Source organism: Macrotis lagotis, chromosome 3 (assembly GCF_037893015.1).
Source record: "Macrotis lagotis isolate mMagLag1 chromosome 3, bilby.v1.9.chrom.fasta, whole genome shotgun sequence".
NCBI lineage: Eukaryota > Metazoa > Chordata > Mammalia > Peramelemorphia > Peramelidae > Macrotis > Macrotis lagotis.
In genome coordinates, this window is record NC_133660.1 from 253533649 (window position 1) to 253605737 (window position 72089).

General features: G+C 34.0%; 1 pseudogene; it reads right to left on the minus strand.

Annotated features, from left to right (window-relative positions):
• Positions 1–15364: 15364 nt before the first annotated feature.
• Positions 15365–52727, minus strand: LOC141519345 (RNA-binding protein 43-like; annotated as a pseudogene).
• Between the last annotated feature and the right edge of the window lie 19362 nt (positions 52728–72089).

Sequence of the window (72089 nt, forward strand, 5' to 3'; positions counted from 1 at the left end):
AAAATCCTTATAATTAGAATAGTCCAGACATAGAATGAACTGTCTTGGGAACTGATAGACTACCCCTCATTAGTGAGTTTTAAGTAGAACCTATGTGAACTCTTACCAGGTATATTGCTCTACAGATTCTTCTCCAATTTAAATGAAATTTGTAGGGCATTTTTGTTCCACCCCTACAATTTTTTTGATCCCACGACAGTACAAAATGAAAAAGAATGAAACTGAGGTATAAAAAGAAATTATGTATAATTGAAGAAATCCTAATGTACTCGAATACATTAGGGACGAGTAAAAATAAAATAAGGATAAGAGGTAGAATGCACATATAAACTAGTCATTTTAATAGACAGTTGAATTAATTTATGCCATTTGCCATAACAAAGAGGACAAAAAAGTTTAAAAAGCATGTTAGCTAAATATTTGACTTGCTTGCCAAAGAAATGGGAGTCAGAGGTAACAGCAGGGGTGGCTAGGTGGCTCAGTGGATAGAGCACAGTCCCTGGAGTCCGGAGTACCTGAGTTCAAATCTGGCCTCAGACACTTAATAATAATTACCTAGCTGTATGGCCTTGCGCAAGCCACTTAACCCCATTGCCTTGCAAAAAAAATCCTAAAAACTTTCTCTTTTAAAAATTAAAGGTAACAGTAGTTGAAATTGCAAATTCATTTGTCAAATATGATCAATTAATGAAAAACTGATTATTGTTGCATATGAAACAAGTTTATTTAGAGATTCAGAAAATGTGGAAAAGAAGTAACGATAAAAGGAATAAAAATGGAAAAGATCTGCAAATTTAGTTATAACAAATTTGTTTTAAAAAAATTATCAAGAATGCTAGAATTGTATAGTTAGACTCAAATACCACAATCCTGGATGGGCTCATAAATGACTAAGAAATTGAACTTTTGTGAAAAAAAAGAAAATGAAGAAAAGAAAAAGAGAAAAATTAGATTTAATATACCATATAGAGAAAGTCTAAACTAGATGTTACACTAACATGAATGTGCTAAGGTCTCAATTTAGATTTTTTATTTTAAGAAGGGGGAAATTGTGTGGAGAAGGAGAAAATATTGTGGAGAAAATATTGGAAATAATTCATAAGAGAGACATCAAAGAATATTTCAACATCTGCTCAACTTTCTGCTTATGTTCCGAAGATTATAAAATTGCTCTGAGAATCTGCTATATCCATGAGACATTCTCAGTGAAATTGTCTAGAGATTTTAAAAAGTGAGATTTTATTTAACACAATATTTTGCCATCAAGCAATTTAATCTCATGTTATTTAATTACTTAGAATAGATGATGGATCAATTAATTCACTTCTTTTCCTCTTTTCAGTCAGGAAAGGTTTCCTAAAGGAGGTTAGAGTTGATGAAACAATTTGATGTGTATTGACAAACAGCTGAATTCCTCATTTATAAAATGAAAGGCTTGAACTCCATGGCCCCCTTTGTATAAATCCATGACCATAAAAAAATGTGTACAATAGAAATGGTATTATAAGAAAAATGTATAGCCTGGGGAAGACCTAGAACTTTTCTGTCTTCAATCTGTCCCTTGGTTTCCACACCTCCTGATGTCATTTTAGTCTAAACTCTTAATGTAGTACAGCTGAACAGCTATGACAGCTTCTTAATTGATCTCTAGGTCTTCAAACATTCCATTTCACAGTCTTTTCTATAGAATACATTGGATTAGTCTCCTTTATACCTTTTCCCCATTTACTTTATACTTCTCAATAGTTTTTTTTAAGTGTCAAAGTATAGAGTTTAAATACATCATCTCTATTATTAACCCTCCTGATCTAATATTTCCTAACCTTCTCTGGGCAGTTAGGTGGTACACTAGATAGACCAATGGCTCTGGAATCAAGAAGACCCTAATTCAAATATAGTTTCTGATAATTGTTGCATGATCTTGGGAAAGTAGCTTTACCTTTGACTGCTTAAATTTTCTTTCTTGTAAAATGGAAATAACTATAAAGCCTATCTGCAATGACTGTATGGAGGTTCAAATAAAATATTTCTAAAAGAATAGCATAATAGCTAGCATGTAATAAGCAATTATTTATATAAAGACTTATTCCTTTGTGTTCATGATTTCTCTTCTACCTCCAATGTTATTTATTCACTCTTCTTTGTAAATTACCTTTTACCTTTTCAATTTTATGATTTTTTCACTTTTTTCGCTATGCCAGATTATAGGCTGGGATTCACTCAGGTTATTCTGGGTCAAGATTAAAAAAAAAATGAAGAGGTGAATATTAGGATTAACATAGCATCTAAGGTTTACAAAGTTATGTTATCTCACTTGGTCTTCACATCCCTACATGGTAGGACATCTCCTATGCAGAAATCTTACAATAAATGTTTGTTTCATAAAAGTCTCCTTGCTCATTCGCAAAACCATGTTATCTACATCAGGAACAACTCTACCAAGATTTGAAATCCACCTTTTCCTCTCCTATGCACATTTTAGTCATGCAGATTATTCTAGGTCTGGAAGAGGAAAGAAAAATAAAAGAACAAATTCTTATTGTTTTTATACACTGTTGGAGGACATATTCATATTGGTGGCATTATAGCTTCACTGAAACATTGAATTGAAATGATATGGAAAAGGAAGACTTTTCAATGGGGAAATTTTTCAAAAACAAAGCAAAACTGCCAACAAATGGAATCCCATGAGACAATTGGCAAATAGTATGCTCGAGTTATGTTTATTGATGGTTCAACATTGTCTCCTCAGTTAAGAGCTGAGTGTTCAAATAGACCCAATTGCATTTTCTGATGCCTCATGTTAAAAATTAATTGGCTATATAGCATGAAAATGGCATTTAGGAAATGTCATAGACCTCATTTCATACAGAAAGTGCCAACAATAGTATTTTGTGTTGGATTAGGACTAATTCTGGGAGTAGAGACTTAATTTTTAATTAGTATTGAAAAAATGGAGTTATCTTACCCTAATCCCAATATTATCAATACCATCATATGATTGGAGAAAGATGAAATTAATTGAACAATTGGCATTTTTATCAATGTGATCATCAGGCTTGTTTTGGAGAATATAACTATGCATTATCCTCAGAAAGAAAGAAAGCAAATATTAGCAAAAATCTATCATATTTAAAAACCCCAAATTTTCAAAAGCCATCTGAAGTTCAAGGTAGGGAAAAAAATCAGATTTTGACTATTTACAAAATTGAATGCTTCTTATGATGCAAAAGAAGTAGATACCCCTTTCAATGTAATCAATTCACAACTTCTCACCAAATGGAAGAACTGAGATGATAGTAAATGATCTTTAGGTACTCCAGTGCTTCTCCCCAAATGTTGCAATAGAATCATCTTGTTCTATGTGATTCCCCTTCCACATGAGCATGCATATACAAAGTTATAGGTCTCACATTTCCGTCTCCTTGATGTCATCATCAGTTCTCTCTTCCCCTCACTTTTATACATGTGGGCTACATTGATCCAATATGTCTAACTGTATTTCTGGGAAATGAATGTCTCATGCTAGACAGCAAGGTAGAAAATGTAATTGCCTTGGATGACTGGGAGCGGGCAATTATTCATTTTGTGAAGAGTCATGTAGCACATAACCTTTGTTTTCCTTTGACTTCATTGCTTTGGAAAGTTAGTGATGTTTGCCTAGGCCTCTGAAAAGAGCATTTTGGTTTCAAGCTCTGATTTCTTTTGCTCCTACATTGTTTACTGAGTTTTTCAATAACAATACTCCTGATGTTTTGTTTGCTTGTTTGCTTGTTTGTTTTTTGTTTGTTTTTTTTATAACAATAAAAGCTGAGTGTGGATGGAGGAGATCATTTTTGTGAATTTTTAATAATTTCTTCAAAATTGGGGAAGATACCATACTCAGACACTAAATGACAAATTATATCTTATTTTTAATCTATAGTTTGAAGTGGCAAGAGGAGGTTAAATGTGAAAATGTAGAAAGATGACAGACAGAAGCCTATTTAAAGTCTCCTGGCTTTCCCTCAGAACTAACAAACTAAACCTCTAAAAAGATTTTGGATCCACAAACTCAGAGAAGAACCAAGGGGAACATCTACCAATAAGGCCTGTCACAGGGGAGTGTGGGCAAGCTGGGGGCAGAGTAAGGGTAGTGGGATGAAACTGGGGGGCTTATCCGAGATCAGCAGCAGACACTGTCTGTGTGGCAGGTGGATGGGGGAGCTCTGGCATAGCACCCAGACCTATCTGACCAGGGCTGGTCTGGAAGACCAAGGTCGGAGGCCCCCAACCCCACCCCATATTTTTAGCAGAGAAATCCCTGTGTTTCCAGCTGAGCCCTCTCTTTCCCTCCTTCCCTGCTCCTGTGGGAAGACTTGACTTTCTCAAGAACAAAGAGAAAGAGCCCCAGGTGTTTACAAGTGGTCCCAAGGTGGGATGTGTGAGATCTCCTGCAGTTGAGTGCTGATTAAATTGATTAGCCCAGATTGTGCAGGAAAGGTTTAGGGAGTGGGCCACAGACATCAGCAACACAGACAATCCAGAGAAAGCTTCTGGTATCCCTTACAGGCTGGCCCATTGAGTTACCCGCTGGAGTGGGCAAGGCCTCTAGGAATCTCAACACTGAATGTCTGTGATCCAACTCCTCCCCACCCCAAGACCCCAGGAAAGGGCCCAAATGAAGAAGACCAGCCCAAAGCAGGGTCAATTGAATATTATCTTGAATACAAGGATACTGGCTCATATATGAGTGGAACCTCAGAGAATATGAATTGGTCTCTAATCCAGAAAGACTTCTTAGAAGAGATCAGAGAGGAATTTAAACATCAAATGGAAAAACAAGGGAAAGAAATGCAAGAGAAAAGTAGTATCTTTTAATAAGAAAACAAGTTCTTTGAAAACACAATCAGAAAGGGTCAGTCTTGGAAGGGATGCAAGAAACCCGGGACACTAATGCATTGTTGGTGGAACTGTTGAACTCATCTAACCTTTCTGAGGAGCAATTGGGAATTATGCCCAACGGTCAGCAAAATTGTACATACCCTTTGATCCAGGAATACCACTACTGGGTCTATACCCTGAAGAGATCATGAAAAAGGATAAAAGCATCACTTGAACAAAAAATATTCATAACACCTCTATTTGTAGTGGCAAAGAATTGGAAATTGAGTGAATGTTCATAAATTGGGGCATGGCTAACAAGTTGTGGTGTATGAATATGACGGAATACTATTTTACTCAAAGAAATCATGGGGTACAGGATTTCAGGAAAGCCTGAAAAAATTTGTATGAATTGATGCTGGGGGAGATGAGCAGAACTGGAAGAACATTATACATCCTCACAACAACATTGGGTGATGATCAACCCTGATTGACTAGTGCTCTCAATCAGGATCAATTTTAGGGGATTTGTGATAGATAATACCATCTGTATACAGAGAAGGAACTGTCGAGCTCAAATGACGATCAAAGGTTATTATCTTCAATTTTTAAAAGTTGCTGTATATATATATATATATTATGTCATTTTGCTATCTCTAATGTTTTCTTTTTCTTTTTAAAAATCTGTTTCTTCTATTAATATATTAAATTTTTATCTATGGGTATCATGAATACAAATGTAAAGACTATATCAGATTGCCTTCTGTTGCAGAGAGGGTGGAGGGAAGGGAAGGAGGGAGAAAAAATTGTAAAATTCAAAACCTTGCAAAAATTATTGATAGAAAATACTATTGTATGTAATTGGAAAGCAAATAAAATATATAATTTTTTAAAAAAATGTAGAACAGTTTCTTTGTATCAAAAGGTGATAGAACACAAAATAATAAGCACTAACCATTGACTATAAATTATGTTGAATTAGAGGGAATGACAGTGGTAAGAACCAGTGACTAAAATATACTGTGAGAAAGGTTTATGAAAGAAAATGAATAAGAAAACTTAACTAAATTATGAGAAATATCATCCTTTGTTTCATCTGTTTCCTGGGATAGACAACTTTAATTATAATATAACTGTTAATTATACAGTATAAAAATGTATGAAGTACATTCATATGACATATCATACTCCATCATCCCTTTTGGAGGTGTGGGGAAACTGAGTCTGAGATTGAGTGATTTACAGACTCCCATAGGTAGTATCTTATAGGATCATGGTATTGTAGAGCCATAGATTTGCATCTGTAAGATTTGCACCTTCCAGATGACAAAACTGAGACTGAAACATTAATTTTCACAGTGTTGGAGCATTGGACTTGGAACCAGGAAGATATCCTCATAGGCTTAAATCTGGGCTCAAGACATGTCTTAGCTGTGTGACCTTGGTCAAGTCACTTAACCCTGTTTGCCTTAGTTTTTCATTTGTAAAATGAACTGGGAAAAATGAGCTGGGGAAAGAAATGACAATCCACCCCAGAATCTCTATCAAGAAACCCAAATAGGGTCATGAAGAGTCACTGAACAACACCCATATAATTGAGACTCAAACCCAGGACTTTCTGATTCCAAATTCAATTTTCTTTCCACTGGACCAAAACTACTTCTATTCATTCTTTCTATTATGTGCTTATCCAAAGGTAGTACTAGACCCCTTGGAACAGACTATTTTCCTCATGGGGGAGAGAAAGAAACCATGCTTCTGAGAGAGGATCCAGGAAATGATGTTCTTTTTAGTCCCAGCGTTGTGATGAAATGATTAGGAATCATAGCGAAACAGGGCTTCCTGCCAACTGAGGACATTTGCAAAGGGCAAAATCCAACCACTTTAGAAGCAAAGGCTTATGAATGAACATGCTTCTGAGAGGCACCTGAACCCTATATTCAAATATTCATTTGAATTTCATTAAAAATCTTTAAGTTGTCATCAGGACATCAGTACAAGACCCCAAAGACCACAAAGTATTCTTTTAAGATGAGAGATACTTTTGCCATATGGAGCAGATGTGGAGATGTTTGCTGGTAGTGGTCTAGCTTTATAATTCAGAGAGTAAAAGGTGAGTGAAATAAAAATTTTCTTGGAGAGAAAATGAGAAGCCACAATATTTATACTAGTATGAATTTCTAGGTTGGAGAAATTTTCCTTAATCTCATGACAGTTATCTAATCCATAAAAATGAGGAATTTGGACTCAGAGGATCCTTGAAGCCCATTCTAAGTAGAAAGCCTATGATCCTATGAATACATAAAGTCACACTACTAATAATAAATGGCATTTATATGGAGCTGTAGAAAGTACTATGCTGACATTAAGTGATTAGATCTTTATGATAACGTGCATCTATTATTATTCATACTTTATTGATAATAAAATTTGATTTCAGAGAAGATCATAGGATCATAGATATATAGCTAAAAAAGATTATACTATCCCAACTGTTTTTCTACAAATGAGGTAACTGAGGCACCGGGAATCTGTGACTAACCCAAAGTCACAAAGCTAGTAAGAATCTTAATCAGGATTTGAACTTGGGACTTCCTGACTCCATGACCTTGAAGGAGGTCACAAGGTTTCAGAGTGTTAGAGGTTATCATGACTCCAAGTCTAGCACTCTGTCTACTATGCCACAGATATGAGTGAAGTGTTAAGTTTTAAAAGATTAATATTTACAAAAAATACACACTGACTGCCTCCTCAGCAACAGCAATGAAAATAGATTAATAAAACTATTTTCCCTTTAGGGCTGAGACTTAATGAATGAGTACTTATATTTTTTTGACTAATCAACAGCTCCAGAATCTGTCTTGATCTTAGCATAGGTCCCTGCCCTTATTGTTTTTGCTTCATCCAGAGGGATGCTGTCACTTCAAAAATCTTAGTACATTAGAAAGGGTTATATTGTTAAGAATCAAATGTCTTGGTTGTGAGTCTTGCTTGAGACACTGCCAAAAAATGGATTTTTGACAATGTGACAACTCTATTTCTCAGTCCTTCGTTTGTAATGTAGCAATCAAATTATCTGCACATTTTACCTCCCAGAGCTATTGTTATTAAAGTACTTTATTAAAAAAATAGTCTTTTAAAGATGTTTATCATGTTCATTATTATCGTCTTCAATTTTAACATCACAATTTTTTTAAATTACAACCCCTAGATAAACTGTAGACCCTTGCTCTAGAGTTCAGTGCATTTTATCTCTGAGCTACTTCTGAGAACTTTTCACTGAGACTCATTGGAAATCCATATTGCTTGGTCCTTGACTTTCATGAAGACAAACTACTAAACATGGAAGGGTTGTGATGTGAATTAGTGGAGAAAATATACAAAGTACTGACATTCCAACTTTCAGGTTATTAGAGAAGACTTAGAAGGATCGAGATAACCACCTTCAAGATTTTGAAGGGTTACTGTGTAGAAAAGGAGCTAGTTTTTTTTTCCTGTTTGGCTCAGAAATCTAGAATAGCTTATGAAGTACAAAAAATATCATAATTATTGTAGGGATATTGATCATTGTTTTCATAACTATTACAGAATACCTGTGGATTTATCATCAAGTGAAATGGCATTCCTTGGGAGGTTATGGGTTTCCTTTCCATATAAGTCTTGCAACAAAGGCTGAATAACCTCTCTTTGGGTAGGTTGTAGAAAGGATTCTGAATTATCTTTTATGCTTTCATCCAATTTTGTGATGCAATACTCTATGGCTTTGTCAAAGTATTAAAGAAGCATCATTTATACAATGATGCCAACTTTGGGAAAATAAATGACTTGAAAAAACTTAAGAACTCTGATCAATACAGTGAAGAACCATAATTTCAGAGGATTCATGATGAAACATGATACTTATGTCCTGGCAAAGAGATGACAGTGTATAATATACATTTTTGGATATGGTGAATGTGGTAACATGTTTTTTATAATTATGTATATTTGTTACAATTGTGTTCCTTTTCTTTCAGTAAGAGAACGATCAGAGGGAGAGAAAAATAAGTGTCTTATCAATGAAAATAGGGACAACTAAGGGCACTGGCCCTGGAGTCAGGAGGACCTGAGGTCAAGGCCAGCTCCAGACATTTAATAATTGCTTTGCTGTGTGACCTTGGACAAGTCACTTAACCTCATTGCCTAAAATAAATTATTTTTTTTTCAAAATTTAAATAAATAAGAAAATAGGGACAAGTAGATGGTACAATGAATAGAATGCTGGACTGGAAATCAGGAAGACTCGTCTTCTTGAGTTCAAATCTGGCTTCATAAACTTCCTAGAGGTCTAACCCTGGGAAAGTAACTTAACCCTGTTTGTCTCAGTTTCCCACACGTAAAAACATCTGTAGAAGGAAATGGGAAATGACCCCAGTTTGTCAGCCAGCATATGTTCAATCATTTTCCAGTTATGTCCAACTCTTCATGACCCTATTTGGGCTTTTTTGTTTTTGGCAAAGCTACTGGATGTACATTCTCTGCCAAGAAACCTCCAAATGGGGTCACAAAGAGTTGAACACAACTGAAAAATGACTGAACAACAATTTAATTAAAATCTATTTTAAAAGGTATTGTCACAAAGTTGGTGCTTACTAAATGGCTACCTCTTTTTTTCCGTTTTCTGTCTCAAATTCTTTATTTTTCTAAAGAGCTTATAATGGGAAGTTTGGGAAACATTTTTGTCAAGTACCATGAATGACTCAATTGAATTGACCCAAGATTCATTTTCAGGCTTCTATATATGCTAATTCTTTTTTTTAATTTCAATAAGATTCCTTATTTCCCAACTCCCTATGGCAACTGTAAAAGTGACATTCTCTTTGCTTTATATCTCCAGGAATAGCCCTTGATTAAAAAAAAGCTTTAAGATTTGATTAGACTACAACTTCACATGTAACTCACTGCAACTCAATGAGTGACAGATTTTACAAATAAATGACCAAAATAACACAATATGCTACTTAAATGAATGGAAAACAATATCCATTTGCCCATAATGTCCCCTTTGTCAAATGTGGTAGTCCAACATTTGATCCAAGAGTTTCTCTGATTCCAATGGATGATGAACCAGCTTCAATTTCACAACATTTGTCATGTTTTATCACCCTACTGTTGTTCCTCTATTCCTAGAGATAGTATTTGACAAAAAAAGGTTCCTTCTTGGTCATTGTGGAAGCTATCCTCAATAATAAGTCACCTCCATGCAAACATTTTGGACATTTGATCTTAGGGCAGAAGGATATACTCCCTCTTGTTAATTAGGGGACAGCAATTTCTCCCCTTCATTTGATATTAATTGGGTGTTTTCTTATTTGACTTTAATGGTTCAGTTATGAAGTATCAAATTTTCTAATTTTTATATAAGTAGAGAAAACTTTGGGATATTCCACAGGAATTTATATAAAATTTGGGGGGGACAAAGTACAAACTTCTCTTTTTTACTTTCAGAACTAACTTATTTCAGAACAAACTGGCTTTCGGAACTATTGAGCATTAGTCCTGAATGATAAAAGCATCAATCTGAGGATCCAACAGGTAGAAGTTGATTTCAGAAATTTTGTAAATGAATTTCTTTTTAAAGTACTCAATACATATTATAAGAGGCAGTGAAATGAAAAGTTTAAAACACTTATCCTGAAAATTTTCACATTGATTCTCTATTCAATCCATGAATGTAAAAATGTAAAATTAATTAAAATGATTGACTCCCTCTTCTAATTTCATATTGTGGTTTGTCTAAGCCTCTCTGGCATTTATTCCAATTTTTCTCACACCATATTTCTTTCTCTTTATTTGATTATAAGTTCTTTGAGAACCAGATCTAGCTTATAAGAACAGGGAAAGGAATACATATTTATTTATTATTTACTAGACATGGGGCTAAGTGATATTTACACCTTTCATGTCAGCTGATCCTGTCAATGAGCCCTTAAGATAAGTGTTATTATCTCCATTTATACTTGGGGAGGTTCATTGACTTGCCAAGGTTCACTAGGCTAGAAAGTATCTGAGAATGGATTTGAACTCATTTCCAGAACTCTATCAACTGAGCCATGAGCTGCTAGCATTATATTTCTTTTTGAAACTATATTTAACACAATGCTAGTTTGCTATGAAATTTAAAAACTATATTGAATTGGATTGACCCCATGTCATTAAAGCATTGCTCAAAAAAATTCTAGTTAAGAACCATACATTCTATCCTAATTATGATTTTTTCAAATACTCAAATATATCTATGCTTTCACTGATGTAGATGTTCCCTCCATTGATGAAGATGGCAATCTGTACGTGCATTTTTATATTGTGTGGTATTTCTCGTCTATCCCTAGGTCTACTACAGGGGATCTAGCCCATGAGATGGAAAGCTTATTTTTTTTCTTGATTCCATGAAGGTATAAGTAGAAGACTTAATGAAATTCATTAGTCATCTCTCATTCTCACCAAGGAAACTACCCATCTCGTAACTCGCACATTTCTTTGATAACATCTACTACACTGGACCTTCATGCCATTAAAATGATTTCTGTTAGAAAGTAGATGACAAGATAACATTAAGAATTTTCAGAAACGAAGAAAATAAAGGGGTCTTCTTTTAAGATGCCAAAAGGGGAGAGAAAGCCATAGCATTTCCTATTTCAATTAGAAAATTAAACAAAATAAGAACCAACACAAAGTCACTGATTATGGCAGATGATTGGACTCTATCGGCATTACTATATCAAACCACGACTTTAGTCTTTATTGCTATCATATAACTTGGTTTGATTGAGGGAAGTCTGAGCTGCATCTTCTAGTATAGGGATTCACAAACTGTTAAAAGAATTTTTTCCTACATGTCTTTATAATCTGGGGTGGAGATAGTTTTCATTCTCTCACTTCTTTCTTAGTTCATGACAGTGAATGAAAAAACTCCCCCCCCCCAAGGCATGTTACCGTTACCCTTTCCTGGGTTCCACATAGTGCACAGACTGAGTAATGTCTGGATGTAATCTATGGTCTAGTATCCAGTATCTGTACAATCACCAATGAGTCTTACATAAGGGGAGAGAAAATAAAGTCATGTTGCATCTGAGTCCTGGACCATGCATGTGATTACTTCTCATCTACACATTGAGTTTCTACTTGGGGCTATTTTAATGGCAATTTGTAAAACAAATACAGATGGAAGACTTTGCTATTACTGTGTTTACTCTATTTCTAAATTAGCACTGCACGAATGATGCTATTAATACATGTGTGAGCTTTTCTTCTATTTGCAGAATGGCTAAAATAATATAAGCCTTGAAAATAAATGCTAAAACAATTGAAATTGCTCAACAGATACAATTCACACATGCCCCTAAATTAATCTAGGCTTAAGAGAAGTTCATTTTAGTCCATTCACAAAAAAAAGATATTTGTGTAGAACCAAGGCCTGGGAATTAAAACTGAAAATCCCCTCAAATAACTCTATAGAAATCAATAGTAGAATTGGATCATGAAATGAGCAGTGGACAGGGTGTCAGAAGATCTGGACCTGGGTGTCACTGCTGACACATTCTAGCTGTGTAATCTTAGGCAGAATATTTGGTCTTCATGATGTGGTTTTAATAGCCATGTTGGCATGATTTTGATTTTCTTTTTTTTCCAATAAATAAACTAATAAAAAATAAGAATCAGTGTTTTTGATTGAGAATAAAATATAGAATTCATCTGACTCAACCCGCTGATTTTATTGATGAGGAAATTAAGGTCCAACATCATTGGTAGCAAATGAGAAAGTCAGAATACAAAACCGGGTACTCTGACTCCATATTCTTGTTCTTACAATCCTAGATTCAGGGCAAGAATCACCTGGTTCATGAACCAATCCTTAAATTTACCCTGTATTTTCTGCCTCCTCAAAACTCACAGAACATTTGCATCTGATGTCTCTTTTGCTCCCTTTGCTCTCTACCTGTATTTTTACTTCTACTGTAATATGAAATAATGCCCTTTACCCTCTCCAAAGGATTAGAAAAGAAATTACTTTGGGGAGAGACTTTTTATTTTGTGTTTGTATTCACTTCCCCCACAATAATTCTTGTGAATAATAGGTATTAAATGGATAAAGCTTTTCAAATGAAATGAATGGACAATTCAGCAAAGGAAGAAGAGAATCGACTTCTCCACCATTGTTGACTTTCATATCTTAATATGGGATTTTTGGAATGTCAATATGAACTACCAGTTTTCAGCCTTACCCTAAATTCATCTTGATGAAGCTCTGTATAAGACCACCCTTAGCCAGAATTGTTACATACTGTGATTCTAAAGCCCGATGGTGATTTTAGATTTATTTTTTAGATTATTCTCATTCTACTTATCCCTTTCAGTCTTTTCATGTTTTCTATGGTTCTGAAGCCTAGTCTGTCTCCTAACCTCATATTTTTATAACACATGTGATGGCTTACTTTACCCTAGTTATAAGAAGGCATCAATAGTAGGTAAGTAGTATAACATCACCGAAAGAATAATCTTTGTCCACTATCTGAATTTTACCCTACATTTGCCTTTTCCTAGTCACTTGACCTCAGATACATGTACCCTCTGCAGGTCTCACTTCTCATGTCTACAAAATGAGGAAATTCTGTTTTGTTAGAAAGACACTGAATTTGATTTCAGGAAATGCAAGTTTGTCTTCTCAAGTCACTATATATGTGACCTTGAAAAAACCAATAAATCAATAGGTAAGTCACTTAATCTCTAGGGATTTCAATTTCCTCATTTATAAAATGAATCTACTATGGTCTAAGAGTAAAGATCCCTGGATTTAACAACATATTTAATCTCAATTCTTTCAGCAGTCACTTGCATGTACTAAGAACCTCTTGGCCCATACTATTCTTCTTTTTTTTTTTTTACTCTTTTAAAAAATATATTTATTAAGGCTATGGGATCAAGTGACTTGCCCAAGGTCAAACAACTAGGTAATTATTAAATGTCTGAGGGCACATTTGAATGCAGGTCCTCCTGACTCCAGTCAGTGTTCCATCCACTGTGCCACCTAGCTGACCCCTCCCCCCACTATCTTTCTTTGTTAAATGTAGTAGTTCTCAAAAACTCTTTCAAGATCTAAAAGTCCTCCTTCCTTCTCATCTCTTATCTCCTTTTATCACTGCATAATAACACAAATATTAAATGATACATGCAGTGGAAAATAGAAGGTAACAACCAGTGGAATTTAAAACAAACAGAAAACAAAACAGAGACAGAAGTGGAACAGCAATTCTTCCAGGTGCTTCCAAACTTTTCATTAACATAGCTCTTCCTTATTGCTGACTTCTTAGATCAATTCATAGGAACAGGCACCCCTCCTTGTAATGACTTTTCTCCTTGATTCTGAACTTGGACTCACTTCTGGATTGTGCTTCTATCTGCTTATTTTCCTCTGTCTTCTTTGGTGTGACTCCCTACAGCTACAATTTGGAATATTTTTTTAATGTATAGCAGAAATACTTTCTTGCAACAAAGGACTAGAATGAAAGGTGATGTTCAGCACTTGTGAAATGGATAAACAAATTGGCAACAAATAAAATGGAATACCATTGTGCTATCAAAAATCATGAACTTAATGACTATAGAGCATCATGGAAAGACATGACTTGTTGCAAAGTGAAATAAACAGAGACAAAAATATAAACATAAAAAATACAAAAATGTAAATAGCAAGAACAATCACAAAACAATCAAAACTGAATGTTAAAAAATTATAATGATGAAATTTGTTGTCATAGAAGAAATAGGAGAAGGCACCTCCCCAGCCTTTCCTTTATAGAAAAGTCCTGGGGTGGGAGTGGGTGGTTTTATGTTTGAAATATTATATTCAAAAGCATTTTTCTAATATATGACTGTTTTGCTGATTATTTTCCCTCAGTTTCTTTATTTTTTGACTCTTTATCATAAGGGTGAGAGAGGGCAAAGGGAAGGATAGAAGAAGAAATATAGGCAATACAAAAGCAAAAGATTTAAATAGAAATCTATTTTTTTTTTAAATCAGAGTCCTTGGGGAGAAAACTAAAGGACAGTGTGCCCTACATGGCAACAATGTCAAAAAATTAAGCAAACAAAACCAGTGGATACTTGGTTATTAATGATCTGATTTTTAAAATCTTTTTTTAGAATGATTTGTGTTGGTATTCTATTTGGAAACAATTCATATTTTTCTGTATGTTTATGAAATTGACAGAAGTGTAATGAAGACCATCTAGATGTTCTAAAGGATAGATTTAAATATATTTTCCTAGATAGTGTCATTGTGGATTCCAGTTACCTTTGTTTTTCCCCGAGGACTTTATGACAATTTTTTTTTGAATTGCTAGGCATCATTGGAATTCCCTATGAAGTCAATGTGCTTAGAATTATCCCCAGAATCTAAGCATATTAAGACTTCAAAATTCAGCATCCTGACCAAATCTGTTACCCCTCATTCATATCTTTTTCAAAGATCAAGGGGAAGAGAATATGGAAATTCCTCAATTCCTTTACATTTTAAAGTGATTGAAAAAAGACTTCCAGTCTGAGAATCTCTAAAACATATTGTGGTTACTTCATCACGAACTATCTCTTGACTCACTGTGTTAAAGAATTTTAAAATCTTTTCATACATTTGGTTGCCATATACCACATATTTAAATATATCTGTATCAAGGATAATAATATGTTTCTGGTCGTATTTGGCATTACAGGCTGAATTGATGACACAGATGTGATCCATTCTGGAAAAGTTTCTTTTTCTTTCTTTTTCTGAGACTGACACAATTTGTGTTGTTGCCATGAAGAAAATAGGCCCTTAACAACAGAACTTCATTAAACCTCTTGATTGCTAAAAATGAGACTTTAACAATGATCCCTGTATTACTTTGTACAGGGTAGAATTTCAAGGATCGTATTTTTTCCCACCATATTTTCTAGAATAATTTTTTTCCAAAAAATGAATAAATCAAAGTGAGCAAAAAATGTAGTGAATTATGTTTTCATTAAAATGAGATACAGTAAGGTAAGCTGGAAGTAGTCCCTACTGTGTTAGACAGTGTTTCTCCTTTTTTAATATTCTCAACACCTCTTATTTCCTTGAAAGTCACTAATGCAACTCCTTTGCTTATTATTAGATATATTTCATTTTCTCCTCCATCTTTATGATTACTCTTTTAGAAATACCTCAGAATATCTGCTCTGGTTTCATCCTTAAATTCCAACAGAAACATTAGAAATCAAAATTGATCTTTTATATTTTTCAGTTTCTTTGACATTTTGAATTGATGCTATGGCTCAAGTTGTGTTCTGGTTCCTGAATGTTGCAGTTCCACTTTGCAATAATTTTTAATTACAGACACTACTGTAGTTTGAGGACCAATGCTACTTTAAGAACTTCCTATGCAAAACTGTTTCACAGCATCTGAAATGCAGAACTTCATCACTGATAGGATATCAAAGGATATTTCTACCAATAGATACCTGAACAAAAATCCCCCTCCATAGCATATATCCAACAAGTGGCCATCCAGTCCTTACCTAGAAACTTCCATTGTAATAGAACCCTGACTCGATCCATTTTCTTTTTAGAAGCTATTATTGGAAAGAATTTCCTCTATTATCAAGAAAAAATTTGTATGTTTTTATCTTCTGCCTACCGCTCCTATTTCAACCATACATTGGAAAGTAGAACAAATCTAATCTCTTTTCTTCATTATAGTCTTACAGGTACTTGAAAGAAGCTGTCAAAGTTAATTTGAGTCTTTTCTATTCCAGGATGCTTATTGCAAAATCCTTCAATCAAACTTCAAATGACATGGATTTTAAGGACTTGTGCCACCCAAAATCCCATCTTCTTGATACCCTTGAGAGTATACAAAGTCTCAGTGGTAAATCCAAATGCACTCGAGGGATAGTTCACACATTTACCAAGGCAAAAAACCACATAATTCTGAAGAATCATCCAAACAATGCCTTAGTAAAAATACCTTCTACAAGATCCCTGTGAAATTGAATATTTTCATTGATGGGAAATCCACTGCCCCTTGAAGTAATACATTGCCCTTTGAGTTACTCAGAAATCAAAACCTTACCTTTATGTTTTTAGTTTATTATATCAGTGTCAGATTTTCCACATACTTAGTGAGTTCCAAGGGCTAGTGGAATACAAATGGTAAAATTGCTTTCAATTTTCAAAAAACCTATTATACAAAATGCATCATTTATATGTTTGCATAAATATTCTTTTCTATAGGCTTTAAGCTGCCATCCTTTCCTAATATAGTATTTCTTAAGATAGATGAATAATACTCAAAAAGTGAATAGGTACTAATGGGTTTTTTCATCTTATTAACTACCTTGAAGACACAAGATGACACCATTACTTGAATGAAGAGTGAGTAAGTAGTATAAGAAAGTAAAGCATGGTTCTTGGTTTATATTAATCATTGCTGAAATCTTTGTTCTCCAGTGGCACTTGGTAATGGGAATAAATTTAAGGACTGAACTTGAGGTTTCATTGATATGGGAAACTTCTGAATGAGACAACTTTCTTAACTAATGTAGGCCTCTACCTACACTGAAAATTATAACATGATAGCTATATTTGGTAAAATATTATCCTTCTCATATTCCTGACTCCAAAGCTGAATCCCATTCATTATACCATTCTGCCTCTCTTTCTTTTGTTTTTGTTTTAGATTTTTCAAGGCAATGGGGTTAAGTGGCTTGCCCAAGGCCACACGGCTAGGTAATTATTAAGTGTCTGAGACTGGATTTGAACTCAGGTACTCCTGACTCCAAGGCCAGTGCTCTATCCACTGTGCCACCTAGCTGCCCCCTGCTTCTCATTCTTAAGGCACTGACCAATTAAAAATAACAACCATGAATGTGTAATGTTATAGTTCATCAAGTCTTATTATTCTTGATTAGTGACCCTATTTTACTCCCTTAATACTCTAAAGATGCTTGATTTCTTTGGTAGGGATAATCTCAACATACATATTCATCTTAGCCTCTCTCATCCAATATATGACATTGGCCATGCTCAAGGAATTTAGGGTTAGAGGATCAAACAGTGGGTGACGAATTTTTCTCACAGTTAACTTGACTTGTAATTGGTAAACAGTTTGTGCTTGGGCTTGTACTTGAAGACTTTGAAACTAAGGAGGAGCTCCTGGACTTTGGAGTCTATGGGCATAGATATTGAGAATCCAAGATCACCTCTATACATTTTTTTTTATTTTCATCCATTTGTCCATGCATATTTCCAAGTTACAAAATTTCCCTTCACCCTTTTTTTCCCACCCCACTCCAAACAGTAGGGAACATTCAGGTTAGCGGTTTACATACATATTTTGTAAAAAATATTTACAAATTATTAATTTTGGCATAAGGAATTAGGATTGAGGGAAAGAGCTATAAAAGAGATGCTTTTTTATGAAATGTTCATCAGATTCAGTAGGGATGTTGTTTTTTTCTGTGTGTTTTGTTTTGTTTTTCTTCCTCTGGGAATAATATAGTCCATAACCAATCAAATACAATTCTCCAAGCTCTCTGGACTGTCGAGAGGAGTTGCATCCATCAAGGTTGTTCATCTCATTTGCTCAGCATCAGATCCCGTAAGTCATTCCATGCTTCTCTAGAGTCCAACCATTTATGGTTTCTATATTCCATAGTATTCATGTATCATAAATTGTTTTAGCCATTCCCCAATTGATGGGCATTCCCTCAATTTCCAGTTCGTTGCCACTACAAAAAAGAGTTGCTATCAATATTTTGGCACATGTAAGACTTTTCCCATTTTTTTTTTACAATTTCTTCTGGATGTAGTCCTAGAATTGGAATTGTTGGGTCAAAGGGTATGAACAGTTTCATTGCTCTTTGGACATAGTTCCATATTTCTCTCCAAAATGGTTGGATTCATTCACAATTACACCAGCAATGCATCAATGTCCCAATCCTCCCACAACCTCTCCAACACTCATCTTCCCTTTTTTTCCATCTGGGCTAATCTAATAGGTGTGAGATGATACCTCATTGTTGTTTTGATTTCTAATCAATAGTGATTTGAGCATTTTTGCATATGATTATACACCTCTATACTTCTTGAGACAGTAGTAGGCAGGTCTTTTGTAAAGCAGGTTTATATTTTAGGGAAAATATCATTTAATCACATTTAAATTAATTTATTGTTTATGCTTCAACCAAATTCTTTTATTACTATTTTATGCTTATTATTATTATCATTCTTTAGGTTTTTGCAAGGCAAATGGGGTTAAGTGGCTTGCCCAAGGCCACACAGCTAGGTAATTATGAAGTGTCTGAGGCCGCATTTGAACCCAGGTACTCCTGACTCCAGGACTGGTGCTTTATCCACTGTACCACCTAGCTGCCCCTATGCTTATTATTTTAATTATCATACCATTGGCATAGCACTTTTATTTTTTTCTAAAGGAGCACATCAATGTATGAGACTCTTAGTTATTCATATATAGATATACATATATATTTACATATATAGCCATGTATGAATATATTTGTACACACATGTTTCTCTCTCTCTATATATATATATACACTTATGTGTGTATGTATATACACTTTCTCCTGGAACATAGAAGGAATAGAAGATCTATTAAAGTTGGGAATCCCCGATTTGTTGGATTAAAAGTCCTCTAAAACATAAGATGAATCCTCTTCATTTTGACTAAGGTCAAAGGATGGTATTTTAAGTCACTCTCAGGGTCAAAATGACATTTGAATTATTTGCTCTGTAGGTGAGTGAGTAGCTTTGCTATCAGTGAACCATTCAATTGCCCAGGAATTTGCCACACAAAGATCTTATTTCTAAGTGACTTTTATTCAATAATACAGCAAAATTTAGCAATAATAATTATGGATAACATTTATAAAGTTAGACTTTTGCAAAGTGCTTTATGCAGTTTATCTCATTCCACAATACACTATGAACCAAGTACTATTACTTATTTCACAGAAGAGGAAACTGAAACAGACTGAAGTTCATTGATCCACCTGAGGTGATAGTGCATTGGCTAAGGTTGAGTCTGACCCCAGTTGACTCCAAGTCTTTATTATACTCAATTTGTACAAGTAGCACCCTATGTTTTTTTCATCCTGAACCTCTCTTTTTTGTGTATTCTAGAAATCTTTCCTAGGCTATTCTCCCAATGCACCCTCTACTAGATTGCTTGACATGATAAATAGTGAAGTTTAGTTGATGTTCGATCATTAGTAATGAATATGGAGGCAGGAAGACCCAAACTCAAAGTCATGGGCCTAGTATTTCCATCTATGAATGCTTGAAAATAGAGATATCCTACCTATATCTTTGAGCTGTTTTGTTTAGTGATCTACAAATCTCTTATTTCCAGCTAGATTTCCAAGTCTGTCTGGGGTGGGGGAGGGTGTTCTTTTACATCAATCGCATCTGCTACATATTGGAAAATGATGATGATGATGATGATGATGACACTACTTAACATCCAGAAAGTGTGATAAACACTTTACAAATATCTTATTTGATTATTACAATAATTCTGGGAGATAGATGCTATTTTTATCTCCATTTTACAAATGAGGCAGCTAAGGTTAAGTGACTTATCAAGGTTCATATGGCTAATAAGTTTATAAGGTTAGATTTAAACTCAGATCTTTCTCCAGGTCTGGGACTCTATTAACTTTGCTGCCTATGCACTACTTACACAAACACACACATATGTATATGTATAAGCAAATGTAAATTTGTATATACGCATTTGCTTATATCATACACATACTTTTATTGATATGGCACTCTTGTCATGGTTTTGGCTTCTCCTCACCCTCTGAGCAAATTCCTGTTTTCCCCAGTTTGGTTGATCAAGTTATTAGCAACTTAAATTTCCTGGGACATTAAGAAGTCAAATGGGTAAGCCATATCTTCCTGACCAAAAAACTGGCTGTTTATCCACTGCACCATGTTGCCTCCCCTTGGACATACAAGCATTCAAATTTGCATTATTTAAAATTATAATTACATAAAATATGATAATTGATTTAAGCATAAGAGAAATATCAGCACAATTGTAAAGCATTTGGTAATTTACAATATGCACTCTGTATATTAATCATGACAGTGCTATATAAATTTTTTACCAGTTGAAATATTCTATTTACTCTGGGAAAATCATTTATTCTTTTTGTACCTCAGTTTCATTATCTTTAAAATGAAGAAATTGGGTTCAAATGAAATCTAAGGTCACTTCCATTTCTAAATCTCATATCTTACAGTTTTCAATCAGTTTTATTCAATGCCCTCATTAAATGAATGGAGAAGTCCTAGAGTGAATTGGTAAAAGATTTATCCTAAGTTCAACAGTACTTTGAGAAGTTCCATGATTCCTTGATCAGTGTTTTTTTTACAGGTATTATATTATACCTGAGGAAATAAATTTTTTAAAGTTGTACTGGACTATGGAATGTATGTTTTTTCATATTTATCAATATATTGGTGATTCTGAGATCTGAATGTATGTAATATCTCCGAGTATGCAAATTGTAATCTTTCCATGTTTACTCAATTCATGTGGCTCTTGCCCATGTTTTCCCAAAAGTGTTAAGGAGTTTTACCTAACACAGTGAGAGCCTTGCTCTCAATCTCTTGCTCTTATATAGATAACCATTGGTTGTCCATCTGAGGTGACTGATGTAACAGATAAACTACCAAGCCTGGAATCAGGAAGACCTGAGGTCAAGTCCATTGTCAGAAACTAACTCAGAAACAGCTCTGTGACTGCAGAGAAGTTTTATTGACTGAAGTTTTATTATCTGCAAAATAAAGGCAGTAATAGAACCTTCCTCCCAGGGTGGTTGTGAAGATCAAGTGAGATAATATTTGTTTAGTACTTAACATAGTAGCTGGTACATAAGAAGTGTTATAGAAATGGGAGTTGTTATTTTTATTTTTATTAATTTATTTTTATTGTCTATCTCTACTTCTAACTATATAATTGAGCTACCTCCATTTCTGGATATGTATATATATATATATATATATATATATATATATATATATATATATATATATATTTATACATATATATATATATCTTTTTTCTTCTTTTTTTCTTTTTCTTTTTTGTTTTTGCAAGGCTATGGGGTTAAGTGACTTGCCCATCAAACAACTAAATAAGTATTAAGTACCTCAGACTGAATTTGAACTCAGGTCCTCTTGCCTCCAGGGCTGATGCTCTGTCTCCTGCCCATATATATTTTTGATGAGAGATAATTCCACTCCTAGGATAAAGGTACTTATTTGTCTTCTTACCTCCATTATTTATTTTTCAGTTGTTCTTTGGGTAAAGTGTAGCTTTAATTCTTTGTAATCTGTGATGTTCCACGATGTGATACTGCATAACTTTTAAGCTCAAAGAGTTATAAAACAGTGTATATCCTTTGACCAAGCAATATAACCATTAGTTGTTTCCCAGAACCTCTATGCTCTAAAATATTTATAGCAATGGCAAGGAATTGGAAATTGAGGATACCTGTCAACTGGGGAATGGTTAAACAAATAGTGGTATATGACTTTAATGGAATACTACTGTGTTATAAAGAATGAGGAGTTGATTGATTTTAGAAAAACATAGACTTGCATGAAAGAAAGAATGAAATGAGCATAGCAAAGGGATATATATATATATATATATATATAATAAAAGCAATATTGTTTTAAGTTCAATTTTGAATAATTAAATCATTTTCTTTATTATAAATATTCAAATCAACTACAAAGGATTATGAAAGAAGATTCTATCATTCTCCAGAAAAAGAACTGAAAAATAGAAATATGCATACTATGTACACATGTATGTGATTAATGGCAGCTTTCTCAAGGGAGAGGAGAGGAAAGAGGGATAAAAACAATTAAAAATATACAGCAGAGAACCAAAACTAGAACAAAGCACAGAGAAGCAGGAGGGTTTTGAAAATGGTGTGCAGTATTTATTTCATAGTTTGTTGTGTTTTTTTAAAGCAGACAGTGTGAAATAAAAATTTGGGGTTTTATTTTAAATCTCTCTTAATACTGTATCATGTATCTAGAAATAATCTTTTTTGCCTTTTGGTATTTAAGTTCAGAATGAATAAAAAGTCACAACAAAACAAAACAAAAATAAAGGATAATTTTTGCTTCAAAGAATCTTGGAATCATTTACTTCAAAGAATCTTGTGTGGTTTTCAAAAGGAAAGACAGATTGATCTCCTCCTTCCTCTGTTTAATTCTGGTCCTGATCTTTTCCATCTCCAGTGAACCAACTCGGAGATAACTTTCTAACTATATATCATAATCTAGAAAATAGAGGTTCTTAAAGAATGAGTTTTTTATTGATAATTCATTTTTCCAAATACATGTTTTGAAAGTTTTTCGAGATTCCTTCTTATGCATATACATGTATATGTATATACATATACATATACAAATATATATCAAGTTGAAAAATTTCCTTCCACTATTCCTTCCCATCCCCCCCTTCGGTGGAGAACAATAAGGTTAATATTGTACGTACACATTTATGTTAAATATGTTTACAGATCGCTCATTTTCAGTATGAAGAATTGGAATTTAGGAAAAAAAAAGTACTAAGAGATATGTAGTAAATGCAGTGTTCATCAGATTCTGAAGGATCTTGTTATCTTTTGTTTTGTTTTTCTTCCTCTGAATGGGATAGTATTGTCCATAGCTAGTCTAATTGGGTTGTTCCTAGCTCTCTGAACTGCTGAGAGCAGTTGTATGCATCAGGGTTGATCAGTTTCCAATATTGATGGTAATGTGTACATTGTTCTCTGGGTTCAGAATAATTTTTGTTCTTGTTTTTTATTTGCTTTCAGTCACCATTACCAATTTGTTGTTAATGTTGTTCTTTTTTTCATTTATGTACAAATCTTTTTTTTTTAATAAGGCAAATGGGGTTAAGTGGCTTGCCCAAGGCCATACAGCTAGGTAATTATTAAGTGTCTGAGACCGGATTTGAACCCAGGTACTCCTGACTCCAGGGCAGGTACTTTATCCACTACGCCACCTAGCTACCCCTGTACAAATCTTTTTGACCCCATTTGGGAATTTTTGAGAAATATTCTGTGAGATTTACCATAGTCCTTTTCCACTTTATTTTATAGATGAAGAAACTAAGGGAAAAAAAGATTTCCCAGGTTTTACTATTATTGACCAGATTTTAGTTCATGAAGATGAGGCTCCAGGTCTGACACTTTATCCACTGTGCCATCTAGCTGCCTATAGAATCATAAAATCACAGATTTAGAGTTAGAAGAAAACTTCAGAGTTATTGAGTCTAACTTTCTCATTTTACAGGAATGAGGAAATGAAGAAATTGGGTCTGATGAAGGTTAAGTTACTTGCCCAGGGATTCAAAGAATCTAAGCAAGAATTCAAACTCAGATCTTGCTAGTTCCATTTCTAGGACTCTATTTCCCAGATTGCTTGGCTGCCTTTCTGTTAATATAATTGGATAGAGCAATTTTTCTTTCAGGATTCTGAAACTTATTTAAGATGCAATCAACAGAAGATCATCTGAAAATAAGATCATGTAGAAGACCTCATCCTTGACAGAAGGTAATTTCCAAAGGACAAGGGTTGTTCTGTTTCCTACCTCTCAATAGCCTCTCAATAGCCTAACTCTACCTATCTCCCAGGGCTATTATAAGCATTAAAATAAATAATATTTGGAAAATACTTGATACAGTATTGGACATAGTAGGAACTGAATAAATGTGCTTTTCCCTTTCCTTAATAAAAGTGTTTAAAAAGTACCTGATTGACCTATAGGGGTCAACTTTAATTTGATTCTTCAGTGGACAACCTCTATGACAATTGCAAACAGATCTAGGAAATATACATCTTCAGCTTTCATATTTTCTCCAGTTTGATCAGAAAACATTTGGATAAAATGATCATGTATCTTTCAAAGACTCTTGTCTTTCAAAGTCTTTCAAAGAGTCTTTCAAAGTCTTTCAGAGTCTTTCAAATACTCTTGTATGGTTTACTATATGCCTATGAGACCCCTTGTTGGAAGAAAATAAAACTTATTCAACTAAAACATTTGTACATTTGTGGAAGAATTCAAGAATAACGTTAAGTGATTCTGGACCTTCAATGCTCCTATTTCATTAATATAAAACAATTCTGGGTAAGATCTCTTCTTAGAAGCACACTATTGTTGCTTTTATTGTGTTGTTTTTCAGTCATATCTGATTCTTTATCACCCCTTTTGGGTTTTTCTTAGCAAAGATAGTGGATTGGTTTTCCAGTGTATTATACAGATAGGAAAACTGAAGCAAACAGAATCAAATTACTTGCTAAGACAATACAACCAGCTAAGTATCTGAGGCCATGTCTGAACTCTGATTTTCCTCACTCCAGACCCTGGTGCTCTAACCACCAAGCTGACCCAAGAAGCATACAGAATTCTGTTCTTCTAAGACTCATCAAGGAAACAAATTCATCTTGCCTTTTCAAGGTAATTTTGTACTTTGCCAATAATCACATACTATTCTGTTGTGGTAGCCAAATCAACCTAATGATGTGGCATGGATTCTGTAAATTTCGTCTTATTCCATCTGTTGGGTTGGAAGATTCATAGTGCTAAATGTAGGAGCCTGAAAAGAGCATTCTTGTTTGCATCAGTTATAGGGTCACAGTGAGAAAGAACATGAGTGAGGGGTCCTGAACAACATTTGGAAAATACCCTTCCCTATCTACATTTTGGGGGATTTTGAGATTTTTCTTGTATTATATGTGATTGGATATCATAAAATAAATTTCTATGGACTGTGGGGAAGAACATTTTCTGGCACTGGAAAATATGTATCAAAAAACGAATGGAACAAAAATGTCACCTTTGCCATCTACTTCTAGTTCTGAGTTTTGGTTCAGGCCATGGGAGTCTCAACCATGAATCATGCTGGTGAAGAACACTCTAGATTTAAAAATTAGAATGGACTTTTGAGGTTTTTCTAGTTGAATGCTTCCATTTCACAGATATAACAAAAGTCTAGGTTGATTGCATAACTCATATACATTTGAGAGTTTATCAGTAACAGAGTCAATATTTTAACACAGGTTCTTTGGTTTCATAACCAATTATCTTATAAAACACTTTCTTTATACTCACCTTGCCTCATTTCTATAGACTGTGCAAGCATCTTGAGTTTCATTTTGCAGAGGAGAATACTGGGACTCATTAAACTTTATTGACATTAATCAAGTCACAGATGTCAGAAGTTGAATAATCCTATTTCCATGTCCAGAAGAACTGTGTGTGTGTGTGTGTGTGTGTGTATACATGTGTGTACACATCACTCCCATGTTGCTGTTAGAGTGTACAATGTTCTTCTGGTTCTGCTCATCTCACTCAGCATCAGTTCACACAAATCCTTCCAGGCTTCCCTGAATTCCTATTTCTCCTGGTTTCTAATAGAACAACAGTGCTCCATCATACACATATACCACAGTTTGTTAAGCCATTCCCCAATTGATGGGAATTTCCTCAGTTTTCATTTCTTTGCCACCACAAAGAGAGCTACTATGAATATTTTTGTATGGGTGATGTTTTTACTCTTTTTCAAAATCAAAGGGTATGCATATTTTTCTTGCCTTTTGGACATAATTCCAAATTGCTCTCCAGAAAGGTTGGATGAGTTCACAGCTCCACCAAAATGTATTAGTGTCCCAGATTTCCCACAACCCTTCAAACATTGATCATTGTCCTTTCTGGTCATATTGGTCAATCTGAGAGGTATGAGGTGGTCCCTCAGAGATGTTTTAATTTGCATTTATCTAATAATTAGTGATTTAGAGAAGTTTTTCATATGACTATGGATTGTTTCGATTTCCTCATCTGTAAATTACCTTTGTATATCCTTTGAGCATTTGTCAATTTGGGAATGGCTTGTCTTTTTTTTAAATTTGACTCAGTTCTCTATATATTTTAGAGATGAGTCCTTTGTCAGAAACACTAGTCATAAAAATTGTTTCCTGACTTACTACAACTCTTTTGATCTTGGTTACAGTGTTTTTGTCTGTGCAAAAGCTTTTTAATTTATTGTAATCAAAATTATTTAGTTTGTTTTAATGATGTTCTCCATCTCTTCCTTAGTCATAAACTGCTTCCCTTTCCATAGATCTGACAGTCAAACTATTCCTTGATCCTCTAGTTTGCTTATAATATTGTTTTTTATGTTTAGATCCTATATGTATTTTGATCTTATCTTGGTTAAAGGGTGTGAGGTGTTAGTCTAATCCAAGTTTCTTCTATAGTAACTTCCAATTTTCCCAACAGATTTTATCAAAGAGAGAGTTTTTATCCCAATAGCTGGACTCTTTGGGTTTATCAAACAGCAGATTACTATAATCATTTCCTGCTATTTTTAAAAGATTTTTCAATTACATTTTAATTTCATTTTTGAGGTTTATTGTATTATCTTTTATGGTTTATCATAATCCTTTTCCATTTACTTTCCATCCCATTATTGAATATGTCTTATAATAAAATAAAAACATTTAAATAATTCCAGTCTATACATTGAAACTATTTACCATATTTTGCATCCATAGTCCTCATCTCTCTCTACTGAGAAAGGGAAAATACTTGTAGTTATCATTTTTCCAGAACCAAAATTTAGCATTATAATCTATTAGTCTTTGTATGTGTGTGTTTGTGTGTGTGTGTGTGTGTGTTTGTGTGTGTTGTTTTCATTTAGATTATCTTAACAATTGTGCATGGTGTTCTCTTGGTCTTGCTTCCTTTACTCTTTTAGCACTTCAACCCAGTCTTTCCATGCTTCTTTAAATTAACTATCATTCAGCATTTCTTGTGGTTCAGTACAACTCAATAATACTAAATGGCCAACCTCTGTTCAGCTTTTCCCTACTTCTTGGGCATAAAATTGTTCTTCATTTTTGTTGCTCTTACATAAGGGTGTGGGGAAGAAATAAAACAATTTTATAGAATCTATTATAAGCCAGACACTAAGGGACTTTAAAACATTATCTCACTTGACCCTCACAACAATCCATATGAAGTAAGTATTCTTATCTTCATTTTACAAATTGAGGAAACTGAGACAAGGTCTAAATGACTTGCTCAAGTTCATCCAATTCCAAAGTGTCTGAAGTGAGATTTGTCCTTAAGTCTTCTTGAGTCCAGGCCCAGTACTGTGCCAGTTCATTGTCAAGACTACTTAGGCATATATGGCACTTTTCTTTGCAAAGTATTAAAATTGTTTGGTCAGAGGAATGGAATAATTTGGTGACTTTTCTCTCAGAATTTAAATTGACTTTAAGAATGGTTAGACCCATTCACTAATCAATCACTAATACAATATTTAGCCTTGTCTTCCCATAGTTCCTCAACTTTTCTCAAAATTGTCAGATTAAGTTATATATGGAAAATATTGATGATTGCACAAAATCATAAAGATGGAAATGCATGAGTATTTAGTTACTACTTGTTTAGACTTGAGAGAGTGGCCAATATGTATTTAAGAAGTACCTTCTATGGGCTTAGGATTATGTATACTTCTTTGTGGTACAAAACTTTTGCTCCCAAAGCTTTCCTAGGCTCTTTTTTGCTCACATAATAGAGTTCATATCTACAGAACCTGGCACTTCAGACTAGTTGCAGCTGGTTCCAGATGAGGTTTATCAGTCCTTAACCCCATCTTACAAGTGAAGAAATAAAGAAGCGCATTTCTGATCCAGAAAATGAAGAAACTGAGGCCTAGAGAGGTAGAATTGTAAGCATACATCTTTTAATGTTATACTTTTTTTTGACATTAAAACATCAGAAGTCATTTGGACCAAACTCTCCTTTTTTGACAATGACTATAGAGCCAAAGATAGGATGCGAGTCTGAACTTCCAGGTCATTAGAAATCACATACCCTTTATGAGAATTAGATTGATCTACTCCCTGTTGAAAAGTTCTCTCCTCCTCCACCTCCTTTTTCTTATTCACATTTTGCTTATTCTTTACATTTCACATCACAACCTACCCCTTCCATGTAGTCATCTTTGACAACCAAAGGAAGCAGAAGGAAGGAAAGAAGGGCCTATAAGTGTGAAAAAGTCCTGTGCTAAACATATCAGAAATAGTTCATTTTAAATTGACAACCCTGGGGTGTAGGTTAGGTTTTTATCCCCATATTACATTTGGAGAAACAAAGGTAAAGTGACTTGCCCAGGGTCACCCAGCTAACAGATGTCTACAGCTAGACTGGATCTCTTCTCTTCCTGACTCCAGGTTCATTGCTCTATAGTCTGTACCACCTAGCTGTTTCTGCATTAAGTAGTAGCATCAGCTCTAAAAAAACTTTTTGATGATCATCAGCACATCTAGTGGCTCCCCGGAGGACCCTGCCAACTTGAGGGTAAATTAATGGCATTAAGAAGGGAAAAACTGTAAACAGTTCTCAGATTTATTCAAATCCATATGGTGAGCTACTGATTTTCCAAATTCTGCTGGAAACCTACCAAGTTTAGTAAATCGTTTTTTTTTTTCCCCTCCTGGCAAGATATCTAGTATTTTGCATCTTCAGCTCTTCTGGGAATATGAGGAGAGTTATCACACATAAAGTGCTTCACCCAGTACTCCTAATTCCTTCCAGGTGTCCCATAAGAGAGCAAGTACTACTCTCAAAACAGAAAGTCCCCTAAACTCAGTTCTACAGATACTACTCATCTCACTCCATTTTAATTGTCTTCTTCTTGGAACTGTAGAATCCTAGAGCTGCTATAAGTAACTTGAGAAAGGAAAGTCTTCTATAATATTCAGGAAACAATGATTATCAAGGCCTTCCTAAGCATCTTTAGTGATGAAGAAGTAAATGATCTCTCTCTTCTCTCTCTCTCTCTCTCTCTCTCTCTCTCTCTTTCTCTCTCTCTCTCTCTCTCGCTTGCTCGCTCGCTCTGTTCTATCTCTGTCTCTTCTAGTTCAGTCTTCTCTTGAACAGTTCTAATTTTTCTGGCACTTTCCTTAGTTTGAATTCAATTGAAACAACACTCTATATCACTACCTTTCCACTGGCTGCCCCAGATCTACTTTCCTCCCCATGACTGAAATTTATTTTTCATTTTAGAATCTTTTGTTGCCTTCAAAACTCTGATCAAACATGATTTTCTACATGAAGCCTTTATCTAATTTTCAATCAATATGTAAGCATTTATTTTGTGCCTTCTAAGTGGGTATGCAAAAAAAGGGCAAAGAATAGTTCCTGCACTTAATCTAATAACAGGGACAACATACAAATAAATGCAAAACTATATGTAGGCTAAATAGGAAATAATACAGACAAGACATTAGAATTAAGAAGTGTTAAGTAAGGCTTTTGAGAAGGTAGAAGTCAGAGAGGTTGCCAAGTTCCTAATGTAGTTCTCTGTCCAAAGTAACTTTGATTGATTTCCATGTTAACATTGTATATATTTCCTATATTATAAGTATTTGAGTAGATTTGAACTCAAGAAGATGAATATCCTGACTCCAGACCTGGTCTTCTATCCCTTGTACAACCTATCTGCCATTTTCCTAAGAGAAGCTGAGTTTCCTGGGGTCAAGGATGCCTTCATTTTCGTGCCTAGAATATAGTAGACACTTTATAAATACTTGGGAGGTTAGATTAGATTTATAAACAGCTTCATCTGTATCTAGGCTGTATCTAGAAACTGCCAGTTTACTCTTTTTTTTAAAAATTTGTTTTAGATTTTATTTTTGCAATGCAAATGAGGTTAAGTGGCTTGCCCAAGGCCACACAGCTAGGTAATTATTAAGTGTCTGAGACCACATTTGAACCCAGGCACTCCTGACTCTAAGGCTGGTGCTTTATCCACTGCACCACCTAGCCACCCCGAGTTTACTCTTACCGCTAGCTGCCCATTTGAAGACCTGGAAGGTTCCAGTTTAGGTAACAGTTATAAATATAAGGAATGTAATGGGATTTTTTTTAGTTGTAGGGAAAAAGCAATATCAGGTGTAAGTTCATTCCTCTCCCCTATCTTTTTTCCTGTTTCTCCTTTAGGGGAGTATCTCTTCGAGGTCTACTGGAATTAGATTACAAGAAGGGAGCAGTCTTTAGTCCCAGGTCTCATTTATTGCTCCACAATGATGAGATCTTTGCAAACTGTCCTAGCAAGGAATCCCTGTATTCATTCCTGGAGTCTCCCTATATGTTTACTGAGGTTAATGAAATTGTGAAGTGGAGACCTGTTGAGCAAATATCTTCAGATGGACACAGAATGAACAAATCACTTTATATACTGGAGAAGTCATAAGTACCATGGTAAATAAATAATAACCAAGGGGTAAGGGGTGGTTCATGTCTCTTTTTTATTCAACCATATTGCATTTTAGAAATATGGAACTCACTTTGGCAATTCAATAGGTTGATGTTTAAACGTATTTGGTGAATGACATCCATTCAAATGTCTTGCTCATCAGGTGGGGAGGGGGATATTAATGTCAAGCCACATCAGTGCTCCAATAACTAGTTAGAAATGCTTCATTCTAATTGAATTTCATTTAAACTTATCAGGATTTAATTGTTTTGGTATGGGAAAAAATCCCTGGTAACATAAAGCACTCTGCTATTCTTTCAAGAGACCTAGGTTTCCAAAGTTTTGGATTTAGGTCAGAAACAAGGTCATGATGTGAGCATAAGATCAATTACAAGCATACCCTTTATCCCAAAGAAGAGGTCACTGCCATGATGATAAATCTGAAGGCAATAGTGGTATTTTTAGGAAACAGAGGGATTTTATCTTTGTTTGAAAGATGGAGGAGACAAATGTCCCTATTCTGGATGTAGGTACTTTGTCCCAGGATTAGAGGCCAAGGTTGTTATAATATGTAAGAGTAATTGTTGTTAAAGTCAGGCCTAGAATTCATGCAACATTTTAGGAGATGCCTACCAGGTCTTAAATATTTTTATAATAATACTGAAAAGTTTTAATTTTTAATTCAGTAAATATTGAAAAGGAAAACCCTGAAAAATTCTTAGATGGGTCATCAATACATTCTAAATGTAAAGGAATCCTGAAACCTAAATATTTGAGAATGACTGCTTTAGAATGATCATTCCGAGGTTGCATTATCACTTTTTAGGTCTAGAGATGAAAGTTGATGAAGAGAGTAAGAAACTGGTACCAATCTCTCAGCATCACTTGGAGAAGTAATTCTATTACATTTTAAAACAAATTTTAGTAATGTCTTATAGTTTTTGTGTTTGTGTTATTTCTTTCTCCTAAGTGCAACCAAATTAAAAAAAATAGATCTGTTTCAGAGTGATTTAGTTAAATGAGATTTTGCTGTCTATAATCTGGTTGAAATGTTAGTAAATAGAGGATTATTCATCGGATCATGGATCTAGAACTGAAAGGGACTTCTAGCATCATCGAGTACAACCCCTTCCTTTTAACAGCTGGATTAATTGAAGTTCAGAGATATTAAATTATTTGCCCAAGGTCATACAGTAGTAGGTATCAGAGCCCAGGTTCTCCAACTCCAAAGTCAGAAATCTTCCCCTCTGCTATGTTGCCTATAAGAAAGATATTTCCCCCCATTTAACTTTTTATGGTCTAAGGTTTCTTCTGGATCTCACTTTCAATGTTTTATGTTCAAATATCCTGGGGAAGTGCAATATTCTATTTTCTGCCTTCTAAGGTTCTTTCTACCTCTTCTATTTATGTCCTGTATTACATCAGCTTTAATGTTCTATATGAAATGTTATAAATTCTTTTCTAGCACAAACATTATATGTCCTAATATCTCTTTCAATTTAAATTATGTTCAATATTCTATGTATCTTTTCAGCTCTCACTCCTATGTTCTAGGATATCTTTAATTCTTACTCTCTGTCTTTATTGAGCTAAGCACTTTCAGAGGTAACATTCTGTTTTCTATCCACTAAATATGGGGTTAGTTAGCCTCTTGCATTTCTTCAGGCTCTAAAGCTTGTTTTCTTTTTGTATTTGGATTTCTAAGCATTCTGAAGAATCCTATGGATTCCTCCTCAGACTAAAGTCTTTTAAGTATTTCAAATAAAATATTCAAGGCTACAAAAGAAATCAATTCTAGTAAAAGTTTATATATATATATATACATACATATCTATATATATACATATATATATATTTGCAAATAACTTTGTGGATCTCAGGTTAATAACTTCTATGATTATGATAGTTTGATTTTAAGATCTATTCTAATTTGGACATTTTAAAGTTCTATTAGATTTCTTTTTTTTTCACAATATAAGAAGGCTTATCAAGAAAAAGGATCTCTCCCCTCAATGAATTTCTGAACCAATAGGAGAATCCATGGATACAAGTTTGGTAACCAGAATGAGAAAATTTTATATAAATATATATATATATATGTATATACATATATATATATTTCCAATACACCTGTCCCTAACTTTATTTTTTCATTTTTTATTGATATTTTATTTTTCCAAATACATTATGAAAGTTTTTCAACTTTCATCCTTATGTCTTGTATATTTTTAAGTTTCATAATTTCCTTCCACCCTCCCTTCTCACCTCCCTTTCCTCAGTGGAGAAGAGTCATATTAATATTGTACATACATACTTGTGTTTCATGCATTAGTCATTTTGGGGATGAGGAATTAAGATTAAGGGAAAAAATACATGAGATACTTTTTAAAAAAAGTAAATGGAGTGTTGTTCAGATTGTGAAGGATTTTTTTTTTGTTTATTTTGTTTTGTTTTGTTTTGTTTTTCTTCCTCTGAATAGGGATAACATTGTTCATAGTCAGTCTAATATGGTTGTCCTAGCTCTCTGAACTTCTGAGGAGCTGCTCCCATTAAGGTTGATCATCTCACAATGTTGTTCTTCAGGTGAATATTGTTCTTTGGCTCTACTCCTTTCACTCAGCATCAGATCCTGTAACTCATTCCATGCTTCTCTAGACTTCGACCATTTCTGGTTTCTTTTAGAACAGTAATATTCCAAAGTATTCATGTACCATAACTTGTTTAACCATTCCTGAATGGGCGTCCCCTTGTCAATTCTTTTCTACTATAAAAAGAACTGCTATGTGGGACTTTTCCAATTTTTATGATTTCTTCTGGTTATAGACCCGGAATTGGAATTGCTGGGTCAAAGGAATGAACAGTTTTATTGCTCTTTGGGCAAAGTCCCTAACTTTAAACTGAAAGTCAATCTCACACAAGTATTATATATGAAAAAAATGACTCTAAATGTTTGATTTACATGCAGTCCATGCTTACCACTGCTAATGTTTCTATAGTATAGTGCGTAACTAGTTGTGATTTAGCTGTATGAATTAAAAGATTTTACTTATGATATTACTGACAGAGTGATGAGAACAAAAAAAGATTAGTTAATTAGAGATATCTTTTTCAGTTTAATTTTTCTAAAGAATTGTTCAATAGGCCATGCATCTTATCATTTAAATGTCTCAAGATGTTTCATCTTAAAAAATTCTTCATCAAAAATGTAGCAATATTTAATTCATATTTCCAAATAAAATGGAAGGAACACATTCATTAAAATTCTTCATTTTGTTCTTGTAGTTGATCTCAGTATGAAAATCCTGACCTTTGAAAAAGCATTAACAATTCAGAAATTTCTGCAACTTTACTACCTTTGGAGAATTTTGGAAGAAAAAAAATAATTAAATAGTGATTATGAAGAAGACTGAGGTGTAGTTGTAATCTTATTGACCCCTGGAAATTGCTAATACATCTCATTCTGATAGTATATGACAAAATAAAGTTAGCTGTGTAAGGATAGCTGTGAAGTGATGGAAAGAGTAATGGCTTTTAACTCTGATTCCTTGGATTATGGTATCAATTCTGCTACTAACAAAGATGTATGTGACCTTTGGTCAATCACTTTACTTCTCTCAATATTAGTTCCTTCGTTTTTTTAATAAGCAAGGTGACTGATTAAGATGATCTTTACATTAATTCATTAGACTCTAAGCTCTTTTGTCTGTAATTTTCAAAGCTTAGCACATGCAGAGTCTGGTACATAATGGATATTTAATAAATATTTATTAAACTGAATCTTTGTGTCATTCATTTCATGTTTTATATTTGAATTTTCTTTCCACTTATGCTCTTCTATGCTTCATGAACTTAAGGTCTCTTTTATAATGTTCTTAATTTTATGATTTCTTTGTGGAGGTAGATATATTTTCCCATATCACAGGACAGTAAAAGGCATGGGGAGAGGGATTCCTATAGAAAATGTGACAATCTCCTTTCTTCCTTATTGATAAATTTTTTTGAGAGATATTAACATCATATACTGTATGTAGATAGGTTCAGAGAGACTAGATTATTAGGATATGATACATCCAGATGAGAGCAGATACACACTGAAGCTAAATGGATGCTGGGAGATAGATAGTAACTCAAGGGACTTAGTCTAGAAAGGACTTTCGATGGCAGGAGTTGTTAGTAAAGGATATTTCATAAATGACTCATTGATGTAGCAAGAGAGCAAGAGCGAGAGTGAGAGAGAGAGAGAGACCTATCTAGAGCTAAGAAAATATCTTTAGAAAAAGATAGCCCCTTAGAGTCCAGTGGAAAAGTAGATCTAAAATGAGAAAAAAATTTCATCTAAAGAGTTGTTCTTCTTGCTAAGATACATGTATTTTCTACATGTGTTTCTTTACTATGGTAATTTAACTTTGAGCACTATTGCATTCGATGTTTAATTGTGGGAAAGAGTACTCTAGACTTTTAGGGGGAATATTTTGGTAGTTACTATTCTTGCTATCCATTTTAATAATTTTGTTAATAAGTTAATTATACCTAATGGTTAAAAGTATGGACACTGATGAGCATCTATGATCTATATTCTTACATGTACAAGTAGTCCATATGGAGACCTAACCTTCCAGGGTGAGAGCTGAGAGTGGCTTCATCATGAGGCATACTATTATACTTCAGGTATCAAATAAATATCTTTCAAAAAGGCAAGAATGTAAAACTTACCTTATCTAACTTTTTATTTTGCCATTTGTTTTAATTGCTTGCCAATCAAAGGTAAATTTGGAAATAAAATCAACTTTAATACCCTTGCATACCACACAGTTCTGGTGAATTTTGTAGGGAAAGAGACCTTTAAATGTGCTTTGGGGATATGTAATTACAACAATCTTCTAGGCTCATGTCAAATAGTTATCTGAGATCATAGACATTAAATTAGTATGAGAGAGAATAAAAACAATAGTATCAGCATTAATTTGAGGCATTCTGTATATTTTTGTTGGTTTCTAGACTAATTCTGATGGGTCACAGTCTAGTTTAGAAAGGACTCAGATCTATCGGAATAGCAATCTGTCCCTTCTCATAAATAAACATTTTTAAAACTGCTATGCCAGGGGTGGCTAGGTGGCCTAGTGGATAAAGCACCAGCCTTGGAGTCAGGAGTACCTGGGTTCAAATCCGGTCTCAGACACTTTATAATTACCTAGCTGTGTGGCCTTGGGCAAGTCACTTAACCCCATTTGCCTTGCAAAAAAACCCTAAAAAAATAATAAAACTGCTATGCCTTAGCAAATAGGATTGGAAAAAAAATATGTGGCTCTGATGAGTTGCAACTCCACCAAATATGGCCTACATGACAGCAGTGATGACACACAATAGAGAGAGCATAAAAAAAGAATGTAAATATGGCAGCCTGGAGAAAGGACAGAAGCTCTGGAGTATCTTAGTGATGAGAAACTTCATCCATATTAGGAAACCACAGGGAAATGTTTCCCTATCTGGGTGCTTTCCACATACTTGCTGATGAATGCCTAGTTTGTGACTTTTCAATATATTACCTGAAAATGAGTATTCTTTACACATTTATGGGGCACTCATGCTTTAAGGGTATGAGCTTTTCTCTTCAAATTGTGAGAAACTCTAGAGCCCTTTTTTTGTCACTCAATTTTCTATTCTATTTTATTCAAGGTTTTTCCTCTGGGAATAATTCATTTTCTGGAAGACTGGTAAAAGTAAACATTTTATGAATATGGACTCAAAAACAATGGTTTTTAGAGGGTACTAAGTTATAGGGAAGATTGAGGTTAGTTACCTTATCTGGTAGTCCTTGTGTGCAGATTCTGTCACATGGAAATGAACTTTTTTTACACAAATTCTCAGTGTTTAGATGTGATTATAATTGATTTTGTTCAATCTTGGAAGTAGAATAAGCATGATGAAAAGGTCAGAAATCTGATTTCTTCTTAGTAGTAATAGCAATGAAGATGAGATAACTCTTTGAACCTATAGTTTGAGAACTTCCTACTTGTACTCCAATGTAACATAATTATTTATCCCTGAGAATGATCTATCTTGGGTTACTGATGCTCTCTTTTCAAGATGGCAAATCCACTATAAAATCAAATTTCACTTGACGATCTGCCTACTTGAAAGAGCACTAGACATAGAGCTCAGAAGAGTTGAGGTCTAACCTCTAACATTAGCTGTGTGAGCCTACGTAAGTCACCAAACCTCACCAAGGATGTTTCCTCCTCTGTAAAAGTATGAAATTTAGTAGATGGCCTCTATAGTCCCTACTAACATCTAAATCTGTGACTCTATGATCTTATGGTCCCATGATTGATTATTCTATTTCTTATGAGTAAGTCATCATTGAAAATATATTGCTTCTTTGTATCTTTTTAATAGGCACTTTTTTTAGGTTTTTGCAAGGCAAATGAGGTTAAGTGGCTTGCCCAAGGCCACACAGCTTGGTAATTATTAAGTGTCTGAGGCCGGATTTGAACTCAGGAACTCCTGACTCCAGGGCCGGTGCTCTATCCTAATAGGAACTTTTTAACTACTTTTTGGATTAAACATGTCTGATCAAGCAATTCAGAGAATGTGATGTTCCAATGTAATGTTCATACTTATAAATTCTCATCATAAGAACAAATGTAGGTTTATGTTAATGCATTTTGTAGATGTCTTTGGTCTTTACTGCCCACTCATTTATTTTTGCGCTGTCTTCATATTTAACTCTCCATTATCACAGAATCTATGTGTATTTGACTTGCAAATTAAGCAAGAGCCAATCAGGAGTTGGTAGGCATCATTGATGCTTTTTATACCCTTTGTCCTATTGTCTAGTAATTATAGAATATCTATAAGGCTGCTGGGTGGCACAGTGGGGGTGTTTTCTGCCTGGTCTTTTCTTTTTATCTTTTGTCTGGGCTTCCTGGAAGCAAAATAGAGTGCTTAAATGATCACATGACTTGGATGAATTGCCTATCACAGATTCCACTTTTTCTGGTGATTTGGATAACCAGTAGGACTCACCAACTACCCTCCCATAGCTGAAATCTTCACCTAAGGCCTTATCATTTGCCCTTTTTCTATGCCCTGAAAACCCCCTAATACTGTCCTCAGACTTACTGATGTAACTCATGGACTCCTGAGAATTGTATCTACCTTACCAGTGAAACCTCAGAACTATCAGGCCTTTCTTTTCCTTCATTCTGCAACTTAATGTTTATTCTCTCTCTATCTCTGTCTCTCTCACTGTCTTTGTCCCTCTTCTCTGTCACTCTCTCTGTCTGTTTCTATCTGTCATTCTCTCTCTCTCGCTCACTCTCTCTCTCTCTCTCTCTCTCTCTCTCTCTCTCTCTCTCTCTCTCCCCGTCTCTCCCTCTCTGTCTCTCTATGTCTCTCTGGCTCTGGCTCTGGCTCTTTCTGTGTCTCTGTATCTCTGTCTCTCTCTCTTCCTCTCTCTCCTTGGTCTTGATGAATTCACATGAAGGACTTAAGGAATTGCCTTCAGGGATCCTCTACAGTTGGAAAGGGGACCAGAGTCATTCAGGGTCCAGCTGGGCAACACAAGTTGTGGCATTTGATTGTGATGAATACTATTGTGCTATTAGAAATATAAGCTTACTTTGACCAAGACAATGATTTTAAAAAATTCCAAGGGACCCCTGATGGAAAAACACTATTTCCAGAGAGAGAACTGATGAACTCTGAATGGACTTAAAATCTAACATTTTTTACTTTCTTCTTTTTTGCTGTTTTCTTTTGCAACATAGCTAATATAGACATAAGTTTTGTATTATTTCATACATGTAATCAATATGACATATCTTGCCTTTTCATGGATGGGGATGAGCTGGAGAGAGGGAGAGATAGAGAAATTGGAACTTAAAATTAAAGAAGATTTTTTATTTTTTACAATGAACTTGGAAAATAAATATAATACATTAAAAATAGAATAAGGGTTACTTTGCTATCCCCCCCTCCATCTATATTTCCAGTGCTCAGAATAAACACTTGGTGCATAGTAAATGAGTAATCAGACATTAATTATTTTTCATTCAATCAAAAGCATTCAATACAGTGAACATATCTGATAATATGTGCGATATTTTGACATAGTAATACCTTCCTTCTGTGCCATGGGTGGGGGGAGTGCAGAGGAAAGTAGATTTAATTATCTCTTCTGTAGAACCCTCATTGGTTTTTATATTACTCAGAATTTAATTTGTTTTTAGTGATATCTTCATTTGCATTCTTCTAGTCTTTTTGTCTGACTCTTGCCATTCTCTCCATACATGTAGTTCACTTGCTTTTGCATATTTCATTACTCATCAGTTCAGACAGAACCTTCTATATTTCTAGCCATTATTTCTTACTGAAAAATAATTCATCGTGGATCTATGACATAGCTTTTCTTTTCAATCACTCAGTAAATAGACAGTCACTTTCTTTCCAGGTTTTTTACCCCAGTGAGTACTGCTGTAAATGTTTCGGTATTTATCTGACCTTTGCATCTGTCTTTTATTTTCTTGTCCATTTTATATGTCCATTAGTAGGATTGATGTATGGTACATGTAGTTACTTTTCTTCTATAACTCAAAATTATATTCAAAAATTTTCAAATTATATATTTCTTCTATAACTCCAAACTATATTCAAAGTAGTCTAAACAATAACACACAAATCCAAAATAATGGATTTGCATATTTTATCCATTATCAAATTATCAGAGTTAGTTCTCATCTAACCTCAATTCTGCCTTTACTCCTCTATTTTCTTATTTATTATGCTTCTTACACTATCACAATTAACATTCCTTTTTTATATAAAGAATTTTTCATAAAAAAATTACTAAGTTGCAGAATCTAGCTGAGTATCCATATCCCACGGTAAGGACCATAGCCCTGATTGTTTTCTTTAATCCAATGACCATTAGAATTAGAACTTATTCAAGTGTGCTTCACTTGGTTGAAGAAGGCTATATAAATTAACAAATTATAACTTTCTTGAATCTTGGTTCTCGTCTAATTCATAGACATTGTTTGCCTTGGTAATGTGTTTGCCTTTGGGACACTGCCAAAGCCGTAACATGGAAAGGTGGGTGCCAGAAACTATTATAGCTTAAGAGCTTAAGGAGTTGCTTTCAGGGATCCTCTAATCAGTTGGAAAGGGGACCACAGTCATTTAGGGTCCATAAAGCTTTTAATTACCCTGTGAGTGGAACTCTTCAACTTCTAAGTCATTTACTCTAAAAATAATTGCCTAAAATTGTGGAAGTCAAAGAGGTCACAGAGATTCCCAGACCATGGGGACAGTCATAGTCAGAATCTTGGAGGCAAGTCTCAAAAGCAACAGAAAATCTACAAATACATTAAGTTCCACAAAGTAGCCATATTGTCACAGAGAAGTAATTTCTTGTATTATAAAATACTATATAGAAGTGTAGAAAATATCTTTGTATCCCCTGAACTTAGCACTGGTTCTGGCCAGCAGGATATATGGTAAAATATGCCTTTGAGAATAAAGAACTGATCTCCAAATGAAACCCTAGGTGTCACAAAAAGACATTCCCATCATGAGTTCCTCTTACCAGATCACGAACCCTTTGCTATATAGGTCTAATTCTATGCACCACCACAATGTTCTAGATAGGACATCAGGGCTTCAGGAACCATGCACCAACCTTAAAAGCACTGGAGAAAAAAATGTGAAGGTATTCCCATATATGGAAAAAATTCTTCTTAGGAAATTTATAGAAATATAACCACCTATATATAAATGTCAAACATTTATTATATTTATATACATATAATATATATATATATATATATATATAACAATTTAATTAAATCATATGAACTTTTTGACAAGTCTTCTTCCTCCATGCTATCCCCTACCTTAAGTGTGTATGTTGGAGGCACAGTGGTGGTGGAAAGGACAGTGTTAGCACCTTAAATGTGTTAATGATTTGGTACTGTTCATCACTTCAGTGCTGAACCATTCAACTATTTTATCTTGTTGTTTGGTTCTTTGTTGTTCAGTCATGTCCAACTCTCCATGACCCCATTTGGGTTTTTCTAGGCAATATCCTGGAGTATTTTGTCATTTCCTTCTTCAGTTCATTTTACAGATGAGGAATTAAGGCAAACAGGGTTAAGTGACTTGCCCAGGATCACAGAGCTAAGAAGTGTCTGAGGCCAGATTTGGAATTAGGAACATGAGTCTCCTTGACTTGGGCCTGACACTAGAAATACTGTGCCACCTAAGTGCTGGATGTTTGCCCTACTGGCACCTTTACTAACTCTTCTTCATTCATTTTTCAATCATTGCCAACTCTCCATGAGCCCATTTGGGGTTTTCTTGACAAAGTTATGGAGTAGTTTGCCATTTCCTTCTCTAGCTCATTTTATAGCTGAGAAAATGAGGCAAATAGGATTGAGTGACTTTACCAGGGTTACGCAGCAAGATTTGAAATCAGGTCTTCTTGATGCGAAGACTGACAATCCATCTACTGTAGCACCTAGCTGCCCTTGACGAACTCAATTTATAGATATTATACTCAGAAATTATCTCAGTAGACTGGGATTCTATTTGGTCTGCCTAGACAACAAAAAGTATTCATGTGCTGCTTAAATAAGATAATTCATTAATGATCCCTTGAGAACTATGAAATATTATGTGAATATATTTCATAATTTTAATTATATTTGAATTGTATGTTTGTCTTTGTTACTAAATTGGACCTTAAGAACTGCATCTTAAAAAATTCAGTCCTCTAGGACTGTATACTTTGCAGGTCATTTTAAAAATCATGCTTTTGTAGTTTTCTTCTTAAGTTCTGCTTCCCAGGTAATTGGGTGATATCCACTTACGTGCAGTTAGGATAACCTGTGCCTCACGCATCCATGCCTCATTTCCTCACTTAATGCCCTCTCAGTTCCGTTATTTATTTTCTTTAATATTACATTTCCATTCATACAGCAGGATGAGTCACACTCCCTGCCATCAACTGCAGCACCCTCTAAGGCCCACAAAACAATAAGGTAATTTATTGAGCCCCTTCTACCAAGTGAGACACACTTAGAAAAGCTTGCTTTAATTGGAGTAGCCTGTGGATTAGCGAAAATTGGCAGGGGCTTGGGTCCTTCCTATTTAGCCCCTGTGGTGGGGTTAATCATAGTTGGGGTCAGGTTACTAAGCTGTTGTCTGAAACAAAGTAATTGGGATCTGTAAGGGAAGAGATGCAGTAAACAGGATGCAAAGTTAGTCACAGTCAGATTGAGAATGGTAAAATCAGCCAGCCTTTATGTCCAAGCTGTGAGGGGTCAGAAAAAAAAGCTACCATTTTTTCTTATAGGCTAGGATATGGAGGAGGGAAGGGAGATCTTAAGTACCTGGAAACACTTTTGTTCCCATATAAACCTGGATTATGGGTTAAATGCTGAGTGTTCTGCAGGTCATCCCAACAAGAGGGTTCTTAAAATATCAATCTTTTCTTAATAATAAGAAAGAAATCTATTTTTTTCATGACCATGTGGCAATAAATAGATAATAAATACTATATGGAAATGTGGAAAGTATCTTTGTATCCCTGACCTTAGCATAGGTTCTGGCCCACAATAAGTATTTAATAAGTTCTTGCTTATTGATTAGATTTAACATCAGAAAATCTGGATTTGGTTTTCAGTTCTGCTCCTTAATACCTTTATTAACCTTAATCAAGTCACTTTTTTCCCATGGGCCTCCATTTCCACATCTGTAATATTAGAGTGTTGTATTAGCTCATTTGTAATTTTCCTGGCAGCTTTGAAATCTCAAATGAATGAATCAAGGATTTTGTATTTTAAAGGACCCTTCCCCTGTGCAGCTCACAATGAATATTCCATTGCATCTAATGGAAGCAACTCCAAATTCCATACTGTGGAACTGAATTATTTACATTTCCTTAAAAAAGATTTCTATAACCTGATAACAATGTTTCCCCCTTTTCTAAATTGGCATCAAATGCCATATTCATTCTTATTCTAAGAGTGAGATGCAATTTATTGCTAAAATCTCCATTGTTAGAGGAAAATAATTGTCTTAATAACCCAAGGTTGGTATTTTAGGCTGCAGCTTAAGATCTGCTTCTGAAGGAAGACATGAAATTCCTTCTAAATAGAAAGGAGAGAAAAAAAGACACCTGCAGTAAAAAAAAAAATGAGGCTGTGGGTGTTGTGAGGATGCAGAGCTGAAGAATAATCAATTCACATAGATTCCAAGTGGTCTATTCTGTGCACGGAGCAGTGACTGACGTCAGAGGGATTAACTGACCTCAGTGAAAAGACTGCATGCAAGATGAGTATAGTATATGGCCCTCACTTTGTCAACTTCCTATTTTGTATTGAAAAGGAGAAGGAGCAAGTGAATGATGTAGACAATAAGACTTGAGCTATTGCCTTCATTGTTACTTGACCAGAATGATAGTGTTAACCTCTAAAAGTCAGTGCAGTGATTTCACTATAGAGGTGGCACAGCTTCAGAGGGTGGAGAATACCTCTGCTACACTAGCTACAGATTTCATCTTTAGCAAAAATGGCTGAATATTTTAAGATGTTATAAAATCCAAGTTTAGGGCACCTCGAACTGGCCATTTTCCCATTCAGTCTTTGTAAAGTTCCATTGTAAATAATGATTGATTAAGATTTGAGTTAAGGGGTCTATTCTGACATATAGCAGGTACATAATCTTGGACAAATGATTTAAATATTTAATGCCCCAGCTTGAGGATTATAAGGTACCTAGTAGGTGTTTATCTTCACTTTGCATTAGTGAAGGAAATATTTTTCTCACCACTGATCTGTTCAGATCAATTTTCAGGCATTACCCCCTTCTTCCAAAAATCTAAAATTGCTCTCCTAGTGTCAAAGACAAGTTTTTAAAATATTTCTGGGCACTGTGCTAACACTTTATAAATATTTACTCAAAGGATAAGAGAGCAAACACTGATTTTGTTGATATTAATTTCATAAGATCACAGATGTAGAGATAGAAAGTTCTACAGAAACCATATATTATAAACACACCTTATTTGACAGGTAAGAAAACTGAGGCACTAAGAATTTAAATAGCTTTTTAAAGGGGGCACAAACTTAGGTCATGTGATTCTAAGTTCAATTCTATTTTCTACTATATGCATAGTAACTTTTGGACCATGGGTAAGTTCCTCAAAATCCCTAAAGAGACCCAGCCTCCTCATTTCCAAAAAAGAATAAGACACATGATTGCCCCATACCCATAGGGTTAACAGGAGGAAAGATCTGTGTAATCCTAAGAGCACTATATAAATGAAAATTATTATAACTGGTAGCTCATAAAATACAGTGACCTTAAAGGTAAGGAAAAAACTAGAAGGAAAAGTTGGTAATTAGTGAGTAATAATGAAAAAAGGAAAGTTTCATTCAATTTGCAGGTCTTTCCTAACTTCTAAGAAAGCAGTTTCAATAGAATACTTAAAAGAAATGACAACATAAGAAGAAAATGGATGAAGATAGGGAAGTTTTCACTAGATTGTGTTTGAAGTGCTTCAGTTTCTTAAATGCTCATTATCTTTGAAATTTCTAATAGGGTTGACCAAAAGGTCAATGTTTGTATCAACTATACTCTGAGTGAGCCTAAGCTAAGACAACACAGAGATTCTAACCCTGATTTATGTATGTGTGTGTGCAGATCAGTGATGGAATTTTATTATAGGGATGGGAAGAGACATTGGTAGAAAAAATATAGTTAATAATTTTGCTTTAGGCTGACCCAAGCTGGTGCAGAGAGATGGATGCCAAGTTGCCAACTAGTGTTGAAACATATTTAGCTAAAGTTGCAATAAAATTTACTGAGTTTTATGTAGCAAAATTTGATATATAGTACTCCTACCTTGATTGTTCAACTGTGGGAAGGAGAAGGGATCTTTTAATGCTAGTATGAAAACTCATTAGCCTTGAAGTTAGGGACTCTTTTGACTGAAGATGAGTCAGGAAACCCTTTGGGGAGGGGGGGGGAAGTGGTATTATGTTATACTATAATGAAATTATGATTACAATTCCTATGAATATTGTGTTTGGCAGGAGCAGCCTCCTCTTCTAGCAATTATGTTGCTGTGAAATCATAGACATAGAATAATATCTTTGGGTATGCAGAATAGCAACCTACTTACATAGACACATAAGCATGAATATATATACATACATATACATATATATATATATATATATGTATGTATGTATGTATGTATGCTGTAGCAGCAGAGAATTGTCACTGGAGAGGTGACCTCAGGGACTGGAATACCTGAGTTCAAGTACTACCTTTGATATGTGTGGTCTGTATGACATTGACCAAGTTGCTTACCCTCTCAGTGTTCTAGTTAACTCCTTTAAGACTATAAGGGGGAAAAATTGGTCAATTGGCATCCATAGAAAGATAACAGGGAACATAAAAATTATGGATCTGAAAAGATTCTCACACAAAATTTGTCCAAACCATATATAAAAAGGAATACCATGAATATTATCTTTCACAACCCTCATGGTTATTTAAACCCATGTTTCAAGTTAATCAATCAATCCACAAGCATTCACTAAGTCATATATTGTGCCACATGAAATTTTGGGGATATGGGAAAAAAGGGAAAAGCAAATACTTTTCTTGAAAGGATAATATGATAAGGTGGCTGAGAATACTTATAAATTCTATTGTTTATGTTAAATACCAAGTAGATGAAAGACAAGATTTAGGCATGAGGTGCTAGGAGCGAGAATGAACAAGAAAAGTCTCCAGAAAGAGTTGATGCTAAGATATGAGTCTTAAACTAATCAAATGATCCTAGGAATTGAGATTTGAGAGGAAAAGAAATCCAGTCCAATCATGGAGTGCAAAGATATCAAAAAGAGGTAAGGATATAAACATTATATTTAAGGAACTAATAATAGTGTTATATGAGTAGATTTAAGAGTGAATGAAGTGTGAGTAGAATATAAGTTGATTAGGAAACCACAAACTTTACATTTAATCCTGAAAATAATAGGGAGCTAATGGATTTATTGAGTAGAGAATGTGAGATGATTGAACTGAACTTTAGGAAAAATCCCTTTGACATCTGATTGTGAATGACTTAATGTGGAGAAAGATGAGACAAGAAGGTCAATTAAAATGGTATTCTAATAGTTAAAGAAAGAGAAAATGAGTACTAAACAAGGGCTGTGAGTGTGCGAGTGGAAACAAGTGAAGATGAAGAGAAAAAAATTGTAATCTTTGGTAATGGATAGGATGTGTTGAGAGAGAGAGAGAGAGAGAGAGAGAGAGAGAGAGAGAGAGAGAGAGAGAGAGAGAGAGAGAGAAAGTTGCAGTCACATCTGTACATTTTTGTGCCCCCTGAATGTCATAGGGAAATTCAGAAAAGAAGTTGGGTTATAGATGTGTATATAATGAGTTCTATGTAGGACATGTATATTTGAGATGTGAGGGAGTTAAGAAGAAATTCTTAGGAAAAGTCCTCATTTGTTTTCAAGAAAATCTTCATCAGAGAGGCTATGGGGAGAAAGTAGTTTCAGTTTCTCTGGAGAATGGGATAGGGACTCAATTAAGGGAAAATAGTGGAATTGTCTTATTGTAGTGAAAGTTGAGTTGACATTAATTAGAATTAGCAATTGGCCTAGTTAAAACATGGTTCTGAGACTTCATTCAATTCCAACAATTAGCACAATGATTAGGGAGCAAAGGAGTTAGATGACAGGAGTAGGTGATAAGTTTGTCAAGGTGTAGTTAGTGATTGGAGGTAATGGATTTAAAGAGTAGGTGATATCATGGGGTTGAGTAGATTGAAGAAATGGAAAATTAGAGCATTTAAGGGAGCAGCAACATGTATTGTTAAAGGTTTCTTTAATGAAAGAAGGAATTAGATCAACTAACAACTATAGACTGAATGAGAGAGACTGGAAATGAAAAGGTAGAACAAAAAGTATTCCTATTTCCCCACCACATGCTATGAGTTGAGTGGGATATTAGAATTTAGAGCACCATTAGTACTAAAACAGTTTTTAAAAGTGGCCAAAATCAAATGTGTAGGAGAAAGCCAGATAGATGATTGCAAGACAATGGAAAGAATAAGAAAATGAAATATTTAAGATGAATCAAATTTGCTCATTTTGGATTTGGCAATTCAGAAGTCACAATGGAAGAAGTGTGCATCTGAAATGGAGCATTGAGGGAGATGAAGACTAGGGAACATCTAGCTAAGGTTTAGGAAGGGCTTTTATAGCTGGAGATTTTGTCAGTTGGAGATTTAATATCAAAGGAAAGAGGAAAAAGTTGGGGGAAAGCGGTATTCTAAATGCTCAAGAAAGAGTACAGGCATAATAACACTAAGTTCCAGTGATGAAGACAGATGTTTAGAAGATTCAAGTTCAATGAAATTTATTTGCATAGACCTCAACTGTTGGTGCCCTGCTGTTCTGCTGTGAACTGATAGAGTATGGCTATAGTAGTATGCCTTTGGACATTTGAGAAGCTTTACAAAGAGGGAGGAGTTGATTGTCCCAGTCAGAAAGTCATAGAATCCTAGATTATAAAATGAATTTCTCGATTTAATTCCATTACTACTGAAAGTCCAAATATTTATAATATCAGAAACAATGACAATCACACTTACATTGAGGAAGCAAATATGCGATCAAAAACTAAAAATCTGCATTGTAGAATTGTTCATCTTGATCTCATATATGGTATAGAGTGATAATTATCAAAATTACTTAGTACCAGATAAGACATAGGAAGCTCCGTAACTGATCTATGAAACAAATCGGGAAAAAACCAGGAAAATTAAAATTTATACAAGAGTTTAACCTTTTAAAATGGGAGACAACAGGATATTGGAGACAGATTTCAATAAAACTGCTGTGGGCAATTGACTAGCACTAAGAAGAAAAATGAGTTAAAGTCCATATTTCATATACTATACTTCAATAAATTTTAATGTTTCTGAAGAGGGAAAGCAAAATCTCTATTACTTTTAGTCACATTGGGGAATGAACTTAGGGAAGGTATTATAATACTTCTTTTCCAAGAGGAAGGAGCCTAGGAAAATTCAAAAGGTATATTCAAGTGAAGGGAAAAAAAAATCTTTCACCTAGAATAATTTAAAGACTCCTCCAGGAGTAGTGAAGTCTCTGGAGCCTACTTTCCATTGATAATCTTCTTTTAATCTGCATAACCCCTTTGTACTGAGTCCAGTCTGTAGACATTTCTCCAAGTTTATTCACTTAAGTAAATTTCATAGTGACGTCAGATTCATTTGAATTACTGGGCTTGATGCCTCAAGATAATGATAGTAATTATCTTTATTCTGAGATGGGAGCAAATTGCTCACTTTGCTATATAAGGTCATTATCTCATATGACAACAGACGCAATTTTAATAACCAGTTTCTCTGACCAGATCAACATAAATCAGTCAGACAATTAATAGGCATGTATTAAGTATGTACTCTTCTCAAGACATCAGGCTAGATACTGGAGACACAAGAATATAAATGAAACATCTCTGGAGTCAAGGATTTTATTTTATTGGGGGAAAAAACTCTTTCTCTTTCATTTCTCTTTCCTTCTCTCATTGTCTTGGTCTTGGTCTCTATGTCTCCATCTCTGTCTCTCATTCTCTATCTCTGTCTCTCTGTGTCTGTGTCTGTCTCTGTCCCTGTCTGTCTCTCCCTCTCTCTGTCTCAGGACCTGTCTCTATGTCTCTGTCTCTGTGCATGTATTTATGTATCAGTGTATATGTGTGTGTATGTATCGAGGCCAATAATAACAATATTCCTAGTAAATGCAAAGCAATTTGAGGGAACGGAGAAATTATCAGTTAGAAGATATAAGAAAGGTGTGTAAATTATTATGTGCATAGTTCTGGAAAGGGTATTGAGAGCTGATAGTCAATCTAGATTCAAATGCTGGCTCTGATTCTTACATTATTTTAGATAATATAGGCAAAGTGCTTTGGAAAGCTCAAAGCTATCAGTTGGCTTCATCATCATCATGGCCTATATGGACATCACAAAGTCAACTGTCTATATCTTAAATTTTCTCCTCTGTAGAATGAAGGAGTGCCCGTAGATGATTTCTAAGGTCCCTTACACTTCTAACATCTAGGATTCTTTTATTCTGATCCATCTAACACTATATCTTTATTGTCTTCACTGTTAATATCACCATTAAATTAATTTAATAGTCCAATATTTTACGGCTAGTAAATCATGCTATCATTCATTAGGAAAATGAATATTTTTGACTCCTCAGAGTCTTGTCAGTTGTTTTCTGTGATGTATGAATAACTTGTATTGGGTATATTTACTCCCTATAGCATAGATTATGATGACTGTAGCTCACATTTAGGAAATATATAGGACCATATCTACATCTGAGATGATACACTTTCCCTATGGGACCTAACAATAACATGTTATTTTTCCTCTGCATCATTTCCTCCAACATCATTTGAAAAAATCCATGTTGCCTCACCTCTAATTACATGCAATTTTCCTCTCATGCCTGTGAAAGGATTTATATTTTATTTTCTATAAGATACAGTCCTTTCTACCTTTGGTTGCCAACAAAAATCTAGAGGATTAATTTGTTGTGATATATTTCTTTCTTTTGTTAACAAAAAGGATTCCAAAGTAAAACTTCATGGAAGTGACCATTTTAAATTCAAGCTAAATTATTTTTCCTTACATTAATGTCTACCCTGCTCTAAGAATTCTAGTGCTTATTTAAGAAACAACCCGAAATGATTTTCCAGTGTCATCTGAAGGAGTTAGATATGATTATATTCCATGGGATTTATATAATATCATGGAATCTTAGCTCTATACAGGGTAAAGAGAGGACTTATAATTGCATCAATTCCATTACCTTAATCCCATAGAAGAGAGAATTTATATTCAGAGAGAGAAAAATCTAGCAAGGCCAAATAATAACAAAATTCAAGGAAGAAGAAACAAGTAAATTCTACAATGTGGGACTTACTTCTCTCTCTGAAAAAAAAGCTTCCAGCGTTAACCTTAGACTCTTCCTCTAACGCATAACCTCTTAGTAAGAAAGAGAATGGAGTAGTGCACTATTTTCAGCATCTTTTCCTTTTATAAAAGAATTATGCAAAAGACAAAATGAAGTTTGACAAGTTTTTTTGCATTGACAGCTGTTTAATACAGCCAGTACCATTGACTTTCTCATTTCTGATTGAGTTATGATACTTTTTCTTTATTCTCTACTTTATCATTGCATTTTTATTATAATTGTCAAAAACTTAAAAATCACTTCAACTTTGGTAAATTCAATATGACAAAAGCACTGGGTTTGTGATAAGAGTACTTGGATTCAATTCCAGCCCTCCCATTTCCTAACCATGTAATTATGAGCAAGTCACTTAAGTCCATTGACCTTTGATCTTCTCATCTGCAAACTAGGGTGATGAGGTTCATTAGATGACTTCAAAATTACCTTCTAACATTTTATAATTTTCTCTAGATGTTTTTTTCCTTATCCATAGAATGGAGATGATAATAATAGTCTTTTAACTTTCCTCAAAAAGTTTTCATGAAGAAAATTGATAACACATTTAGATATATTTAAAAATAATGACTAGATTAATCTATTAAGTAGTAATTAATGACTTGGTGTTAGCTTAGAAGGAGTTCAATAATGTTCACTTTTATTTTTCCTTGGCCTTATTCCCTTTAATATATTTCCAAATGACATAAAGGCAAAAAATAACATTCTTAAGATATGACATAAGATACAAAGCTGGACTTGATAACTAAATTATTTATTAATAGAATTTTTTGACAAACTGGAGTAGTTCTTATTACTTTTATTAGTAAATCAGCAAAGTAAGATGCAATTGAATAGGTATAAGAGAATTTACTTTGAAACATTTGCATTCAAAATCAACCTTGTAAGTACCAGATGTCATGTTGATCAATTCCCCAGATGATATCAAACTAGAAAGATTAGGTAACACTTTGGTAAAAAGAAAGAGAATTTCAACTGGTCTTGGCAGACTAGAACATTGGGTTGAATATAAAAAGATGAAACTTAGCAGGGAGTGATATCAATTCTTTCATTGTCGATGAGGAAAAAATTACACATTTTCCTGTATAAGATTAAAGAGGTGTGATCTGAACAAGATTTGGTGATTTAAGTGAGCTACAAGACCAAGATGAATTAGGTGTGTGATATGGCAACCAAGAAAACTAATGACATCTTAGGAGGATGTGAAAAAAGCCCTAGTCTGGAATGTTAAGGAGGTTAAGAGTGTCACATTATTTGTCTTGATCAAACAGCATTTTCAGGTTTCTGTTCTTTTTAGGGTGCCATATTTAAGGAAGCATGGCTAGGATATGGCGACAGAAAAGAGAAGCTTAATTAAGACTGAGAAATAATTTGAGCTCATGCCATATAATAAATGATTGAAAACTGGGCTAAACATACCGATAAATAACATGTATAGGGTTAAGTATGATGCCAAGGTATAGAGTAATGGAGACAAAAGAGAGTTCTAAAACTAATTGGAGAGTGGGAACTAATCTCTTGTTCTGAATATGAATTGGAGAACATTTTAATGAGAACAGTAACCATGTTTAAAAAACTCTTCAGTAGTTTTCTACTTAACTATTATTTTCCTTTTGTTAAAAAATGAAAACAATGTCTGAAGATGACTTACTGGGCATCTCAGATTAAAGCTACTTTTGAATATTCCTATTCTTGGAGAGAGTCATTTGCACTTTACCATGGTAAATACCCAAACCTATGTTGATTTCTTTCTACCACCCATTATGCTTGGAAGAAGATTTCAAACATCAAGGGGGTCTATAAATCAAATTTCCTATCCAATTCTGCATCTCTCAGTGAATATCTCCCTCTACATCTAGTGTGCACCCCCAAATATAAATCAGATTTACAATTGCTTCAACCAGCTATAACTTTAATGACTAATCAGATGAAAAAAAAGTCTCTAGCATATACCAAAGCTCTTTTCTCAATTAATTTTGATCTTTTAGTATTTGGGATTGTTTGTGTCCTGATCCAGCTCCTTCTTGTAAGACATACCATTGGCATCATATTTTCTTGTCTGAGTCCCCTGGCCACCCCCACCATAGGTTTTTTGATTATCTGGGTATCATATCATGTAATACTCCAAATAAATCAATGACTCATTGAATTTCTAGGGGTCAGGGGCAGGAAGCAGGTTTAGAGGCAAGGAGATGCAAAAACAACAGAACAAAAATGGATGGATTGGAATCAAGTAGGAGACCTACATGCCAAAGGAAAACCAGGGGATTCGGTGATCATTCGTCCTGCCATTCTGTGGTTCATTGTGTTCTTGAAATGTTCATTTTCACTGCCTAATGAATGATACATCAAGGGCTGCCATGAAGCTGGAGGGAGAAACTTTATTCCATGAGTCATCAGCCATGTCGAATTACAGATCTTTCCTCATTAGTCTGATTAAAAAGCCTAACTCATTATGGCTCAGGAAGTGATTTACATGATGCCTTTTGGTTGTCTTCTTTTTTCCCCAAGAGCTCACATTTTGGCTAAGAATTCATTTGCTATTTTAAATGGTTTTAAAATCAGTTCCTAAAATGCATATTCATTATCATATCATTCAGACCCATAAATGTTTTTTTTTACATTTTGGAAATAATTTTTAATATAGAGTTGAAGAAGAAGAAAGGTTTTGTTTTTCCTCATAAGATATTTTCACCATAAATGGTACTCCAGGAAAAAAAAAAACTTATTGAATAAGAACACCCTAAATAAAAGTCAGTCTAAAAAAAATCTCTAGGGATGTTTATCTTCACTATCCCAGAAGTAAGAAAATAAATATATTCATTTGAATTGTATAAGAAAGGAAATGTAAAATGTCATCTTCAAATTAAAAAGAAATCACTATAGGCTTCTTTTTGTGTTTTAATAATGTGTATGTTTGCATAGCATGTATATTTCCAAAGAGTCAGAAAGGAATTTAGAATATATCTAATACAATCCCAAAGTCAGCATTCCCCTCTAAGACACAAATGGTCATTTATTTCCCCTAGAAGACATTTAATGAAGGAATATCACTAATTTCATTGCACTTTTGATGGGCTCCAATTAGAAATGGCTTATTAAAAATAGAACAAAAATTTGTTACTTGAATCTTCCAGCCATAGATTTTACTTTATCCATTTGAGTTAAGCAGATTGTCTATTCTCTTTTTTTTTACTTTAGGCAACCTTTTAAGGCTTTGAATACAGTGATACTATCTATAATATGTCTTCTCTCTAGGATAAGCATATTTATTTTTGACCATAAGAACTATGTATGGCATGATTTAAAGTCCCCTTACCAACTGGGTTCTCTTTCCTATAGATAAACTCCAGCTTGCCAATGTCCTTCCTAAAATGTGGTGCCCAGAATCAAATGCAATCCCTGTGGGACTCCATGTGTGGGTGAAGTGATGACTGTGAGACTCTCTTGAGAATTTCCCTCATGAATTCTTCATGGGAAGAATGTGGGGGCAAGTGAATCATGGTCCTTATGTTAAGACTAGTTGGAAGGCACAGCGTGATGCAGTGCTTTCTGGGTGTGAAGTAAACATTTGATTCTCTAGCCTCAGCAGCAGAGTTTGTCGATGAGAAAACAGGTCTTTTCCATTTCTAAGGAGCTGGGATTCCATATGAGACACATCATATGGATGAGCTGAAGATACACATCTACTGTCTGGCAGTACAGATTTTGAATTTTTAACTGTGACTACCCAATAATGCCATTTAAGATATCCATTCCCCCTTAGTTCAACCTTCCTTTAGTTCCCTAAAACTATTACTTTCTGATTTCTTTTTCTGTCTTGGAGAACTAGCCACAATTTTATGAAGATAAATCTGAGGGGTTGTCATGGTCATTAAGTGGATAAGCCACTAACAAGGTTTCCTTGCTACTGAGGTTTGATCAAATGAAAATAGGACTAAGCTACAAGAGGATGAGTTTAGAACCAAGAAATCATTTTCTCCAACTGTTTACCTCTAGAGTGCATTATTGAGAGAGGATAGAGAAAGAAGATAGGGGCTTTCTTTTCTCAGAAATACACCAATTAAGGATGATATCTATTACTCATCTCTTCCCAAATTGAATAAATCCTGGAAAATTGAAGAAATAGCAGTGGATGTGTGATGTCAAACTCTGGGATCGACCAGTATCCACTCCTACACCTCAAATGTAGAGTCATTTTTAACAGCTGAACTTCCACAAAATTAAGTTAATTCTCCATTATTCTAGAAAGCTTCAGACAACTGAAAGATTTTTTTCCCTCTTTTTATTCCTTCAACTACCCTTGATTTATTAAGAGCATGAACTTAACATCTATCCCTGTTCACCCTCTGGGCACTTGATTTCACCAACAATAGACTCTGAGATAGAAAGATATAAATGTTTGTTGCATGGAAAGCTTCTGATATTCCTCATGATTACTGGAATTTTTGATGTTGTAACAATTGAAGTAGGCAACAGAGCAAAGTAGGAGAGGGTAGAATTGGTTAGTTTTCCCCAGAAAAGAGGCTCAGATAGAGCATTGAGTAGAAGCTTTTTAGCTGACGGTTCCATTCTATCAGTCTTCTCCCACCCCTCTGCTTTCTGAACACCCATCACCATGATGTTCCTTAATCTAAGATTATGTTATAAATCCACAATTATATCTCCTTATGCCTTAGTCTTAAGTATTCTTAGGCTTTGGAAATGTATCCTTTTGAGAAACATATTCTTACATTTCACAGTGAATTCTCTCTGCTGTCAGTGTAGAGGTTATCTTAGGTTCCAGACTCCTACTCCCATCTTTAACTGCCATTTGACAAATCCATTGAAAAATAGAGAAGATACAACATATAGCAGAAAAAAATAGGACTTGAGTTCTAGTGTTGACTTTTCATCCTCTACTGTGTCTTTGACCAAGGCACCTCCAGGTCTTTCCTTTCTAATCTGTAAAATTCAATGTTGATATATACAGCAAAATATTTCTAGCAACACTTTTGTGGTGTCAAAGATCTAGAAATACAGTAGCTGCTTATTCATTGAATGCAAGATGGCTGAACCATCTTTGATACAATGAGTCCATGGATTATTACATCGTAAGAAATGATGAATATCAGAAAAAGACAAGTATTGAAAAGGCATAAGATCTGATAATGGAAAAAAATAAAAAAAAACAAGGAACAGATACAAGAATGACAACAATTTTGGAAGGAACAGAAGGAGATTGAAATTGAATACTATGTAATCATAATGCTTATATTTGACTCTGAAAAAAGAAAAAAAATTAATCCTTCTATTTTCAAGAGAGGGGATCATGAGCACTGACTATATTGTTAAACATAATTAAAGTGTAGGTCATTTTTGTTCACCTGTTATCCCCTTTTCTTTTCTTTTCTAATTGTTTTTTAACATGTACAACTTTCTAGTGAGGAAGGGGAGGCTATAAGAAATAGAAACTATATAAAAATAAAAAAAAATTAAATTAACAGAGAGTTTAAACTCTGGTCCTGGATTTCTGGTGCTGATTAGGTCTAGGGCAGTAGATCCTTCTTGCTGATTTCCCAAGTTGTCATGGGCTGGACAATTGTTGCATTCAGTCTTTTTGTTAGGTTCTGCCAATATAGAATTTGGTTAGAGTTATGTTTTAAAGGTATTTGAAGTGGTTTGGGGAAGAGCTTAGTTGAGTCCCTACCTTCACTCTACTTCTCTCTCCCATATTTTTCCAATTGAAAATTTTGTCCAAATTTGCTTGGTTCATTTTTTTCTTATACCATTAAATGTTATTAGTGATTTACTGTTACAATTACCTATTAATAGCATATTGTTAAATTGTTGAAAAGACAGTGAATGTAGAAACTTACTTAGGATCCTTATTTTATATAAATGAATAATAAAAGTCAATAGATAGAAAGACGCATAGATATTCAGATAGAGAGACATACAGACACTTAGATAATGGAATAGAGACAGAGAATGAGAATCAGGTGGAGAAAAACAAGGTGAGAAATAGAGACAGAGAAAATTGTGGGAGGAAGGAGTTTAAGAAGGGTTAAACAAACTGATAGAAGAAGATTCAGGAGAAAACAGTCATTAAATCTGAGGGAAATGACTATCCAGGAAGAAAGGTGGCTAATTATACAGAGAGGTTAAGAAAGAAAAGAACTTGGAAAAGAATTTTGCAGTTATGATATCATTGATAATTCTGGAGAGATCAAGTTTAGTTGAATCATCCATTGTGAAGAAAAGAGAAGTGAATGGTTATGAGAAAATAGAAGTAACAAGTTTAGACTGTGCTCCTCCCCCCATGTTTTTGTCTTAATGTGTATGTCAGGGGCAGGGGGCATCTAGGTGACTCAGTGGATAGAACCCTTTGACCTGAGTTCAAATCATGTCTCAGACACATAATAATTGTCTGTGTGTCCCTGGGCAAGTCACTTAACCCCATTGCCTTGCCAAAAATCCCCACAAAAGTAAACAATTTATAAACAAATAAATAAATGAATGAATGAATAAACAAACAAACAAACAAATAAATAAATGTGTATGGGTGCAGAAAGGGTGATAGATTAAAGGTAGTCAAGTGAAGTTTTTATTTTGTTATTCTCTGATAACAAAATGCTTCACAAATTTTATCTTTTTTATTATCTACATATACTTGAGATATTATTATCTTTATTATATACATAAGGAAACTGAATAAGACAAAGTAAAGACCCTTGTCCAGATTCCATTATCTGTCTGTATGTCTCTCTGCCTGAATATCTATGCGTGTTTCTATCTATTGACTTTTATTATTCCTTTATATAAAATAAAGATTCTAAGTAAGTTTCTACATTCATTACTTAAGGCCCTCACCTAGGTCAAGGGTCTGAAGACGACTTTGAACTGAGATTTTCTTGATTCTTGATCCAGGGCTTTAGCCACTATACCACTCAACTGCTAATAGTTGCAGAGAGACTGGATGTAGATATGGTGCTACCTGCTAGGGGAGATATGAGAAAATGAAATTCAAGGTACAAAGTTATGGGTTAGCTTTGCAGAGAAGAGCATCATTCCCATTAGAAATTGACTCATAGGGTTTGATGTAAGAAGTGTTGAGGTAAAGAAGAAGAAAAAGAGTGTCTGTGTGTAATGTATGACATAAGTTTTGAATAAAATAGTAAGCAAGATGAAGGGGGAAAAGATTGTGAATATTGGAACATCCATGGTAACCAGTGCAATTTAGATTTGATTGAGGAATAATAAGAGGATTATAAGGCATCAGGGAGGATCCAATTGAAATTAAATAACTTGTATTTGTAGTGTACTAAGTACAATTCTGACTTCCTTCAAAGATGTTGAACCTCATGGGACCAAGAGTAAAAAAAAAAAATTAAAAAACCAATAAAAGGGACAGGGTACAAATGGATTCTAGTTTTTCTTTTTTCAAAAAACTTATTTGGTAGCAGAGTAATGTTTGTTCACCAGTATCAAAGAATGGCAGAGTTAGAAAGAGAACTAAAGATCAAGTTAAGACAGCTAGATGGTAAAGTATATAATAGAGTTCCAAGTCTGGAATCAAGAAGTCTCATCTTTCTAAATTCAGATCCATCCTTTGAAACTTTCTTGTTGTATGACTCTCGGCAAGTCACATAACCCTGTGTGCCTTAGATATTTTGTTGGTAAAATCAACTGGATATGGAAATGGGAAGCTACTCCAGTATCTTTGCCAAGGAGATCCCAAATTTCATGAAGAGTTGAATATGACTGAAAATGACTGAGCAACAGCAACAATAACCAAAGAGGTCATACATTCCAAATTACTCAAATTGTCCAATTTACAGATCAGATGAGACATTAGATCACGTTTAGAGTTGGAAAGGATTATAAAGGTATGTAGCCCAAGTCCCCATTTTACAGATAAGGAAACCAATGCCAAGAAGGATTAGAGGACCTGATCAAGAATTCAGTGGCAAAGTTGATAGTAGAACCTGGGTCCTTTGACTCCAAATGTGAATGACTTTCCAATCCACCAAAGTCAGTTAGTTGGTGAAGTGATCAGACTGCCAGACTTGGGGTCAAAAAGACCTGAATTGAGATACATGCTAATTATATGTCCAGGTACAAGTCAGTTAATTTCTATATACTGTAATTTCCTTGCATTCTAAGGAACAACTGAAATAAAATTTGCAAAATACTTAGCACAATATCTTGAATTTATACCTTCCTTGCCTTTCATTTTGATATCATCCCCTTAATAGACATTTTCTCAAGTCTATGAGAGCTTAAGCTTATCAAGATAGTAAGTGAAAAGGGCAGAATTTACATCAAAGTCTTATGATTTCAAGTAGACAATTAATTCCATTATTTCAGATTGTTTTCAGTTCTGTTATCAAAGAGGGAAGTTTCTGCATAGGATCATTCCTGAAACCTAGGTACCTAGTTAGGGGAAGATGAACTTCCTGGAAGGACAGTCTCAAAAGTCTCATCAGATAGCTTAATGGCACAATGTCTAGAGCATTGGGTTTGTGATCAGGAAGAGTCACCTTCCTAATTTCAACTCCAACCTCAGACACTGACTAAATGAGACTTTGGGCAAGCCACTTTACTTTTGTCCGCCTCAGTTTACTTATCCATATAATGGAGGTAATAATAACAGTTGCCTTGCAGGATTATTGTATAGATTAATGAGATGACATTTGTAAAGCATTTTTCCATCCTAAAATAATAAAAAAATTGAAACTTCACTTGACTAACAGTTTTGAATGAAGCACCTTTGGAGAAAAATGTATGGACCCCATTGTAGGGAATAGCAAAGCATACTATTATGTGCATCATATGGGAGAGTAAGCAACATGAACTTTAGTTTCACTAATTCTCTGCATGCTTCTGCTTAAAGCTTTCCTAGGAAAAACTTGAACTTCATTGATATCATATGCAAGAAGCCAGAGCAAACAAATACAATCCTATGACATGGAAAGGTGTTTATTTAATTTTAAGTAGAGCACTGAGACTGTGATCAAGAAGACTCATCTTCCTAAAACCAAAAGTTAATTGAAACCCAAATAATCTAATTTAAAAAAAATAGTGGATTGAAGAACAAATCATAGAAATAATCAACAATTTAATCTAAGACAATGACAGCAATTGAGACATCATACAAAAATTTGTGAGTTTTTAGGGGAAATTTACATCTCTAAATGCTTATATGATTAAAATAGAGAAAGAGGAGATCAATGAATTGGGCATGAAACTAAAAATGCTAGGAAAAAGAACAAATTAAATCTCCCCAATTTAATACTAAATTAGAAATTCTGAAAATCAAAGGAAAAATTTATAAAATTGAAATTAAGAAAATCATTGCTCTAATAAATAAAACTGAATTAGTTTTATGAAAAAATAAAATGGATAAACTTTTAGTAAATATGGTTTTAAAAAAGAAAGCAAATTACCAGTATCAAAAATGAAAAGGGTGAACTCACCACGAATGAGAAAGAAATTAAAATGATAATTTGGAACTGTATGCCAATAAATTTGACACTCTGAGGGAACTGGATGAATATTTACAATATAAGCTACACAGATTAACAAAAGAAGAACTAAAAGAGTTTAATAAATCCATTTCAGAAAAAGAAAATGAAGGAAACCATCAATAAACTGCCAAAATCTCCAGGTCCAGATGGATTTACAAATGAATTCACCCAAACATTTAAGGAACAATTAATTTCAATTCAATTCAATTCAATTTAAAAAATAGGAAGAATTCTGCCAAATTCCTTTCATGGTATAGATATCTAAATTTGGAAGGGCCAAAACAGACAAAGAAAATTATAGAACAATCTCCCCAATGAACATTATTGCAAAAGTCTTAAATAAAATTTTAGCAGAGAGATTACAAGTTATTAATGGGATAATACACTAAGATCAGGAAGGAATTAGACCAGGTTGTCAAGGATGGTTCAATATTAGAAAAATGATCAACATAATTGAACATATCAATAACAAAACAACAGAAATTATGATTTTCTCAATAGATGCTGAAAAAGCCTTTTACAAAATATAATATCCATTCCAATCAAAAACACTGGGAGAGTATAGGAGTAAATGGAGTTTTCCTTAAAATAATAAATAGTATCTATCTTAACCCAACAAGAAACATTATATGTAATGGGCATAAACTAGGAAAATTTCCAAAAAGCTCAAGGGTGAAACAAGGATGGTCATTATCACTGCTGCAATTCAATACAGCATTATAAATGTTAACTACTTTAGTAATAAGAGAAGAAAAAAATTGAAGGAATTAGAATTGACAATGAGGAAGCAAAACTTTAATTCTTTGCCGATGATATGATGTTTATTTCAAGGACCCTAGAAAAGCAACTAAAAACTCATTGAAACATTTAACAGCAACAAAGTAGCAGAATATAAAATAAAGCCACATAAATCATCAACATTTCTATATAAGAAATAGAAAGAGAAATTTCATTTAAAGTAACTGTAGCCAACATAAAATATTTGGGATTCTACCTCACAAGACAAACCCAGAAACTATATGAACATAATTACAAAGTGCTTTTCCCTCAAATAAAATCAGATCTAAACAAATGGACAATTGCTCATGGTTAGACTAAGTTAATTTAATAAAAATGACAATTCAAACTAAATTATATATATTCAGTGCCACACCAATCAAACTACAAACTACAAACAACTATTTTTATAGAGCAAGAAAAAGTACTAATAAAATTCATCTGAAGCAACAAAAGGTCAAGAATATCATGGGAATTGTTGAAAAAATGCAAAGATGACCAAGCTATACCAGGTCTAAAAGTATATTATAAAGTGATAGACATCAAAACTACCTTGTACTGTTTAAGAAATAGAATAATGGACTAGTGTATTAGAGGAGGTACAAAAGGACAAATAGTAAATGACTATAGTAATCTACTATTTGGCCAAGCCAAAGACATTAGCTTTTGGGATAAGAACTCACTATTCAATAAAAATTGCTGGGAAAACTGAAAAATAGTACAGCAAAACTAGGTATTAGACCCGTGTCTTATACTATATACGAAAAAAAAAGGTTAAAGTGGATACAGGATTTAGACGTAAACAGCAATACATAGACCAATCAAGAAAACAAGAAATGCTTTATCTGTCAGATATATGAAAAGGAGAGAGATTTATGACCAAAGAAGAAATAGAGAACATTATAAATTGCAAAATGGATTCTTTTGACCATATTAATTTAAAAAGCTTTTGCACTAATAAAACCAATGCAGTCAAGGTTAGAAAGAAAGCAGAAAGCTAGGTAACAATTTTCATAGCTAGTGTTTCTGATAAAGGATTCATTTGTAAAATATAGAGAACTGAATCAAATTTATATGATTACAAGTCATTGTCCAATTGATAAATGGTCAAAGGATATGAACAAAGAGCTTTCAGATGAAGAAATCACATTATATATATATATGTATATATATATATATATAGTCATGAAAAAAATTTCTAAATTATTATTGATTAGAGAAATGCAAATTAAAATGCCTATGAGGTTCTACATCACAGCCATCAGATTGGCCAAGATGAGAAAAAAGGAAATTGATCAATGTTGGAGAGGATATAGGAAAATTGAGATATTAATGCATTGTTGGTGAAGTTGTGAACTGATCCAACCCTTCTGGAGAGCAATATGGAACTATGCCCAAAGAGCCATAAAAGTGATCATACCCTTTGACTCAGCAATATTAATACTAGGCTTATATCCAAAAGAAATCCGAAAAACTGGGAAAACTTCAAATATGTTCAAAAATATTTATAGTAGTTCTTTTTGTAGGGGCAAAAATATTGGAAACTGAGGGGATGCCCATCAACTGAGAATGGCTGAAGAAGTTATGAGATATGAATGTTATCGAGTACTTTTGTTATATAAGAAATCATGAGTGGTTGGACTTTAAAGAACCATGGAAAGAACTGATGATGAGTGTAGGAAACGGAACCAAGAGAACATTGTACACTGCAACAACATTGTGGGATGATAAACTAAGATGCAATCTTCTCAGTAGTTCATAGATCAAGGACAACCCTGAGAGAACCATGTCATCCACATTGAGAGGAAAAAAAATCATATTACTATGTTCACTTTTTAAAAAAAAACTTCTTATATATATTTTTCCTTCCTATCTCATGGTTTTCTCTCTTTTCCCTTAGTTGTAATTCCTCTTCCACAAAATGACTAATGTGTAAACATGCACATGTAAAACTTTTTCCAGACTCTTCACAGGCATGGGGTGGGGTGAGGGGAAGGAAAGGTAGTAGAAAAATGTGGAACTCATAAATTTGAAGAACAGATGAATATTGAAATACTACCATAGCATATAACTGGAAAAATAAAATAAAATTTCAATTAAAAAACTTTTCCTAAAAAGAATTTGCATTTCACTGGTATGCTCTTCAAGAAGCTAGACCAAAAAAGTATAAACTGTATGGCATGGAAAAGTGTTTTTTTTTTAATTTTCATGGTTTCTTTAGTTTTTATATGACCTTCATTTTTTTAAGTTTTTCTCTTAGTCCTCCACGTGAAATAGTATTCTCATATAATAAAAAAAGAAAAAAAAATGAGCAATTCAGGCAAACTGGCACAATAACTATATCTGATAATATGTGCAACATTCTGCACTCGTAGCTCTTTCCCTATTCAGAGAAAGAGCATTTTCTCATCTCTTCACTGGTCATGATTGGTCATTATAATTAACCATTCTTAATTTTTTATTTTAAAAATGTTCACATTGCAGTAGTCATCATATAGCTAATACCATTTTACTGGTTGTATTCATTTTACATTTTACTTTTCATATAAGTTTTCTCAAGCTTTTCTGTGTTCATCATGGTGATTTTCTTACAGAATAGTTAACTATATAACAGTTCACAGTTATAGAACAATTCATATTTTGTAAAGCAAATTAGAAATAGCTCATTCCAATCTCTCCCTCTGGTAATCCTGTAAGGAAGGCTCTATTGTTATTCACTTTTTTACAGCTGAGAAAATGAGGCATAAATAGATTAAGTGACTTGCCCATTGTCACACAGTAAGAATTTAAATTTAGGTCTTTCCAAGTATAAATCCAATGCTCTATTCACCATGTCACCTAGTTTCCCCAATATCTTTTCATTTCATTTATACACTACAATTTGTTAACTAATCCCCAACTGAAATAGTATTATTTCATTTCAATTTCTTTGCTAACATAATGAGTGATCCTATAAATGTGTTAGTGTACATGGAGACTTTCTAACTTTGACTACTTTGGGGCATTTTAAATTTCTAGGTCAAAGACCACAGCTAGAAAAAATTTTATTTAGACAATAAATGGTTGAATGTATTAAACATTAGTCCCAACACTCGATGACTTGTTTGAGAGTGAAGCATTCTCGTGTTGGATTATGTAGCCATGTTCCATCTTCCCGTGTGCTTCCTGAGTCCGAGCTCACACATAATTTTTAATGCCCCTAGCACTATGATAATTCAATAACTTACTTGATTTACTAGGATAACCCAATGTGCAGTTCAGGTCTTTAAAGAATGCATCACCCAAACATACAAACATTCTGAGCAAATAAACCCAGTCTGACATCAATTCAAGAAATTCTTTCACTGTGAGATTTGTCTTCCAAATGCTGCCACAATGAACAGTGAGTTTGCAAGCTAAAATTCTCTATCTTTTTCCAAATTTTTGTATTTGGTGGATGTTACTTGGAGAAGTTTCACAAAGAATCACATTCTCTAATTTTTGTCAACATTTAATTGTTTATAATGCTAGCATTTAGAAGACTTTCTCTTTACCTAGGTAATATGGTCATGAACAAAGCAGGACAACAGTGGAGTCAGGAACTGGCGTCAAGAAGACATCTTCTTGAGTTAAATCTTGTTTCAGTTTTAATAGCTTTGTGGCTATGGGCAAGTCACTTAACCCTGTTTGCTTCAGTTTCCCCATCTGTAAAGTAAGATGGAAAAAATGGCAAATCAGAGCATTATCTTTCCAAGAAAATTCCAAATGGTGTCAGAAAGAGTTGGATATGGCTGAAATGACTAAACAATGATAAAACTATAATGATATTAAATTTTCTTACATTCAAATTCATTTTTTTGTGTTCCAATGACTCTGAACTCCTTCTGATCCTTCCCCAATGTCATGCCTGGAATTCTTCCTCCTTCTCTCTGATTCCTGGTTCCTCTGGCTTCCTTCATGTCTCAGCTAAAAGTTTATTGTTTTCAAATGCTTTTCCAAAGTCTTCCTTTTTTGTGCAAAATATTTCCACAATAATCATGTTATATATAAAAAAACACAGACCCTCACTACAAAAACAAAAAATCTAAAGAAAAATAAAGTTAAAAAGTAGGATACAATCTGTATTCTGAACTCATATCAACTCATTCTTGAGAGATGGATACCTTTATTTGTCATAATTCCTCAGAGTTTTCTTGGGTCATTTTATGGCCGAGAAGTTCTATTCATCCTGCAATATTGTTGCTACAGTGTACAGTGTATTTCACACTTGGCATCAGCTCATGTATATCTTTCCATATTTTTCAGAGAACATCCAGCTCATCATTTCTTACAGCAGAATAACATTCTATCATAATAACATGCCAGAATTTGTTCCATTCACCAACTAATGGGCATCCAAAAAATGTCCAATTCCTTGCCACCAGAAAAGAGCTGCTATAAATATATTTGTACATACAGTTCCTTGTCCCTTTTGTTTTTTGTCTCTTTTGGATAAAGACCTAATAGTGACATTCCTAGGTTAAAGGATAGTTTTAATGGCTCTTTGTGTATAATTCCAAATAGTTCTACAGAATGGTTGAATCAGTTCACAACTTTCACCAATAGTGCATTAATGACTCATTTTCCATACAACCTCTCCAATATTTATCACTTTCTTTTTTTTGTCCTAATAGTCAATCTAATGGGTAAAAGACAGGACCTCAGAATTGTTTTAATTTGCATTTCCCCATCTTCATATGCCTATAGATAGTATTAGCAAGTTTATTTTAAAACTGTTCATATCCTTTGATATGTTGTGAAAGAAGAATCAGAACAAAAAGAAAAAAATGGGAGAGAAAAGCATTAAACAAGTTTTAAAAATTGAAAATTGTAAGGTTTGGTCTGTGTTCAGACTCCATAGTTGTTTCTCTGAATGTGGGTGGTATTTTCCATCACAAGACCATTAGAATTATCTTTGATTATTGTAATGCTGATGTGAGTAAGTCCATCTTAGTTGATCACAGAATATTACTGTTAATATTTACAATGTTCATCTGGTTCTGGTCACTTCACTCAGCATCAGTTCATGCATGTCTTTCCATACTTTTCTGAAGCTCTGCCCCCTATGATTTCTTATAGAATATTAGTATTCCAGCACATTCATATAACATTTTTTTCAGCCATTCCCCAGTTGATGGGCATCCTCTCAATTTCCAATCCTTAGGCGCTACTAAAAGAGCCACTATAAATGTTTTTGTACAAGTGGATTTTTTTTGCCAAGAAAATAATCTCTTTGGGATACATACCTTTGCTGAATCAAAGTGTATGCCTAGTTTTCTTGTCCTTTGGTCCAATAATTTTTAAATGAGCTCTCCTGAATCCCTTTTCCAAGTCAATTATTTTTTCTGATGGGATATTTCACCTTATCTTCTTTTTTCCCATTCTTTTGGTTTTCTTTTATTGTTTCTTGATTTCTCACAAAAACAATACCTTTCATTTGCTCAATTCTAATTTTTAATGACTTATTTTCTTCATTAAATTTTTGTTCTTCCTTTTCCATTTGGCCAGTTCTACTTAGTAGGGAGTTGTTTTTTTTTCCTGTGAACTTTTATGCCTCATTTTCCATTTGGTCAACTCTACTTTTTAAGACAGCCTTCTATTCATTGGCTTTATGAACCTCCTTTATCACTTAGCCTAGATTGTTTTTCATAGTGATTTTTTCAGTATATTTTTGTGTCCCCTTTCTCAAACTGCTGATTCTGTTCCTCCTTCCCTGTTGTGGCCACATTCAGTAATGGCTTGGCATCTCTCTTTGAGGGTTATGACTCTAGCTTTTTCATTTTTGTCAACACCGGATTTGTCATTAATAAGTTGTTTTGAAGATATATTATGTGTTTTAATTTTGCTGAAACTAAAGTTCTAGATTTCGTAGACTTGAAATGAAACAAAGAAACCATGTCATGCTTCTCCAAGGATTTGTGTTTTCTCTCCTTTCAGCTAAAGCCTTAATCACAAAACTTTCACACCAGGTCTGAAGGCAGAATACTCTAAATATCAAATTGCACATGCTTTGCTTCTCTGTTTTAAAATTACTAAGATGTTCAATTAATTCTTAGGTATGAGAGAAATAATGTTTGTACATATTGAATCTTAGAATCATGATAGAAGAGAACTTTATTCCCATCTTAGGTACTTAAAATGAATGAGACCATGGAAGTGTCATTTCAGCTTTCTAAGCCTTGATTTCCTCAGTTGTTAAATGAGGAGATTATATGACCTCTAAAGCCATGTGTGTGAGCCAGAGATATACTGGAATAAGCTACTGCTGCAGAGAACCCATTCTTAAGTCCACTAATACTACAAATCAAAACTACATTTATTGTTGCTAATTATTTAGATAAATGGAGGAAATATTAATTATGAAGAATAAATTTTAAAGTATGTCATTTTTTTCATTTTTTTGAAATCATAGAGAAGTTGAGTTATACACTTAGCAGTACATCCTGGGTTCTTATGATCAGAGCCATCCAGTTAACACAATAGATAGAAGACTGGGCCTTAGTTCAAATCCAGTCTCAGAACCATAGTTAGTTGTGAGACCCTGGGCAAGGCACTTAACCTCTCCCATATTTTCCCCTTTTCAAAAATAGAAATAATGATACTACCTAACCTTAGAGCTATGAGGATCAAATGAAAAGCTTAGCACAATTCCTGGCACAATAAACATACTGAATAAAAGCTTTTTTATGTTTAGAACATCCTTAGGCAATTGCTACAAGTAAATATATGGAGTCTATGCAAAATTGAAAAATTGGGGGGAATAAATCAACATTTTATCATTTCATGTCATTTGATTAATGACATAAAACCAAAAAGGTCATTTTGATTTTCATTGTATTGGAGTCCCAACTAATATGGTGACCTGAATTGAATGTTGAAACTGGTCCAAGTTGGTAACACTTGATACAATGAAAGTTGACTATTGCTTTCCATGAAAAGCAGGAATTGCTGGCATAAGAGATGTAGGCATTGAGAATGAAGGTAAGGATATGGGCTGAGGAGAAAGAAGAACATTACTATTTATTTCTGAGAAAAATCAAATTTTTTTAACCTGATGAAAATGCCTTCCTGCCTAAAGGTTCTTTGAACCAAAATATAAATCTGATGAAGCATAGGTAGCCTAAATTAAGATAAATCAACAAAACAAATCTCTTTCAAGTCCCAGAGAGAGAAAGCTTGAGTAATTAAGGCCACCCAGCACTTTTATTTCTGTCTCATAATATTTGCATTGCATATTAGAATTGTGTTAATCTGCCAATTGGTTTCCCTGCACACAATTCTCGTTTTCATTCATGGTTACTGAAATTGAAACAGAAATCTCATGCAATATAAATAATCTCTGAGCAATAGCCAGGTAATTTAGATATGATCCCAAATAAGTCAATCTCCCTGTCCAATTTATAAAAGAAAAAGATATCATAGTGAAGTATAAGTAACTTGTAGGCTCATAATGATGCTATGAAGAACAGATTTTAAAATATTGTATTATTATTATTATTATTATTTGAGGTCAGGCATCTGACCTCAAAGAATTTCCAAACTGAAAAGGATCTTGGAGACTACCTGGTTTAATCCTTTCATTTGGTAGATAAGGAAATTGAGGCACAAAATAGAATGCTGATTGCCTGAAGTAATGAAGATGTGGATGCATTAAGAATGACTGCATAACTTCATAGAAGGTAATACTAGACTTGGCATGATGCATCTGATAAATATGAATAGAACACTAGATCAAGAATCAGGAAAAGTTCAAATCTTGATTGAGACCCTTGAAAATTTGTGACTATTGGTCAAGTCACTAAATCTCTGCCTGCCTCAGTGTCCTTCTCTATAAAATAGTGCCTATCTCCCAGGGTTATTGCTAGGCTAAAATGTTATAATGTTTATAAAGCATTTTGTAATTCTTAAAGTATCATGTAAATTCTGACCATCATTATTATTATTATTATTAAAATATTTATGTCTCTAGTATAGCTAAGATGATAGCAATAGAAAGTAAGTTGAGCAAAACAATCAATTTAATTATATTTGGACATGTGTTTTTATTGTGGCAACAATGACAGATTTTCATGTGAATGGACATGTAAATTCTGAACACTATATATTGAATAATGTGATGTATTAAAGGAGTTTAAGAAGCTCATCTCAGTTTTTATCCAGTGTTTTTCCCTTCAAATTCCTCAAATCAAATAGGACCCTTGTGAGAAAGATCTCTTCAGAACTCACTGAAAGTAACACCAGGGACTTGGGACACTTGGATGTGCCTCTGAAACTTTTTAACCCATCAGGAGAAAGTCGTCTAGCTAATGATTACTGAGAATAAGAGTTCTTTATCAGAAATCAGCAAAGCCGGGACAACTAGGTGGTATAGTAGATAGAGCACTGAGCATGGAGACTGGAAGACCTGAGTTCAAATTCTACCTTAAACACTTAATAATTACCTAACTGTGTGACCTTGGGCAAGTCTCTTGATTGACTGCCTTGCCAAAAAGAATTAAAAAAATAAATCAACAAAGTCACGGGTATCTTGAGATACATATGAGACAGGTAATAATAAATTGGTAAGATGAAGCTGCTTTATCTTTGACAGCTGATTGAGAGCTTTTTGTATCATAGGTCTTCTTGCTATATAAATCCTCAATATCTGAAGTAGTTTTGGAGGTTTTCCAAATGCTTTCTCAGATCTTGGTACTAAAATCAATGCTTCCTTGCTTAAATGGTTTCACAGAAATTAAGTCTTTTTCACTTTGTTTTCCTTTGCTACTTTGTTCAATATTCTGTATTCCACACTAGTAACACTGGTATTTTGGATATTTCTTTCAAAGGTCTATGATTCCCTTGGTATAGATGTTGGAAAGTCTTGGTGGAGATGATAAATGGTATATAATTCCCTCCCCTCATGCCTATGTTAATTAGTCATGGTGGCAATGTTTTCAGGTTGTAAAATGTCTAATAATTGACATCTTTTAAATGGACTAACTAGGTCTTCAACAGCAGACAGACCATTCATCTCTGTTTCTTCTTTAGATTTATATGACTTGCTGTCACCTAACACAGATTGCAAGACTGAAAACCAGGGTCAACTTGCATCCATGGATGAGACAGCACACTATGAATTTCATGAAGAAATTATTATGAGATAATGATTGGAATAATTGTAGGATTGTGAAGTTCTTGGTTAGCCATCATCAAGTCTTGCAGACTGTGGAATCATTTGAATTAGAAAAAGATTCAATTTCTACCCATACTTCCTAACTCTGTCCTTGAGGATCAAGCAAAAGAAATTTCATCTTTTTTTTTTTTTCACAAGCATGGTAATTCTCGAACCCAACTACTATACCTATACCAAATTTTCTTTTCATGTTAAAACTGAATAGTTCTCTTAAATGATTTTCAAAGAACATGGTTTCTAGACCCCTTACCATGTTGTTAAACATCCATGAGATTGCTAGAACTTATTGATGTCCTTCCTAAAATGTAACCAGAACTGATCTGAGAAATTCTTGGGACATGTCTAAATATTGTGAAATATTGTAAGCATCATATCACCTGCCTCTCTCAGGTACAATATTTTATTATCATAGACTGACTATATCAGCTTTTCAATTGCTAAGCTAAACTTCAGACTCAGAGTTTGCAGATTTCTCAACAATGCTTTCCCTTCGCTCATCCTAGTTAATTTAATTAAGAACTACTCTAAACTGATATATATATATATATATGATTTTTTAAACCTATTGTAAAAACAAAGTTTTTTGCTTATACCTATAAATTAGTTCTTATTCAGTCCAGTTCATCATTCTATACTGTTAATTAATACCTGCCTCCTTTTTTTTTAAACTTAAATTCATCTCAATGGTGAGCAGTATAGGGTAGTGAAGTGAGAGGAAACCGAAAGACCTAGATTCATGTCCTGTCTCTAAATCTGCAATGCTTTGGATAATATGGAAATGTTTTATATAATTATAGATATATAAACTATATCAATTTGCTTCCTTCTCAGGAAAAGGGAAAGTAAGAGAGGGAGGGGGAGAGAATCTGCCACTCAAAACTTTAAAAAAAAAGTAAAAAATTACTTTAAATTGAAATTGGGAAAAAAATTAAATATCATTAAATTTACTATGCTGGCTATGGTATGTTAACATCTTAGTCCTACTCAATGCTTTATCTAAGCTTATAAATTATAAACAAAGTAGCAAGAAACAGTGTTTGAACTCCTAATAAAGAATTCATAAGTGCAGTCTTCATTGTTCTTACTATTCACCTCAGTGTTCATCTTGAAGCTTAACTGGTTTTTATTTAATATTTCATTTTTCCACAATTACCTGTACAAACATTTTTTGAAATGTGTTTTAAAAATGTTTGAATTTTAAATGATCTTCCTTCAACCCTTTTCCCTTAGAAAACAAATAATTTATTATATATTATACAAGTGTAGTCATACAAAGAATATTTTTGTTAGTATGTTGTGAAAAAAAACACAAACATCCTACCCCCAAAAAGAGGAAAAATAAGAAAAAATATGTTTTGGTCTACATTCAAACTCTACCATTTATTTCTCTAGAGATGGCTATCATTTCTCGTCATATAATTTTTATTGACCTAGACAATTTATTGCTGATAATAGTTAAATATCTACAGTTGACCATCATACGATATTATTATTACTATGTACAATGTTCTTATTCTGTTCATTTCACTTTGCATCAGTTCACATGAAGTCTTTCCAAGTTTTTCTGAAAGTATCCTGCTCATTATTTCTTATAGCTCAATAGTATTCCATCAAAATCATGTACTACATTTTGTTCAATCACTCCCCAATTGATGGCTATCCCCTCAACTTCCAATTCTTTACCACCATAAAAAAGTTCTATAATTATTTCTGTACATATATGTCCTTTTCCTTCTTGTTTTTTATATCTTTTGAGATACAGACCCAATAATGATGTTGCTAGGTTAAAGGCTTTTGCATCCCTTTGAACACAATTCCATATTACTCTATAGAATAAATGAATCAGTTCACAACTCTATCAACAGAGCAATAATGTCTCATTTTTCCCATATCCCCTCTGACATTTGTCATTTTCCTTTTCTGTCCTATTATTCAGTCTAACAGGAATGACGTAATAACTCAAAAATTGCTTTAATTTCCATTTCTCCAATCAAAAATGAAATAGAAATTTTTTCATATGGCTATGAATAGCTTTGATTACTTCATCTGAAATTTGTTCATATCTTTTTGTTACTTATTAATTGAGGAATGGTTCTTAGTTTCATAAATTTGACTCAGTTCTCTATATGTTTGAGAAATGACATCCTTATCAGAGAAATTTGCTTCAATTTTTTTCACATTTACTATTACTGGCTCTATTTCCTTCATCCTATTTCTCCTTCTGCTTATTGCATTTTCTCTCTCCTTTCAGCCTGACACTCTGCTATCTCTTCTATTGCTTCT